The sequence below is a fragment of the Hibiscus syriacus genome, unplaced genomic scaffold (genome assembly GCF_006381635.1).
Source record: "Hibiscus syriacus cultivar Baekdansim isolate YM2019G1 unplaced genomic scaffold, ASM638163v2 tig00110321_pilon, whole genome shotgun sequence".
Classification (NCBI taxonomy): domain Eukaryota; kingdom Viridiplantae; phylum Streptophyta; class Magnoliopsida; order Malvales; family Malvaceae; genus Hibiscus; species Hibiscus syriacus.
Genome location: NW_024062680.1, coordinates 1,863,700 through 1,933,868, shown reverse-complemented (window position 1 = coordinate 1,933,868; position 70,169 = coordinate 1,863,700). Strand labels below are relative to the sequence as shown.

General features: G+C 33.7%; 11 protein-coding genes and 2 pseudogenes across 13 annotated transcripts; 7 read left to right on the top strand and 6 right to left on the bottom strand.

The window, feature by feature from the left end:
* Window positions 1–4,412: 4,412 nt before the first annotated feature.
* LOC120117729 (eukaryotic translation initiation factor 3 subunit A-like) lies at window positions 4,413–10,626 on the top strand. The gene is made up of 14 exons (XM_039137965.1): window positions 4,413–4,489; window positions 4,868–4,951; window positions 5,129–5,610; window positions 6,115–6,330; window positions 6,435–6,803; window positions 6,885–6,914; window positions 7,490–7,717; window positions 7,822–7,983; window positions 8,097–8,318; window positions 8,428–8,634; window positions 8,712–8,918; window positions 9,147–9,227; window positions 9,350–9,551; window positions 9,900–10,626. Exons 2-14 carry the CDS (start codon window positions 4,906–4,908, stop codon window positions 10,421–10,423), a joined length of 2,976 nt encoding a protein of 991 aa, XP_038993896.1. The 5' UTR covers window positions 4,413–4,489; window positions 4,868–4,905; the 3' UTR covers window positions 10,424–10,626.
* A 2,343-nt stretch (window positions 10,627–12,969) lies between these two features.
* LOC120117728 lies at window positions 12,970–16,082 on the top strand (annotated as a pseudogene).
* Window positions 16,083–16,233: 151 nt separating this feature from the next.
* On the bottom strand, window positions 16,234–18,680 carry LOC120117725 (protein DEHYDRATION-INDUCED 19 homolog 3-like). Its single transcript, XM_039137964.1, is given in 6 exon segments — window positions 16,234–16,537; window positions 16,922–17,175; window positions 17,524–17,546; window positions 17,549–17,600; window positions 18,130–18,272; window positions 18,453–18,680. Coding segments are annotated over 6 exon segments (657 nt in total). The 5' UTR covers window positions 18,529–18,680; the 3' UTR covers window positions 16,234–16,428.
* Window positions 18,681–19,911: 1,231 nt separating this feature from the next.
* LOC120117726 lies at window positions 19,912–21,184 on the bottom strand (annotated as a pseudogene).
* Window positions 21,185–21,929: 745 nt separating this feature from the next.
* Window positions 21,930–25,625, bottom strand: LOC120117724 (importin subunit alpha-like). The gene is made up of 11 exons (XM_039137963.1): window positions 25,309–25,625; window positions 24,701–24,797; window positions 24,524–24,615; window positions 24,309–24,440; window positions 23,994–24,179; window positions 23,632–23,795; window positions 23,449–23,527; window positions 23,103–23,231; window positions 22,892–23,019; window positions 22,441–22,815; window positions 21,930–22,355 (listed from the first exon to the last, which is right to left on the bottom strand). The coding sequence occupies exons 1-10, from the start codon at window positions 25,516–25,518 to the stop codon at window positions 22,443–22,445; spliced, it is 1,590 nt and encodes a 529-aa protein (XP_038993894.1). The 5' UTR covers window positions 25,519–25,625; the 3' UTR covers window positions 21,930–22,355; window positions 22,441–22,442.
* A 12,354-nt stretch (window positions 25,626–37,979) lies between these two features.
* LOC120117830 lies at window positions 37,980–38,885 on the top strand. Its single transcript, XM_039138026.1, has one exon. It carries the CDS (start codon window positions 37,980–37,982, stop codon window positions 38,868–38,870), a length of 891 nt encoding a protein of 296 aa, XP_038993957.1. The 3' UTR covers window positions 38,871–38,885.
* Window positions 38,886–41,966: 3,081 nt separating this feature from the next.
* On the bottom strand, window positions 41,967–45,075 carry LOC120117723 (calreticulin-like). 2 transcript variants are annotated; one of them, XM_039137961.1, is made up of 14 exons: window positions 44,910–45,075; window positions 44,070–44,177; window positions 43,793–43,985; window positions 43,440–43,698; window positions 43,297–43,353; window positions 43,167–43,214; window positions 43,000–43,086; window positions 42,860–42,917; window positions 42,690–42,757; window positions 42,510–42,605; window positions 42,398–42,445; window positions 42,275–42,304; window positions 42,106–42,183; window positions 41,967–42,027 (listed from the first exon to the last, which is right to left on the bottom strand). In XM_039137961.1, the coding sequence occupies exons 1-14, from the start codon at window positions 45,019–45,021 to the stop codon at window positions 42,016–42,018; spliced, it is 1,254 nt and encodes a 417-aa protein (XP_038993892.1). In that variant the 5' UTR covers window positions 45,022–45,075; the 3' UTR covers window positions 41,967–42,015. The 2 variants fall into 2 exon arrangements, with proteins under 2 accessions (XP_038993892.1, XP_038993893.1); XM_039137962.1 differs by lacking the exons at window positions 43,167–43,214; window positions 43,297–43,353.
* Window positions 45,076–47,636: 2,561 nt separating this feature from the next.
* On the top strand, window positions 47,637–49,227 carry LOC120117722. 2 transcript variants are annotated; one of them, XM_039137959.1, is made up of 3 exons: window positions 47,637–47,788; window positions 48,138–48,953; window positions 49,109–49,227. In XM_039137959.1, exons 1-2 carry the CDS (start codon window positions 47,719–47,721, stop codon window positions 48,944–48,946), a joined length of 879 nt encoding a protein of 292 aa, XP_038993890.1. In that variant the 5' UTR covers window positions 47,637–47,718; the 3' UTR covers window positions 48,947–48,953; window positions 49,109–49,227. The 2 variants fall into 2 exon arrangements, with proteins under 2 accessions (XP_038993890.1, XP_038993891.1); XM_039137960.1 differs by lacking the exon at window positions 49,109–49,227 and having other exon boundaries at window positions 48,138–48,979.
* A 3,092-nt stretch (window positions 49,228–52,319) lies between these two features.
* LOC120117544 (nicotianamine synthase-like) lies at window positions 52,320–53,489 on the top strand. Its single transcript, XM_039137810.1, has one exon. It carries the CDS (start codon window positions 52,417–52,419, stop codon window positions 53,374–53,376), a length of 960 nt encoding a protein of 319 aa, XP_038993741.1. The 5' UTR covers window positions 52,320–52,416; the 3' UTR covers window positions 53,377–53,489.
* A 397-nt stretch (window positions 53,490–53,886) lies between these two features.
* On the bottom strand, window positions 53,887–58,327 carry LOC120117829 (probable pectinesterase 29). Its single transcript, XM_039138025.1, has 3 exons — window positions 58,220–58,327; window positions 54,208–54,411; window positions 53,887–54,132 (listed from the first exon to the last, which is right to left on the bottom strand). The coding sequence occupies exons 1-3, from the start codon at window positions 58,325–58,327 to the stop codon at window positions 53,887–53,889; spliced, it is 558 nt and encodes a 185-aa protein (XP_038993956.1).
* Window positions 58,328–59,278: 951 nt separating this feature from the next.
* LOC120117851 (transcription factor bHLH149-like) lies at window positions 59,279–60,046 on the top strand. The gene has a single exon (XM_039138045.1). The coding sequence runs from the start codon at window positions 59,368–59,370 to the stop codon at window positions 59,992–59,994; it is 627 nt and encodes a 208-aa protein (XP_038993976.1). The 5' UTR covers window positions 59,279–59,367; the 3' UTR covers window positions 59,995–60,046.
* A 5,348-nt stretch (window positions 60,047–65,394) lies between these two features.
* Window positions 65,395–66,037, top strand: LOC120117721. Its single transcript, XM_039137958.1, has one exon. The coding sequence runs from the start codon at window positions 65,453–65,455 to the stop codon at window positions 65,960–65,962; it is 510 nt and encodes a 169-aa protein (XP_038993889.1). The 5' UTR covers window positions 65,395–65,452; the 3' UTR covers window positions 65,963–66,037.
* Window positions 66,038–66,964: 927 nt separating this feature from the next.
* Window positions 66,965–69,275, bottom strand: LOC120117850 (protein AGENET DOMAIN (AGD)-CONTAINING P1-like). The gene is made up of 3 exons (XM_039138044.1): window positions 68,711–69,275; window positions 67,587–68,336; window positions 66,965–67,134 (listed from the first exon to the last, which is right to left on the bottom strand). Exons 1-3 carry the CDS (start codon window positions 69,194–69,196, stop codon window positions 67,120–67,122), a joined length of 1,251 nt encoding a protein of 416 aa, XP_038993975.1. The 5' UTR covers window positions 69,197–69,275; the 3' UTR covers window positions 66,965–67,119.
* Window positions 69,276–70,169: the final 894 nt, after the last annotated feature.

Below are 70,169 nucleotides of genomic sequence, written 5' to 3'. Positions count from 1 at the left end.
AATTTTAACAGTTGTCGGATACCGTTAAATTGGTTAGATGTCAATTTTCAGGAGTTGAGCGCAGACGCCTATGAAGATGAAGTTAAAATGTATGCACGAGCATGCATACTGCAGCTGATAGGAGGGTTGTTGATGCCGGATAAATCGCGCAACCAAGTTCACTGTATGTAGTTGTGACATCTTGTCGACTTTTATATGGTCGGATCACTCAATTGGGGCTCAGCAGTTTTGGTTTTCCTGTATAGTTGTTTATTGGACTTTTTTATTGTAATTTTTTTTTATTTATCATTTAATAATTACTTTATTTTGTTAATTTGGTTGGATTTTTTTAAAAATTATTTTGTGTATTTTGTTAGACTTCTTGTTAATTAATTTTGATTATTTTGTTTATTACCATTTAATATCAGTTAATTTATTTATCATTTAATATTAGTTATTGTAATTTTATTATTATTTACCATTTAATACTTATTGTAAGCTTGTTGTATTTAGAATTATATTCAAATATCAAATTACTATTAGTTTGATAAAATTTAATAATTGTATTCGATAACTTTCTTAAGTTTGTCACTTATTATCTATTTTATTTTAATCACATATAACGCCAATGTCCAATCTCGTTTTCTTGTATCATTTTTTAATCTTCATCAGCGGTTATCGAATGACATTAAATTTAAGTCAATGCAAATTAAAGTACAAGAATTATTATTTGATAAACAAAAACTACATCAGTTCCTCATCAATGGTTACTTGATGGCAATAGAAGTGGACATGTTCTCCTAGTGCGTCATGAGTTTCTACAATGCCCACATTTTTTGTCGTGTCGAGATGTTTCTCGAATATCCATATCACAATGGATTCGAGTGGATTTTGGACGACCATAGTCCTTCAATAAATTCGGGTCTGGTACAATCATAAGTCAATTCCGAACCTCATTAAGGTATTCGTCATTACCTATGGGGGGAACTCAAATTCGTATAACTTAAACACTTCTGATAGTAGGTATACTAGATCCACAAAACTGTTATAGTCTTGACGGGTATACGGGCAAGTTACTATAAAATGAGAGCATGTATATTTCAGAGCTTGAAAAAACCCGCAGTCGCAGCATCTGTCCTGTAGATTTACTCTGAACGACACAACTTCAATCCCTTGAAGAGGTCGAGGCAACTCTGTGACACGAAACAATGCATGTGTTTTAGAAAAGCTTGTTACAGACATTCCATTTGATGCCACAATTTTTTTTGTAAATCTGCAACTAATCTAGGGTGATAGACATGACCGCCTTGCATCCAGGTTTGAGCTTGTCCCCCGAGCTTCGCAAAAAGCGCCCCCAAACGAAAATATATAGTTTTTACCAAAGCTGCTACAGGTAAGTGACGTGCACCCTTTAAGGTCGAATTGATTGCCTCAGCCAAGTTGGTCGTCATGTGTCCATATCGATATCCACCATCATATGCGTTTGTCCACATTTCTTTATCGATGAGGCTGATGTAATCGTATCCTTCCTCGTTCTTCGCCCGCAATTCTTGAAGCATAGATTCAAATGTTTGAGGAAGTAGTTCGTAACCTGATCAAAAAATGTAAAACTTACTAACTTTGTTTCCATAAAAAATGAAAATGATCAAAACAAGAAGGGTGGTTTCGCTTACCCATGCGTACAAGTAATTGACGCTCATCATTCTTTTTTAACCTTCCATGGTAGTTCCCAGCAATGTGTCAGATACAATACCTATGTTGGACATAGGGTGGCTGCCAAAATAGACCCAAAGACTCTATTGCTGCTTTGATCCCAGCTCTGCGATCTGAAATGACACATATTTTTTCCCTCGTGATAACATGTGAACGTAAGTTTCGGAGGAAAATAGACCAAAAATCTGTATCTTCTCCTTGAACGAGAGCAAACGCAACTGGAAGAATGTTGCAATTACCGTCTTGGACAACTGTTAATAGTAAAACTTGATTGTATTTTCCATACAAGAAAGCCCCATCGATCTGGACCACATGCTTGCAGTATTTGACATCATTAATGCACTGTGGGTAAGTCCAAAAAACCCGGTAGAATTGACATCGATCGCGAAGAACTCAATCATTATGGTATGCAGGGGAGGTTTCGAAGTCCACAATTGTCTCAGGATTAAACCTCCGCACCAGCCTAAACCAACTTGGAAGTTCGTTGTAAGATGCATACCATTCGCCGTGAAGTTTTTTAATGGTCAGTTGCTTTGCCTTCCATGCTTTTCTGTATGAGACGGAATACCCATACTGCGATTGGATAGTTGAAATCAACACAACAATAGCTATATGGGAGCTCGTTTTTACCATGGGCATGATGGCTTGGCATATCACTTCAGAGTCCAAGTTGGGATGATCTTGGTTGATCCCTCCAGCACAACATGTATGAGGACCGTTGTATACCGTTAGTTCCCATATATTGTTTTTCCTCTTCCTCTTCGATACACGAACCATCCAATTGCATTCGTTTTCGCGTCGGGAATAGTGGCATACATATTTTGCTGTCGTGGAGCGGGCGACTCTGGATTGAACAGAATTACAGATATTAAAATGTTTTATAGCCATCATCGCTTCTTCTTTGCTTGAAAACTCCATTCCTAAAGATAACACACAATTATTTATTGATGAGTAATATCCATAGTCACCGAGATGAGGCATGTCCGCAAGTTCTAGCCCGTACATTGCACCATAATCAGCTTTATACATGTGTGTTGGAGGGTCAGTTTGTGCCACATTTGAGGGAACTTTGTCTACATCATCATCATCGGAGTTGAATTGTGGTGATTCCGTGTGCATGAATAATCCAGTCTCAACGCCATTCGCACAAGGCTCAAGAAGCGGTTCTTCTGGTGAAGATGATGGTTCCTCCATGCTCTCCACATTTACGTCGAATAACCTACTACTTGTACGCCTTCCCTTTGAACTATAAGACATATCGACATTGAGATCAAAAAAGTTTGCAGTCGAATGCCTCCCCCTGGAGCTTGAAGTCATCGTGTCAAATGGAAACTGCACAAATTGCTGCGTCGATGTCATCTCCATATTAAGGTCAAAGAAATTTGCAGATGAATGCCTTCCCCTAGAACTGGTCTCGATGTTGCCATACAGATTGTTCATGTACCCACCTCGGTACATATTAGAAGGAGTTGCTAATGAATGTCTCCCCATTGAAGTTGATGGGCCGATACCATAATGCGGATTTCCCATTATGACATTAAAATCATTACACATTACTGTAGTTGGGATGTCAACTTGATCAACTTGTTCAACCAGCCCATAGTGGGAGCTTAATGAAAGACCCCGAACAACACACACTTGAACAAACTTTGCATACATCTCAATATCGGCGTCTGAATAACTACTTTGAGAATCAACCATCATTTCAACATCATCATTATTCAATAGTTCGAACGCTGTATAAGTTAATATCAACAATGATGTTGGAAATATGTACTGCAACGACAACTTTCTTCTACTACTTCCAACATGAACCTTCCTTGAAATATTCGTTATTAGCTCCTCAAGAGTTATGTTTCTCTTGAATGATATTTTAACATAATCATTTGATACGAAAACAACACCGGTTTCATCTTCTCGAATTTATCCATCATAAAAAAATAGTTGAAATTCGAGCCATTATTATAATTTGAAAGTGCGACAATATTATATATGCAAAATCAACTGAAACAAACCTAATTAAATAAATAATATATGCACGAAAATATAACACAATAAATTTTTTACACATAAACGTAAATAATTTAATTTTATATTATTATCGTATTGGCAAAAATATTTTGACGTACGCTCCCGCTTTTCAATTATACAACCACAAAAATTATTTGAAAATAATTAATACAATTTTTTTTCAAATATCATATATAATTATCAATAATATTATAAAAGATCGAACGAACTTCTGAATAAAATATAAAATGATTACCCATTTTTTACTGGTTGAGAGGATTATTGTTGTAGTTTCTAGGTTGAGCGGAATTTGTGAGAGAGTTTTAGGGAGAAGGAGTATTTATAACAGAAAGACAATGCTTTAAAGTCGAGAAATTCGGATAAATTATGCAATGTGCGGCCCATGCACCGTGCTATAGTCCTACGTGGCGTAAGGCGCACCTCAGGGGCCACGCTTTAGTCAGGTGTATCAAAGTCAGTATAAGACACGCTACAGGAGGCTCGTCTTACCTCACGTGATGTCAAATTAACGTAAAACACACTGTAAAAGCGCGTTTTACTGTAAAAGTGTTAGATCGATAAAAAAAATTGAAAGGGTGACTAATAGATAATATCATGTGTCAGGGTATTTTTTTGATTTATCAAACGTATTATCTTGATGTCGGTTATTTTTCTCCTATAAAAGAAACCCAAAATTCTCATATCTTATTTTTTTTTATAAGTTTTAGGTTTTACCGTCTTATCTTCGTTAGCTGCCGAAACTTCTTACCATTGCTTGCAAGACGAGGCGAGTCGCCACTGTTCTTAACAATTTTCATGCGTGTATATCGAGAATTCAATCTCTTGTTTATGTTTATAGATTTGAAAATATATTGTTTAATATTTTTGAAGATAGCATTTTTATGTTTATACACTTCGATCAGGTTTTTATTATTGCAAAACGGGTGAAACCGACTTAAACAATTTTTTATTTTTGATCTTTTGTTTTTTTAGATTTAGGCTTAAAATCACCAATTTTGAATTTTATGAATATCGATTTTTGTTTCTTTTGCTTGGTTTTGAATATGGTTTCACTTCGATATTGGAAATAATTAGGGTTTTAACTTTTCGATTAATTTATTTGTTAAACTCAATTGATTGATAAAGGTTCCCTTTTCTGTTTTAGGCAAATAGTTGGCGGTGTTAAGAATTTGATTGAAAAACATGGCGCATTTTATGAAACCAGAGAATGCGTTGAAGCGAGCAGAAGGTTAGAAACACAAATTTTCCTTTATTAACCTCTGTAACTGCTTTTTGTGAATGTATGCGGCCCTTTTTTTGATATTAGAACAATTGTTTGCTTTTAATGTGAATCTGGCTTGTGGAATCACTGCCTGTGGTTTTTATGATCTACATGATTGTGCGACTTTGTGATGGAGTTTTGCAGAGTTGATTAATGTGGGGCAGAAGCAAGATGCATTGCAGGCACTTCACAATGTAATAACTTCAAAGAGGCACAGAGCTTGGCAGAAGTCGCTTGAAAAGATAATGTTCAAATATGTAGAACTGTGTGTTGACATGCGGAATGGCCGGTTTGCCAAAGATGGTCTGATTCAATATCGGATCGTATGTCAACAAGTGAACGTTAGTTCTTTGGAGGAGGTTATCAAGCACTTCATGCATCTTTCTACTGAGAAAGCCGAGCAGGCTCGTAGTCATGCACAAGCCCTAGAAGAAGCTCTTGATGTTGATGATCTTGAAGCTGATAAAAGGCCAGAAGACTTGATGCTAAGTTACGTCAGTGGAGAGAAAGGAAAGGACAGGTCTGATCGTGAACTTGTTACTCCTTGGTTCAAGTTTCTTTGGGAGACGTATAGAACGGTGCTTGAAATATTACGGAACAATTCTAAGTTGGAAGCACTCTATTCGGTATTTCAACTTCCCATAAACTCTGCTCATTTCTTCAACTTTTGACTACTATATAAAATTCGGAACACCCATTTGGAGCGTTATGATTTAAGTACCGCTATGTTCTTGCATGCTATTTCTTTTTTTATCAGATTTGAGTACCTAACCCTTCAGTGCTTTACATTGTGATCATTTATGATTCACCTGAATTTGCTCATACAGTGATTATTTATGATTTAGTAGAATCAATGGTTTGTTATTTCTAGTATTAGAATCTTGAAGCTTGAAAGGATACTTCGAGGAATATATGACAATTCATTATTAGAAAGAGAATTTGGTCAACAAAACTTGATTATGCTCTTGGTGATTTGGTCTGCACACTTTTACAGTGGACATATAATGGAATGAGTGTCTTATTTTGTGTTAATGTGCACTGGGGAATGCCTTATTTCATTGATAATAGTAACATTTTTTTTACGTATTTATTTGGAATGACACATCTTTCTATTTTTCAAATACCTCTAGATGACTGCACATCGCGCATTCCAGTTCTGCAAGCAGTATAAGCGAACAACAGAGTTCCGAAGGTTATGTGAGATTATAAGGAATCATTTAGCAAATCTGAATAAATATAAAGACCAGAGGGACAGACCTGACCTATCTGCACCAGAGAGCTTGCAATTGTATCTTGATACAAGATTTGAGCAGCTAAAAATTGCTACTGAGCTTGGACTTTGGCAGGTCTGTTGTTGCTTTGTTTCTTCTGTTTGTTCTTAATGGGTAAGTGTACTGTTTTGTAATGGATAAATTTTAGTAATTCTGTTGCTCGTCATGTTCTTTTGCAGGAAGCTTTTCGTTCTGTTGAAGATATTCATGGATTGATGTTTATTGTCAAGAAAACTCCCAAGGCTTCGTTGATGGGGGTTTATTATGCCAAGTTAACTGAAATATTCCGGATTTCAGGCAGCCATCTTTATCATGCTTATGTGTGGTTCAAGCTATTTTCACTTCAAAAAAGCTTTAATAAAAACTTAAGTCAGAAGGATTTGCAGTTGATAGCTTCATCAGTTGTTTTGGCTGCACTGTCAGTGACTCCTTATGATCAAATGCTTGGTGCATCACACTTGGAACTTGAAAATGCTAAAGAGCGCAACCTCCGAATGGCAAATCTTATAGGATTTAATCTTGATTCTAAACTTGAGAATAGAGAAGTGGTATGTTGTATAGAATATCATTCGCTTTCATTTTCCTTTTTCTTTATGACAACCTATTCTGACATTATTCACTTTTTACAGTTTTCAAGGTCATCACTTCTTACAGAACTGGTATGTCCTAATTTTATAAGCTCTATTGGTTTGTTTGTTTCTTTTTTTTCTCTCTGTTGCTTTTACTGATTTTGGAGTTTGTTTTTGATGAATTACAAAGTTTAAATTGCTCAAGAGTTTTTTTTTTTTTTTTTAAAAAGGAATGTTGCTGATTGCTATCAGCTGGTTGCTTATATGCCTTAACAATGATGTTTCTCAAATCAATTTTAGTCTAATGGAACTCAACCAGTAAGGCCTTTAATATCAAACTAGTTGGGTTTGCCTGCATGGAACACTTCCTCTATTCTACTTGATTAAGGCAAAATATAGGTCTTGCATTATTTCTAGGTTTTTATAACATTAAAAATTTGTTCTGTACCTGTATCTGTTTGAGGTTCGTAATCTTTCTATTCGTGAAGTGACTTGCTCTTTCTGTTATCTGCACAAGTTTTTAAGTGAGGCTTATCGAGTGTCTCCTCTCTCTCTCAGAATGTTAGGGGATACTGAAGGAGCACGGGTTCTATGTTTATCTAACTAGAAACTTTTGAATTTCAGGTTGTTAACTAAACTGTCTGTTCTTGTTCCCTTATTTTTAGGTCTCTAAAGGTGTACTTAGTTGTGCAACTCAAGAAGTTAAAGATCTTTACCATCTTTTGGAACATGAATTTCTCTCTCTGGATGTAGCATTAAAGACACAGCCTCTGTTGATGAAAATATCAAAACTGGGTGGAAAACTGGCTTCAGCTTCATCTATTCCAGAAGTTCAGCTCTCTCATTATGTTCCAACGCTTGAAAAGCTTGCTACCCTTAGGTTGCTTAAGCAGGTGTTTTCTTATGTTTATTTCTTTTATTTGTTTTCAATTGCTTTATACCCTCTTTGTTTATTTATGCTTGATTTTCTCAATGCCGTTCTCTCTTGTTTGTCCAGGTGTCTCAGGTTTACCAGACAATGAAAATTGAAAGTTTGTCTCAAGTTATCCCCTTTTTTGATTTTTCAATGGTTGAAAAAATTTCTGTTGATGCTGTGAAACATAAATTCATAGCCTTGAAAGTTGACCACATGAAGGGTGTTCTACTATTTGGTAGTATGGTAAGGGTTTTGGTTAATATTTCTGGGATTTATGTACTTTGTTCATATTCCTTAAAAGTGTCTGCATGGCATAGGATACGTTTATTTATTTCTCATTATTTTGGTATTTTCAGGGTCTTGAATCTGACAAGTTTCGTGATCACCTGACTCTTCTTGCTGAGTCTTTGAGTAAAGCTAGAGCCATGATATACCCTTCTACCAAGAAAGCGTCAAAGTTGAGTGAAGTTTTACCAGGTTTAGGGGAGATTGTAGATAAAGAACACAAAAGGCTTCTGGCTAGGAAATCAATTATCGAGAAAAGAAAGGAAGAACAAGAACGTCAACTATTAGAAATGGTATCCCTATTTTAACTGCAAGTTGCAGAGGCAACATGAGGTTTCCCTATTTAGCAAAATATTGGAAATTAATTCCTAAACTCATAGGCCTGCTTTTCATGTGTACTAGGAACGTGCGGAGGAGTCGAAGAGGCAGATGTTGCAAAAGAAAACTGAAGAAGTTGAAAAAAAGAGACTTGCTGCTATGTTTGAGCAACAGCGAGCTGAAAGAATCCGTAAGGAAATCGAAGAGCGAGAGCTTGAAGAGGCACAGGCACTGCTACAGGAAACTGAAAAGCATTTGAAAAGAGGGAAAAAGAAACCAATTTTAGATGGGGTGAGCATCCATTTTTTCTTATCATGAAGTTCCTAATTCATAATGAAGTTGCTTTTTGAAAATGCATGTGTATCCAGGAGAAATTGACGAAACAAACCTTGATTGAGCGGGCAATGACCGAGCAGCTCAAGGAGAGGCAGGAGCAGGAGAAGAGACTGCAAAAAGTTGCCAAAATAATGGACCATCTGGAAAGGGCAAAGAGAGAGGAGGCAACACCCTTGATTGAAGCTGCTTTTCAACGACGATTGGTAGAAGAGAAGGCACTTCATGAACATGAGCAACAGGTGGGTTCTTAATTCACTATTTTATTATGGCACCTACTTTTACAGAATTGAAGATATACTACCAAATTTTCCGATGTGTCCACCTTCATTTGCATATTTATATTTTGAAGGTTGGACTGTTAGTTCTATGTTGCACCATCTTTGTTTAGTAGTAAGTTTATTTTGTAGTTTTTTGCCATTGCAACCTTCTGGTAATATCATCTGTGATTCTGATTTTCTGTCATATAGATGGAAGTTGAGTTGAGCAGACAGCGCCATGATGGGGACTTGAAAGAGAAGAATAGATTGGCACGCATGTTAGAAAAGAAGGTGATTACCTTTTTGTATTCGTGGACTTCTGCTCCTGAGATGACTTTTTTGCAGCTTCCTACGTCTTCTCTTCATAGGGTTTAACATTTTAATAGAGAATTTTGGTTTCTGCCTTCCCAAAGATGATATTCCAGGAAAGAGTAATCAATCGTCGGCAAGCTGAGTTTGACCAGCGTAGAGCGGAGAGAGAAGAGAAAATCAAACAAATCATTCTGGCCCGCAAGCAAGAAAGAGATATTAAGAGAAAGAAAATATTCTATGTGAGGTCTGAAGAGGAGAGAATAAGAAAGCTGCGTGAAGAGGAGGAAGCTCTAAAACGCGAAGGTATAATTTATACATGTTTAATTACATTTCATATACTTGACATTGAAAAACTGTATTCCATTTTTGTGTAAGCTCGGTGATATTTTCCTGTAGGTAATTATGGTTCACTTGATTCATAAACTTCCTTTTTTCATTAGAATAAAATTATGTCTCACATGTTAACTCAGAAATTTAATCATTTTGTTCAATCTCATTTCGGCTTGTTATTTGAATTCCAGGTACTTTTTCGTTTATAATGTTACTCCTTATAGAGGATTTTTTGGAAGTGTGTATGGATAGGTATGAACCAACAAATATATACTTTCATGATCTCATCTAACTTATTTATTGGCGCTTTGAAACTTGCAGAAGCTGAGAGACGAAGGAAAGAAGAAGCTGAGCGCAGAGCAAAATTGGATGAGATAGCCGAAAAGCAGAGACAAAGAGAACGAGAACTGGAAGAGAAAGAGAAGCTGAGGCGAGAAGCACTCTTAGGAAAGTCAAATGAGGGGCTTTCTAGGCCTTCTGAGCTTCCTGCCAGGTCCTCTACTGAGCCTGGAGTTGCTGCTTCTGCCCCATCTTCTGGGAAATATGTTCCTAGGTTCCGTCGAGAAAAAACTGAAAGCTCCAGTCCAGCTCCACCTTCAGAACCTGATCGCTGGACCAGGCCTGCACTCTCAGAATCTGATCGACGCCCTCCTGGAAGCAGGGCCCCTCCATCACAATCTGATCGTTGGACTAGTGGCAGCAGTGTTCCACCTCCGGATTCTGATCATTTTGGCAGTGGTGGTAGCAGGGGCTTACCTCCAGATTCAAATCGTCCGGGTGGTGCTGGTAATACTGGCAAACCAGAACCTTGGCGGCCTTCAAGATCCAGGAATCAACGAGGTTGATCCAACTTCTCTGAAATAAAAAATTTGCGCGAAATTATATATGGTTGGAGGTGACACTTGAGAACTCTAGCTTATTTATTTGTTGTTTAATAAGACTTGGGTGGATTCCTAGTTTTGGTGAGGCTGCTGGTGAGGAATATCAACTTCTGTAGAACCTCTCGAGTCTTGTTAATAATGGCGAATTTTGTTTCTAAACTTTCTTTGTGCTGCTTGCTGCCAAAGGATACATTATGTTTTTTAATCTATGAAACATCATCACTTGAGCTATTTGGAACAGATGGTTTACAATGGTTATAAGAGCTTTTATATGGGGGGTTTCTTTAGGCTATCACAGCCTAATATCATAGTCTAAAAACTTGGGAGCAGGTTTAATTTAGAAGCCTTTTATTGTTACGGTTGGATGGCAGGTTGTTCTTCTGATAAATCAAGGGTAAATTACATAATTAAGTCCCTGAACTTTTAGGATACTTGTATTAGTCACCGATTTTTAAAACTTATTATAGTCATTGAATTTTTAATCTGCTGTTACCGGAAGTTTTAAAAGTTTGGTGGATAAGATTTTAGTGCACTAAAAGTTTAGGGACCATTTCATGTAGTTTGCCCACAAATTAATTCATCAGGCGTTATTGATTTTGTTATTATTTTTTTAACAAAATCGGTAAAAATTACCGAAAATATTATTATTTTTACTGGAAATGTTATTATTGAGCGTTTTATCGGGTTTGGTAATATATCTGATAGAAAAAAATAATGTTTTAGGTAACGTTTACCGAGTATATTATCAAGCTCGGTAAATTACTTAATAACATTTCCGGTATAAATAATAATGTTTTAGATAATTTTTACTGAAAATATAAAAAAATAATAACAAAACTGATAATATTTTTCCTTAACCGCCGTACCGTTAACTTTCTTCAATTTTCCAGCAAGAATGATTTGGAGCTTTGCTTTTTAACAAATAACTTTTTACCTAAAATTGTTATAAATAAAGCTACCAAGTGGAGTAGACTGCGAAAACAATACCAACAGATTGTTTATTGTATCATTTTAAGTCATTTATTTCTAATTTTGGAGAAGAAAATTAATTACATCATGCCATAAAAAAATTTCTCATAAATACTGAAATTGGAATTAAGAAACGGTGGAATCTGATATTTGGAGAATAGATTAATTGGAATAACCGGGGGATCAAATTAAAGCTTAAATTAGACGTGAAAGCTAATTAATATTCCCTCCCTACTTTTACACATAAAGAAAATTAGTTTAAGCTGCTTTTACAATTTGTTTAACAGATGGAAAAAGACCACCATAAAAGGGAGAAAAAAAAAGTTTTCAGGGCAATTAGTGAATATACGATGTCCCATAAGTAAATAACTAAAATTATTGTTATATATTGGACGGACCCCATGAACACAGGACAGCGTGTCATGGCTTTTGGTTAAACAAACAAATTATGCGATATAAATTATATAAATATATATTAAATACGTTGTTGTTTTATCTTATTTCGAGAAAAGTTAAACATATTTAGTATTCTATCGTTTATTGACATTTTTAGTTAATTTTTAATTTTGATTAATTATTATTTAAAATTTATTATTAATAAAAGTATAAAAATATATTTTAAAATTTTCGATTAGTTTTAAAATATATATTTTATAAAATTTAATTATTTAAATATTTAAAATAATTATTTTCAAAATTTTAAAAAATTATACTTCTAAAAAGTAAAGGAATAAATTTAATGTGACAGAAGGTGTGCTAATTAATGATTGACGAGTAGTTTTATCTGTATAATCATATATTTTGAACTTTATAAATTTTATTAATATTATATTTTCAGCTTCATAAATTTTATTAATATCATTAATTAAAATTCGTAATCATAATTTTAATCATTATAATAATGATGTTCCAGTTAATAATGCTAGTATGACTATTTATTATTCTGATTTGGTGATCATATATGAAGATGATATGTTATAGGGATTTAATTATTATTATTTAAATGATTTTGAGGGTATAATTATTTTTTATAAAAAATTAAAAGTTTATTTATTCTTTAAATAAAAAATTTAAGAATTTAATAAAATTTTAAATGCTAAAAAATATAATTATAAATTATAAAATACTAAAAAACTATGTAATTTTTTGTATAAATTTATAACTGTTTCATATTTTTTAAAATTTAAAATTTAAAATATTTTTTTGATTAATCTAAGTAAGTATAAGATAATATATGAAATCTGAAGGAATAATAATAATTTTTTCACTACCTAAATCACTTTGTTCATGTCATTTAAACATAATTGTCTAAAAGATAAAGGCCATTTGCGTACTTTCATAGTAGCCTCGGCGATGAGGTGACGGAGGAGTTGTGTAGGCCATAATTGTTTAAAAATAATTTTACCTACGTTCATATTTCCATTTAATTTTGTTACCAAAATGGGAATTACTTACTGCACGTAAAAGTAAAAATCAAGCTGTGCTGTTCAATGTATATAAACCACTACGGCTGAAACTTATTATTATCAGGCGCTGCAAAAACCAAAAAGAAAATATATATTTTTTCTTTGTTTTCAGTTCCGTCTTCCTCTTCGCAGGTAAATTTTTCTGTTTTTATTGTTATGGATTTTCGAATGCTTACTTAAACTGGGCTTTAATTCAAATGGAAAACAGGGTTGTTTAGATTCTTATAGCTGCTTTCATTTTGATCAATTTGACGAATTTTGGTTGATGTTACGCTCATGGAATCCTGATTTCAATGGTAACAGAATTGTTTCCTTTTTCTCGAGAAAAATATTTTTTATATCTTTAAGAAATGGTAATGGTACATTTTTGTTCTGTTTTTTTTTGTGCTAAAATTCGATAAATTTTGTCAATGGAAATTTGAGCTTGTGATCTGGGCTTTTATTGTTCTTTATGGTGATGCAGATCGAAGATGATAAATGTAATAGATAAAAGTGGTAGTCTTTGTTTCATAGTCTGTCTCTAGAAGATTTGTATTTAATTTTCCAATACCATTTGAGTAAAGGCCAAGGAAAACCAAAAATAATTATAGTATCTTTGTAATTGATCGATTTGGGTTACTGTTTTCTCGTGAATCAAAGAAGATTGATATTTATTTTGGTTTGAGTAGTAGAGATCAATACTTGGGTGCTTTTTGTTTTTGGATGCAAGAATAGATGGTACGGGGAGGGAAGGTTGGTCATAGAAGCAATTTTAAAAGAAGGGTTAGATCAAAAGATGAGGGTTCAGACGATTCGGACGAAGATTACGTAGCATCTAAAGATGGTTTTGGGAGTTTCATTGATGATTACAAGGAGGAAAAGAAAGAAGTGAGAAAGGTTGTTAGGTTGAAAGGTAAACCATTGTCCTCAGCAAGGATGAGGAAGATAGTGAATAGGAAACCACGAACGCGGAAAGTTGTATCCGACTAAGAAGTGAGGATGAGGATTATGAGGAGGTGGAGCCAGAAGAGGAAGATGATGAAGTGGAATTCACCTTGGATGAAGAAGATTGTTTGGATGAGGAAGAGGAGTTGACTATGAAAAAGAAGAGAAACAATAAGAATGTTAGTAAGCAAGGTTTGAGGAAAAGGAGAGCTTCTATCCATAGGACAAAGAGGAAGAAGTCTGCAGTTGCTAAGAAGCCTTTGAAAAAAGGGGGAAGGAAGAAACGTCAATTGGAAAAGAAAAGGAGAATTCAGGAAGAAGACGATGACGATTGTGATTTTATAGACAAAGCTCCGATTGCGAGGAAAAAGAGAAGAACAAATGGAGGACAGAGGAGAAAGGCATACGTATATGTTCTGATTCAGATTTTGTTTCATCTGGATCTTCTGATTATGAGTATACAATCTCAGAAGAAGAGAGAGAACAAGTGAAAGAAGCCAACCGATTGTGTGGAAGTATAAAAACTAGTCTGAGGAGTTCATCGTCCTCGAAGACAATTCCGGAGGTTGAGGCGTTAAGCCAACGTAAGAAACCTCCAGGAAGAAAGGGTAAGGAGAAGATAGAGCAAACAAAGGCTGAAGTAATAAAGCAGGTCTGTGGCGTTTGCCTCTCCAAGGAAGATAAGCGAAGATTGAGAGGCAAACTAAACTGTTGCAGTCATTATTTTTGTTTCACCTGCATTATGGAGTGGTCGAAAGTGGAGTCTCGTTGTCCTTTGTGCAAGCAAAGGTTTGAAACAATCATTAAGCCTGCCAGATCAACAGCAGGAGTTGATTTGAGAGATGTGGTGATTCAAATTCCCAAGCGTGATCAGGTACCTTATCCTCACAATAGTTTTTGTGTTACGGTTTTCATTTTCCTTGCTTTATATGGTTTCAAATGAGCATGTTTGTTTTTTTTCCAGGCATACCAACCATCTGAGGAAGAACTAAGAAGCTATCTCGATCCATATACGAATGTGATTTGTTCTGAATGCAGCCAAGGTGGAGATGATGAACTCATGTTACTGTGTGATATTTGTGATTCATCAGCTCACACCTATTGTGTTGGTCTCGGGTGGGAAGTGCCTGAAGGCAATTGGTACTGTAGCTTTTGCAGACCCGTTGTTCTTGGTTCTTCTAGTTCCCAAGTTCAAGATTCCTTTCCGGATCAAAGGACAATAAACAATTTGTACAATCGATTGTCAACCATTGCAAATCGAGAAAGTTTAGACTCCATTAGAGTACCTTCACCTTGTACGCCATTCCCTCCAGGTTTTGCTGGTCTTTCATCTCCTAGATTTCTTGTTGTAGATATTCCATCTGTTTCTCCTGTACCTGGACTGGGAGCCCAAACTCTGACAGGAAGACGATGGTTACACCGCCAAATTAAAAATCTCCGTTCGATGAACAGGATGAATCTTATGGCCGGTAGGCTTGATGGGGTATCAACTGCCAATATCGGCATCGATTTTGTAAACTCTCACATCGATCAGAGTAGGCAAACAACAGTTCAACAAGCTAGGACACAACATATGGTGACTCAGCATCAAATGGTATTTGCAGAAGGGTTACAGGATGATCCCTCTTCATTGCAAAGTAGGGACTTCTTTCTCCGAGGTCGGGCGATTTGATGTTGTGGCCTCAACTTGCTGGTATCAGTTCAAATGAGCAACTCTATCAGTGCAGCAATGGCTCAAACATCAGGCCCGATGTTTATGGTTCATCTTCTTCTTCCATGGCCAAGGAACAATTGCAAGTAATTGTTAGAAACCAATTGAAAGCCTTGTCCAATAATACCGATTTAGGTAAGTGAAGACAATCATGTTTGCGAATGATTTGTATTAGTGATTAATTGAGTTCTGCCTAATGTTTTTCTAACTGCCTTTTATATACGTATACGTGCAGACAACGGTGCTTTCACAGACATAGCCACAAACTCCGTGCACACCATATTGGCTGCTTGTGGACTTGAGCATAAGAGGAGCGAAGTTCACATTGTCCCGCCGCTGTCAAATTGTACGCACATTGAAAGAGTGGCTGCCGGACAGGTGAGCTTAATGAAAGGTTGTTACCGAACTTGTTTCGATTCTTTTGTAAAAGATGTAGTCAAGAGGATAATGGATACAAGATCCAGGCAGTGGTTAAGTTCAACTCTTTAGGCATTTGATGTAGTTAATGCATCTTTTTGCATACTTATTTTTTGTGGGTTAGGATTTAGAAACTTTTTTTAATATAGAAAACCATTTTTTTCATTGTGTTGATTTATACATACTATTCACCATAATAGATGATTGTTATTTAGACCCAGCAATGTCAAGATTTTCACTACAAACAGAGAATGAACCATAGATGAAGTGGAAATCATGCTCAGGTCTAAAAACCAATAGTCTACTTGCATCATAAAACTACATTCATTCATTCATACAAACCTTATTTCAACATTTTCCCTATAAACAGAGTAATGAACCATAGATTTGCTGTTGGGGGCTTTGTCCTCAACTCGATGTCCCTGAGGATTTGGATTCATGATTGCATTGCAGCAACCGATTTGAACCCGAGAATGTTTGTTTTATAAAATATCATATGGAATTGTGGACAACAGCAGCCCTTGAATGAACTCGCATCTTTTCGTCTTCTCTTCCTGATCCTTCAATGAAAGGGGAGATGACTTTGCATTTCTGTCATCAAAACCAAATATCAAAATGAGAGCTGATAACGTGCAATACAAATCATCAAAGATTTTTCCTTTGAATAAGGTCTTTAATGCTAAAAGCCAGATGTGACTACCTAAATAAACAAGCAAAAACAGAGACTACCAAAACGAATCCCACCCCCATTCTCAAAGAATGGCATCAGGTCGCATCTCCGTCTCATGACCGAGTCTAATTCGTAAACACTACATATTTTTGTGTTACAGTAAAGGAAAAGAAGTCTATGATACGATCCAGTATTTTATCTACCAGTAAATAAACAGATAAAAGATCATGCACATTTGAATTACCTACATCAAGCAACGAGGGGAAAAGAGGAGCGTTGAGATCTTAAAACGCAGTGAAACTTACCTTTCAGGCTTACTCACGTCTGAAATTTTCTTAGTTGTTCTAGTTTCTCGAGAACAATGAGGCTGGACACTAACAAACTCATCAACTGTGGGTAAAATAAACGAAGACAGCAACGGATCAGGTGCCGAATTGGAAGAAGACACCATACAGGAACCCCCAAAGAGGGACTGTAGATTTCCTTCTCGCAGCTCTTTCCTCAGAAGAGAAAGTGTCGAGTGAGATCCACCTTTACGTGCTTTCCTCCTGCGCTGCATGTGCCCAATCGTTAAGGAAATGGCAGTGTTTTAAGACAAGACCTTACAATGATGTAACGGTGGTATAAGAAAGCCCGACAAACAACGCTAGTAACGGACAGGGAAGTCATTCAGAGTACCAACTTAAATGGTTTTAAATCCCAGGTTCCCAAAAGTCAAAACAAGGAACATAGGTGAAAAATGTTTGCAGGTAAAATGGAGAAACAACAATCAAAGTTATAAATTCAGTAGAACGGAATAATACTCAAGGTGCATGTCATGCTTCAAAAGATAGAACGTATTCTATACAGTTAAAAGAGGAAATTAAACAGACATTCGTATAAATAATAACTCGATAGAAAAGGATATCTTAAATATATTTCCATGTTGTAGGTCATATGCGCAACCAAATCGACGCCCACCCTCACTGCACAGACTGGACAAACCTGCAAACAATAACAATCATCACAAACAGAGTTTAGATTCAACAAAACCCTTTTCCTCATTCGAATAAACAAAACAATCTATAAACAATAACTATTAAACTTCTTTTCTTGATGCTTACATATTACAAATCAAAGAACCATTTCTCTTTGTTGGGAACAATATAATAATACCCACTGAATCATCAAAATCAACACTAGAGCACATTTTTTCCAGTTAGCTGAACTTAAAGTTCATCCAAATTTTCAACCTCATAACAAGCACATATATTCTAACTATCACAAGACTCAATTAAGTAAAATAACAACGAAGTTGTAACTCGAGTCCAGAAATCTTAAAATTTGAAACTTGGGACCATTACAAGCAAAACAATTTTTAATTCCCTTTAACCATCTAATTACGGATTCAAAAATCAACTCAGTTAAGTGAGCTATGCTACTTTGATCAAATATTGATTACAAAGAGAACAATCATTTTAAAAATTAAACAGGGTATTACGTAATTAATGAAAAATAAAATAAAAAGAGTTACCCCATTTTTAGCCTCCACTGGATGTTCTTCATCAATGTGACAGCACAAGCCAACGATATCGAAATACTCTGAGCAGAAAGGGCATCGAAATTCGTCTCTTATTTCATCTTCTCCATCTATTTCTTCAAACCCCATAAATATATCTGCAATTTCAACCCATTTCCAAACATTAAATCATTTCCTAATAAAAAGGCAAAAATTATTCTTGTAATCAATTAAGTCCAGCTACTTCATTTTCACGCAGATACAAAAAAATGTAAAAATTGAAGTATTTAGCTCCAAAATAAAAGTTAAAAAAGAGAGATTGGATTTTTAAAGCTTACCAGATCGTAATTGAAGAGCCGATTGATATCTCTTAGATGCTGAAGAAAGACGAGCAGTCCATGAATCAGCATCCATTTCTAAACCAACCTCTTTATCAAATAAAATTTCAACCCAAGAAAGTGAAAGAGGAGGAGGTTTTCTGGACTTTGGGGTTTGATGAAACACGATAAAGGAAAAAGAGCTGCCAGCTGCTGTTCCTCTTCGAAAGTGAATTTCGTCGAAAGATGAAAATAAAGTTATCAAGTCTTTGCCTTTTATATTACATTTCTCTAGCCATTACATTTTTTATTTCGTTAAACTACGCCATTCTTCCTCAGAACTTTTAGAAACTTGCATTTTAGTCACCGAACTTTTAAATCTTATACTGTATCATTGAACTTTTATTTCGGTCTAGGGATGGCAAAAAACCCGAACCCGACGGGAAAAACTTAAAACCGAATTAAACGGTTCGGGTTCGGGGATGAAAACGGGGACGGTGAAAAATCGTTTATGCTAAACGGGGACGGGTTTGGTAATCTCCGCCCCAATTACCCGATGATCCGGCCCGATAAATATTAAAAATAATTATTATATATATATATATAATATTAATAAATTTAATTTAAATTAAAATATATATATAATATTTATATATTTAATTTAAATATATATATACCCGGCCCGATACCTGTTTAAATAACCGTTTATGCTAAAGGGGAATAGTCGTTTCCCCGCGGTTTTCCCCGATTACCTGATGGAGATCCCCGTTTAAATCACCGCGGTTTTTTAAACGGGACGGGTACGGGTTTTTTAAACGGGGACGAGGACGGGGGAGCAATGCCCAGCCCCCGACCCGTTGCCATCCCTATTTCGGTCACCGTTTAAGATAACGACAGTGATCATAACTAAAATAAAAATAAATTCAAAATAACAAAAATATAAATGTATTATGAATTCAAGAATCATTTAATGAGTAAAATTTCTTATATTATTTGTGAAATTATTTCTATATGTACACTAATCATGTATAATATGTCAATCCAGAAAGAAGTTTCACTAACTGCATGAATGTTGGGATACTATCCTCAAAGAAAGGATAATGTCTCAATTATGATAAATAGAACACTTACTAGAAACATTAATGCAAGTAAATTAACTACAATTCCCTTTTGATCATTGTTCACTCATTAAAAAGCTACTATTTGCACCACCATCACCCATCACTCTCCCACTCCTTTTGGGTTGTACTTCGCCTCAACTCATTAAAATTATCAAACTATTATAAATTAATCATTAGTCTTTATTAAACTCATATAAAATAATCGTTAAAATTTATTAAACCGTTAAAATCTTTAACTTGTCAAAATGTTTAATTATTTTATATTGTGCAGTGATCATTTTATAATAATTCTTAACAATATTACTTTTGATATTGTTTAGTGACTAGTTGTGTACTTTACCCAAAAAAATTACTTGGATTAGGGTTTTGTTTTGACATTGTATTTGTCTCTAAATTTATCAAGCAAAAACTAAGCCATATGACAAAGCCATCAAAGAAGCTGCCGCATTTTCTTCCTCTCCAAACTTCCTTCTCCTTTGACACCTTTGCTTCTTCACCATCCATGTTAATGATGATGATGATGATCTTTGCAACAAAACTTCGCTGCTCAATGCAATTAATCTGTCTCCAATGGCTCCCTCAACACACTGAATCCGCCACCAAGCTTCAGGTCATCAGCACCAACAGCAATATCATTGGTTATGGGAATAGGAGAGCTTGTTGTGATGGTGCTGGATGATGATGATGTAGATGGTGACGATGAACGCCATTTCACTTTCCTATTTTCTGAGTTTTTATTCAAACCCAAAATTGCTCTTCTCTTCTTCCTATATTTTATCCCACAAGCATTGCAAAGTGACTGAAATACCCCAAAAAAAAACAAATCCCATCAATCATAAGCCAATAACACTTCAAACTTACAGACAAACAAGCGAAAAGGTCATAAAATTATATCTTAAGCAAAGGAAATCAACAGAAAGGTGATGATAGATCGATTATTAGTCAGAGTACAAGACTACTTTTAAGTTTAAGATTCCTCCCATTTATACCAAACCCCTACGCCTGCTCTAAGAAGCTTACAAGTCAAAGATTTATAGTTACAGTAAATGATAATAAAATAAGAAGTTAAAATGATTAGCAATAATACCTTGGGGCCGGCAGGGCCACCTCTCCAAAGAGGGGTCTTTGTGGTTTTGCAATCAGAGCAAAACTTCTTGATACACTCACTCATTGCAGTATCTTCATCCAATGATTCCTGAATCATAAACAGAAACCAAATCAGCATTTAAAAAGAAAAATAAAAGTAGCAACCTTTGAATTGAAGGTGGTTTTTTCACCAACCTTTGCTCTCAGATCCATTACACCCATGAAGCAAGTGTATTCAAAGAGCTTTTTTTCAGTAACCAGCAAGCAAAGAGGGAAGGAGAACAGAGGAAGGGAAACAAGAAAATTTAGAAATCACAACCGAAGTAAGCAAAAGGGAAGAGAGAAGCTCTAGTGATGAGATGAAAATGAGTGGAAAAGCAGAGGAAAAAAATAGAAACTGAAAAGGGACACAGCGGGAGAATGAAACCGACAGGGATAGACAAAAAACCCTAGACAGATGATCTTGAAAAGACGATAATAACCTTGCTAACAGCAAATTGCCGCCTTCCTGTTTGTGTAAAATGAAAAATAGTAGGGCAACACCCGCCAAAATTTTTTAAGGATGGTTCAGTCCACGTGGCAACATTCAGGGAGGTACACAGCTGTTATTATTGTTTTTATCTGTGTGTGTTATTGTTGAGTATTTTAGTACTGAAAGCATAATCATATAAGCCAAAGTTTACCCCCCTTCAGGTTAAATGCAATAATTGATCTAATTATTTAAAATATAAAATATTAAAAATAAATTTAAACATTCATGAATAATTTTTAAATGTAAAAATTATTTTTACTCAAGATTAAAAAAATATTAAAATACTATTAGTATAATAATTAAAATTTAAAATATTTAATAATATTTAAACATTATAAAATAAAAATATTCTATTAATAGTGTATTAATATGAGAGATTTACTATTACAAAGTTTTATCAATTTCTGAGACTTAAAAATATCCACGATCTTCATTATTTATTCATATATCAATTACTTGATGAGAGATAAATATTAATTTATATATATCTTATTTTTTTCTCTAACAAATATTAATTTTTAAAAATAAATCAAAAGAAACTTAAATTAAAATCGGTTTTCGATTTCAAATTACTTCTAATTTAGAATGATTCAAGTCGATTAGACACAGACATGACAGTTCTTTTCTTTTGAAGTAATGAGGTCAAATGGGAAACAAAGAACATATAAAACAGCAGATATAGTGATCAAATACTATTTCCACTTCAGTGTAGTTTTCAAGGCAGCTTCTAATGAGCCCTTCACAAAAAATATATATAAATAAATCAAAATGGACAATTTTTGATGAATGAAACGATGAACACTGACAGTCGTTCGGATTTACATAGAAGAAAAAGCATATTCCCATGTTACTAACTGTTCTGGAACTATGCCCAAATCAAGATATTGCATAGACACTAGACAACTACCATGGAGGCTGACAAATATTTATTTTACGACCCTTAAATATAAAACACTCGCTCTGTCTGGTTCCTGTTTTACTTTAAACACATCCCCAAAGCTCTATTCTGTTACTATCCCCCCTTTCTTCATCTTCATAGTATGAACCCGGCTGTGTCGTTAAACCACACCAGCCTAATACCCCCGACACGGACTCTCGACCATACACAACCATGGACACGATAGCCAAAGACAAGACCTCACCTGGATCTCCGTAAGGACTTCAATACAGGACCAGATGAAATTCCTGAAATATAAACAGCTCGTAAAACAACATAAAATGCTAGCTGCAAAGAAACAAATGTGCATGCAAACAGGAAAATACCACATACCTCTAGCTGAAATTGAATCCCCCTGAAGGAACTGGAAGCTCACCCCCTCCAAAATGAAACCCTGTTTGAGAGGCATCACCTGGCGGCATTGTCTCATCCTCCTCCTCCAACCAATATGTCTCGAGAATTTTCACAGCCTTTTCATAAATCTCGGTGTTGTCGTGGGACTGTAAATTCTCAATCTTTTCTAGACCCTCTGCATCGTCAATCATCTGTGCATAGACATTCACTCCGCCAGTACTGCCCAGGTTCTTATCAGCTTCTCCAACCTTCAAAATGTTTTCAAGCCCTTCTAAACAAACTGTAACTATCCTTGGATCAGGGCAGTTGAGAAGATCACACAATGGCTTGATACAACCTTGACTTACAAGGAATCTGAAATATGTCACGTACCCAGATTATAACTTATCATTTAATAATCTAGCAAAACATATCACAATAGTTTTCGTACTTTATCTGATCATGAGTACCACCGGACGTTGCATTTGAGATGGCCCATGCCGCTTCTTTCTTGATATCAAATTCAGCATTTTGAAGCAGCTGAACCAGTGGAGCTATAATATTAGCTTCAATCACAGCCTACAAAATTCACAGATCCAAAATTAATAAAACCAAGATAAATATCAAGGCAACAAGAATGTGGTAACAGTTCCAATGTATACCTGTATCTGTTCCTTATTTCCAGCTGTGATATTTGAGATTGTCCAACAAGATTCCTTATTGATGCTCTTCTTAAAATTTTTTGTCAAGAGATTTAAAAGGCATGGCAATGCTTGATGATTGATAATATACTGTGTGCCAAAAACATTTTCCCAAAATAAGAAAAAATGGATATACTATATAAGCAAAAATACAACCTTTAACAACTAGACCCACAAAATTCTTGTATCATGTTTACAATGTAAGAGGAAGACCGTCACTGTGGTTTGAGTGAGAAAACTAAATTGCAAGTGATCTGTACTCCTTGTAACATCTTTAAAAGAAGAAAACCTCGGAAGTGGCTAATACCTGGGTTTGCGTATCATCCCCTGTGACAATATTTCCAACTGTGCGAAGAGCAGGAATAAGCACACTAGGAGATGGGTGCCTGTGAAAGCCGTAGAATTTTAGATTTTGGTCAACCAAACAAAACAAATAAATCAAATATAAAAAGACTCGGAGATTTAATCAGCAGCAGATAGTCTAACTCACATCAGAAGTTCCACCAGACGGCCACAAACATTGGCTTCTATAACAGCTTGGATTTTGTCATTTGTACCATCAGAAAGATATGAGAGAGACCAACATGCATCAGTTAAGACTTCTTCATCATTTGAACAAATGAGGAGTGCCAATGCAGGAAGTGCAGGTTTGACCTGAACAATAAATAAATGATAAAGTAATAAGATAAATTCAAACCCAAAACCGAATGCCATACAGCATCTCAAATCTCAAAGGAACACAAAAGACAATGATTTTCACAGTAAATCAATAGCCATGAAAATGAACAAACTTGGGAATCCTTGTTAAACCAACAACAATTCCTCAAGAAAACAAGGTAAAGAGGGTCAAACCAGATCAAAGGGAGGCTGGGGCTTTCCCCGACAAAAATTTGATAGCGTCCATGTAGCATTCCTCAGCATAGAAAGATTAGCATGCTCATTTAATTGTGCCAACAAAGGAAGCAAAGCACCATGACCAAGAACCAGATCACGACATCTAGGAGAATCTCCTGCAACATTTCCCAATGCCCACACAGCCTGAATGTTCAGTGCAAAAATAGAAGTTAAGATTATATAAAATATTTCACACTAGCTTTTGCCAAGTAAAGTTCAATTTGTCACACTTCTTTATTCTGTCAATAATCAAAATGCCTTCTATGTGCTTACCTGCTCACGAACATCATCACTTGGTGAAGCGAGCAATTTCACAAATATAGGAACAGCCCCATGATCAATTATCACCTTTGTGTTCTCAGATGTCCCAGAAGCAATATTAGTGAGAGCCCAGGCTGACTCAAACTACAGAAAAATGAAATAAGTAAGAATCTTAAACCTAAGAATTTGAAGTCATAAAGAATATTGAAGCTAACAAGAAATCCAACCTGAAACCGAGGGAAATCATCCCTAGTAAGGAATTCAACCAAGCGAGGAACAACTCCTGCTTGTATCACTTGCTCAATGGGTGGGCTGCGTTCTGAGATAAATAACAAAAGATATTACTAGTTTAGAAAAAAAAATTACCATTATCAAACAAAATTATTACAAGATGAATTTCTCACCAATAGAAAGCAATTTCCTAAACTGTGTGGTCGCCTCAAGTTGCATATTACTATCATCACTCCAGACACCAGCAACCATGGCTGGCAAATTTTCCAACTGCAGTGTAAGAGTTGAACGTTATCAGAACAATCCAAAGCAAAAATTGATATTGGTTGTCATAAAATAAACCATGGCAAAACCAAATCCATGGAACATGCATGCCAAATACTGAAATAAACTAAAGAGTAGCCACCTCATTAAGATAATTAGCTAACTTAATCGTAAAGCTTAAAAAAAGAGGGGGGGGGGGAAAGAGCCTCGATAGAAGCGTGACACAAGAAAAATAAAATGGATTGTTTATCCTGTGTACCCGCTACCCAAATGTTTAAACAATATCAAGGCTCCAATAAAATAATCGAAAAACACCAAAAAGTTTTTTAAAAAATACCCCCATCAACATAATTGAAACCTAATATAAGCAAAATTCTCTAAAATTAACAACCGATCATAATCAAATTCAATAAGATTAATAAAAAAACGAACAATCTTCGAATAAGAAAGCTTCGACAGCGGTAGCAACTAAGAATGCTGAAGAATAAACGGAAAAAACAGAACAATGGAAATAGACCCTTTTTTCAACAGCAGACGACTGAAGAGAGGCAGGCATTGGCTGCGCTTGGAGTCCTTCACGCCGCTTCTTCTGCAGACTCTCTTCACGGCGGTTCTTCCTAATCTCCACCATGTTATCCTCCCTCCTCCGCCGACCCTCTTCGGCGTCCACCGCCACTTTGTACCTGTTCCTCCGAGCCACCGTCGTCGTGTTTGGCCTCAAAGACATCTTCTCTAATTTTAAAAAAATAAACCAATGATTTGATAGACCCAAAGCACTTAAAATCGCAGAGTAATTATTTGGAACTTCTAATTAGTTTCAAAATGATTGAATTGAAGAGAGGGAGAGAAGAGAGGGTTTCTATAAGATTGTAGCGGAACCAAATTCTATATAATGGTCTGGATTATAGTTTAATTACAAGTCTACCATTTTTTCATTTTATAAATATTTTAACCATTTAACTAAATGAGACGTATAATCCTTCAACTTGATAATTTTTAACATTGATACCTATATTTTATAATCTTTCTCAACTTGATCCATTTAGTCCATTAATTCTCATATTTAATAAAAAATCAATTTGGTTCCAGTTAACTATTTTAATTAATTCAAATTTAAAATTAAATTGAAAACAGCTGCAAAGTTCAAATTTAAAATTAAATTGAAAACAGCTGCAAAGTTCACGATATTAATATAGACAAAATTAGTTCATATATTAGAAGAAAGTTGTTAAAGTTGAATATTAACGTGGATAATGAAAATCATAGATTAAATTCAAAAAAGTTATCAAATTTTAGGACTAAATATTACTTTATACCTAAATAAATTTAATGTCACCTAAGATTTATATTCAACAGCTATACTAACTTTTGTGGATAATTAAAGTTAAACTTCATTTATAATTTCCAATCCATTGTATAAACGCATTATTATATTTAGCAAAATTCATGTATTAAACACTATATTTAAATTTAATAAGTATATTAAATAAAACTTGAGTTTTAGTTGAATTTACACTTTAATACAAAATTTTGGATATATTATAAGTAATTTAGATATTATTATTTTTCATTTAATATAAGGATTATTTATAAATATAAATTAAAATATATTAATTTGTTTTAATATATTTAAACAATTTAAAGTGAGTGTTATACTAATGGCATATCTTGTTTCATGATTTAAAATATATTAAATTAATATTAAAGTAAAAAATAAAGAAACTGAAAATGTTATAAAACAAATTTATTTATGTATATAATAGACGGGTTGTTAAAATATATGAATTGGACCATGGACCCGCAAGGTACAAAGAGGCATTGTCTTAAGAAATACAGGCTAATATACGTTACAAATACATTATAATATATTTAATAATTTTAGTTTAGCGCTACCGGAAATTTCGAGTACTAACAATATTGTAGGTGGAAATCATGAAGAAATATTAAAAAATTTGGCAACCAGCAAAATTAGCTTGTCGGTTTGTGTTGATACGAATGAAAAATGTATCGCTCCATAGCAATATTACAGGTAAAAATATGACAAAACCGGTCTCGAAATGACAAAATCGGTAAAACGCTACCGGATATGTTGAAAGTGTCGATAATTTAATATAAGTATCGACACTTTCTGAATTTAAAAGAGAATAAGTTATAGCGCTTAAAAAGTGTCGATACTTTATGAAAATATATCGATCCATAACAATATAACAGTTAAAAATATGACAAAACCGATCTCAAAATGACAAAATCAGTAAAGAACTATCGGATATGTTGAAAGTGTCGATACTTTAATATAAGTATCGACACTTTTTGAATTTAAAAGAGAATAAGTTATAGCGCCTATAAAGTGTCGATACTTCAAAAAAATGTATCGATCCATAACAATATAACAAGTAAAAATATAACAAAACATGTCTCAAAAATGACAAAACAGGTAAAAAGATACTAGATATGTTGAAAGTGTTGATAATTTAATATAAGTATCGACACTTTTGGAATTTAAAAGAGAATAAGTTATAGCGCGTATAAAGTGTTGATACTTTAAAAAATGTATCGATCCATAACAATATAAAAAGTAAAAATATGACAAAACATGTAAAAAAATATCGGATATGTTGAAAGTGTCGATAATTTAATATAAGTATCGACACTTTTGGAATTTAAAAGATAATAAGATATAGCGCCTATAAAATCTCGATACTTTAAAAAATGTATCGATCCATAATAATATAACAGATAAAAATATGACAAAACCGGTCTCAAAATGACAAAACCGGTAAAGCGCTACCAGATAATATCTTATCGAAAGTATCGACACTTGACATAAAATTATCGACACTTAGGTAGTTGTATTGATTAAATATAAATAACATATCCTGTGTAAATATAAAGGCATAGCTAAATTTCCTCTGAAAATAGATATAGTTTTTGAAATCGAAGCATAATTGTTGTTGCATTTCAGAAGGCGTTTCTACGGCGAAGTTTGTTTGTTTGTTGCTGCAGTCGAATCGAAAGGTACGTTGTTGAAACCCTAGTTTTTTATTATTACAGTAATCTGAAATAGGGTTTTTATGTGTTGTTATTTGGGGTTTTCGAAGTAAAAAAGTATTTGGGATCGATTACATGTAGAAAGTGATATTCTAGGTAGATAATAAATATCGATACTTTTATTTAATATTATAGGTAAAAAATGATATTACATGTAGAAAGTGATATTCTAGGTAGAAAATAAATATGGATACTTGTATATAATATTATAGGTAGAAAAATGATATTTTAGGTTGTATAAATGTGCCGACACTTGTTGTAGTGGCCATTCAAATTCTTTTGAAGACCAATCGTTTTACCACAAGAGTAGTTATTGATTTTTGTATATTGAATAAAGTGTATGTAAGCAGTATTTGATTTGATTTGTGCAAACTGATATATGAAGAAAAAATGAAGTCATTGGGTGGAAAGCAACCAAAGTGTGAATATATGTACTTTTAGTAAGTGTCAATGTCTTTTTATTATTATTGTTGAAATGATAATTAGATTAAAGTATTTAAGAATTTTAAATTGATTACAAATTTTAAATGTTGACAGTATGGTCGAATGTAAAAGGATGAAGGAAGATGGCACACACAGCGGTTCGGTATGTAACATGAAATTGATATTAAGTATTATTTAGCATTAATTTATTGATTAAGAAACGTTTATGCTTAATATTAGGTGACAAAAGATGTGAGGTCGAAATGGAATTCAATGAGTGATGCTGAAAAGGAACCTTACATCAAACAGTCAAGGAATGATAGTAAATAAAACAAAGAACGGAGGAAAACACATGAAAATAAGGTATTCATTAAACTTGTAAATACGTTGATACAATATATATAAGAACAATAATATTATATATTGTTAAAAAATGTAGGAAGTGTCGACAAAGTGCAACATAAAAATGGTGAATTCATTAATTGAACACATTAAAGAGAATGATCAGTTGAATGTGCTGAGGGAAATGGGGTTTGGATCGTTGATAGGAATAGGAGATCGACCAATTCGGAGGGAATTGTGTCAATCCTTGATGGAGCAATTTGATGTCAAACAATTTATTGTTAAATATGGTTTGAATCAGAAGGTGATATATGCTGAAGTTGAAGAGGATATCAAAAGTGGATCTTACAGGGGGATGACCTGAAGACCTGAGTTATATTGTACCTTGTCGGGATATTTCTTTGTCCAACAAGGACAATATGAAGCTCATTTACGATGAAGGCTTGAAGGGTGAATTCAATTAGGCTGAATATGTCCATTCGAGATTGATTGAATCAATAATCACCTTTCAAAAGGGCAGCCAGAGATACCTCAAATGGTGCATAGCAATCTTTGAGGTAACTGAGTTGAAGAATGTTTTTGTTTTTTTTTATATAAAATGATAGTATAGTTATTATATAAAATAATAACTTTTATTATAAATGCAGGTTGCACTGTTCGATTTTTGGTCGGGTTGTGATAGTTTGTCGCTTATGAAATAAACGGAGTGGCACGCATCCGTGCATGGGGGAAGGAAGAGGTGGTTAGAGTGATGGCGAAGTTGAAGTTGGATAGACCGAGGAAGCTAGAAATGGTAATAAATGTAATTAAATAATATTAAGAACATTATATTATAACATGTGACTTATTTCGACGCTGCTTCCCATTCGGACGACGATGCTTTATGACACAAATTTATCCTGATTATGCTCATTTAGTTTCTTGTTAGTAAAATTGTACCTGATTAGTTTGATAATTGAAATTATTTATATATGTCCTCAGAAAAAGGTGGTAAAATACACGAGTATTTGGAAAATTTGTTGAAGGCGCCTAATGTTCCAGACTTCGTTAGCGATAACCCTTTTTCATCGGATTAATTTCGTTATAGGTACATTATTTGAACATTGTTATCTATAAATTTGTTGTGAATGTATGATTTGGTTTGATTATATTGTGTGTGTATTTTCATTCCATCCAAAAAAACTTAATCATATAACACAATAACTATGTATTTTAATATAAATATTATATTATAACATGTGACTTATACATTAAATATTCTATTCGGACGAGTCTATCTATCTCTTCCATGTGACAAGTGTGACAACCCTATCAATTCACAACTCAGCTTTGTACTGAATCAATATTGTATTTTACTCGCTTTATGGTTCATAATGCATGTTAATTAAACAGAATGAATCAATTATGCACTTTCATGTTCAATTTAACATTGCATTTCATTTTCATTTCATTTATAATTAGAGTTTGAATTTAAATTTCAATTTGAGTTTGAATTTAAATGTAAATTTCGGCTCCACTATAAATATTAGCCCTAAACCGAAATTCCATCCATCCAAAAAACAACTTGCTCAATGGATGCATCGGGAGATAACATCAAATTCTATTCCTAAGGTAACAACTTATCTTTTTCAAATATCAACACTAGTGATAATGTGCATAATGAATTGCTTTATTAATTCGTGTCAATACATGTTGTCCATAATGTATTTTTAAACCAAGTGCACGAAAAAAGTGTCGATACATTTATAACAAGTATCGATCTCAAAATCATCGAAACAAATAATTATAATGTAATAGGTAAATTAACAATGTAACCGGTCTAAATATACCGGTTTTTGAGAAAATATGTATACATAAAGTATCAACACAAATTCAACAAGTGTCGATACTTTTTGTCCATAATGTATTTTTTCAAACCAAGTGCTCGACAAAGTGTCGATACATTTATAACAATTGTCAATACTAAAAATATCGAAACACAAAGATATAATGTAATATGTAAAATAACAATGCAACCGACCTAAATACACCGGTTTATGAGAAAACATGTATACATAAAGTTTCGACACAAATTCAACAAGTGTCGATACTTTTTGTCCAAATATATTTTCCAAACAAAATGCACGACAATATGTCGATACATTTATAACAAGTGTTGATACTAAAATCATCGAAACATATAATTATAATGTAATAGATAAACTAACAATGTAACCGGTCTAAATATACCGATTTTTGAGAAAATATGTATACATAAAGTATCGACACAAATCCAACAAGTGTCGATACTTTTTGTCCAGAATGTATTTTCCAAACCAAGTGCACGAAAAAGTGTCGATACATTTATAACAAGTGTCCATCCCAAAAACATCAAAACACATAATTATAATGTAATAGGTAAAATAACAATGTAACCGGCCTAAATACACCGATTTATGAGAAAACAAGTATACATAAAGTGTCGACACAAATCAAACAAGTGTCGATACTTTTTGTCCAGAATGTATTTTCCAAACCAAGTGCACGAAAAAATGTCGATCCCAAAAACATCGAAACCCATAATTATAATGTAATATGTCATTTTACAATGTAACCGGTTTAAATTTACCAGTTTTATGAGAAAATATGTCTACATAATGTATCGACACTGTATATATTTGTGTCGATACTTTTTGTTCATAATGAATGCCAAACGATATCCACGCATAAAATGTCGATACATTTATAAAAAGTATCGACCCAAAAATATCGAGACCGGAAATTATAATGTAATAGGTCAATTTACAATGTAACCGGTTGAAATTTACCGGTGTAAATAGAAAATAGGTCAACATAATGTGTCGACACTTTTTAAAAGTACACGTGTTTTTTCCCTTCATTATTTATATACAAAACTCAAATCGAAAAACCCTAAAGGCAGAGAACTCTTCCACTCCGATGGTGACGACCTTCAAATGGATCCCCAGTGTATCAACATTGAAGAAAATCGAAAGCGACCAATAAGTATCAATGTATTCATGTAATTGTTCTTGAAATGGTAAGTGGATTCAAGTGTTTAAGAACTTTTAATTGATTACAAATTTCAAATCTCTACAGTCTAACTGAATGCAAAATGATAAAGGAAACTCATAATCATGTTGACTGCATAGCCATTAAAATACTCTTTCATGGTCCAAATGGTAAGATAGGAATTGGTAAGACAAGCTTTATTTGAGGGTTTAGGGACTGAATCCCTACAACGTAAGAAGTACATGATTGAACATTACATATAATAGTTGTATTCCATTATTGAAGAATTGTTTTTAATTTTATACGAATATAGTTGTAATGTTCAAACATGAACTCCTTACGTTGGAGGGATTCAGTCCCTAAACCCAAAAAGAAGCTTGCCTTACCAATTCCTAGCTTACCATTTGGACCCCCATGTTTTATTGGCTATGTAGTCAACATGATTAACCTGGATAATCTGAAGTTGATGGCGGATGGAAACGATCGGTTCTAGAGGGGCAACTGGTGATTTTGTATGTGGAGTTAAAAATAAGTTTGCGGTTAAATTGTTAAAAGTCGTAGATTGAATGTTGTGGTTTACAATACTTAACGTACTAACAATTTGAATGTAAATGTAATTATGTATGAGATGAGAAAAGTTAGCAATAACAATAAGTTGTTGTACATGTTTCTTATACACAGTAGGAGTCATGTTGATACTTATGATATATGGAGATCGTTGTCTGCATTATTCCAAATGTCTCTAACATCATGTGTTGGACTGAATGACTATTCCATTCCGTCTTCAAAAAATCAGTTGAAGTAGGTTGCGTGCTTGTATTCAAACCCATCTTGACTTGAGGACATGTTAGTTTGTTATGTCCCTCACCGTTGCAGAACCCACATCGCCTAATTTTCTTCTCGACCTTGTTCTTTGTTACTTCTTTTCGCTTGCGTTGTTTTCGTTGAGGGTCATGAACGTTGTTTAATACACTGCTTTGATTGACTTAATCATTCAAACCAAATGAGTTCTCAAATTCTTCTGTTAGTTTTTTCATCTCATCTCTTCCTGAATCCGGTACAATATCTCCAGTTGAAGTTCTTCTTGGAACGCATGAAAAGATTAGCGCGTAAAAATCTCATAAGCATTATTTTCAAATTCAACCAGTTTTGTGATCTGGAAGGGCTTCGTCTAGGAACTTAAGTAATCCGCTTTCAACTCGTTCAGACGTATTCTACTAATTTCATCTTCAATTGCACAAACAACATCTAAATATGTCTTCTTGTGTTTCAGTGCAATTGTGAGTGAAGCATCCATAGACTCGTACCTTTGTGTTGAGAAAATATTAGCAAAGAAATGACTGGTTAGATATGTTTGTGCCCATAAGTGCCGAGTATTTCCCTTCTCAATCACCCATAATGCTTTTCGACGTTGAATTCTGAAATAATTGAATGCCATTGAATATCAAATTCGTTGGTTATCCACCAGGAAGCCATGCATTTTGAGAATGCTGCTGTAAATTTTGGGTTACCAATGTTAGCTTGTGCATTGCGAGAAAGATGCCAAGAACATAATTTGTGCTTAGCATTAGGGATAACAGATTTGATAGCCCTCTGCATTGCCCTATCCCCATCGGTGACAACTGAAATAGGCGATTTGTTCATCATGGCTTGTAAAAAATTCGTAGCACCCACTCGAAAGATTGAGACGTCTCGTCAACGATTATAGCAGTAGCAAACACAATTGTGTTATGGTGATGATTAACATCGACAATAGGCATAATTGATCGACCATACAAATTATCTTTGTACGTTGTGTCGAACGCAATTACATCACTGAAGCATATGTAATCTGATCTCGATGTAGAATCTGACCAAATAAGATTATGCAACGCCCCTGATTCATCTACCGAGTATGTCACAAAAAACCCAGGATCATCATGTTTCTTATAATCAAAGTAAGCAATAAGTGCATTCACATCCCCATTGACGATTTCCTTTGCTTTACCTCTTCGAAGTGCATTGTAGAGGTCTTTATGTGTAAATCCAACATTATGATAGCCCCCTGCCTACTGCGTTAAATAGTTCATTACTTGTGATGTGCCAACACCGATCTCTTTCAATGTTGTTGCCTCATCGATATCAGCCTTACTTACAGCTCTATTAGAACGCATAAATGGTGTCATAGCAGGTGTGCACAATGTATGATTATGTTTCTGATAAGACTTATTTATAACCCACTGATCGTTTGTATTTGTTACTGTAACTACGACTCTAGCCTTGCATCTTGTTCTTGTGAATGGCGTATGAGCACGTTGACGATCAACGGTATTGACTTTTGATACTCGAAACCCTTCTTTCAAACAACAAAATTCTTGTGTCTTCACATTCCCTTCCATGTCAAGTCGTGTTGTTCCCTGACGTGCACTAAACCCATGTTCCCGTGCGAATCCCTTGTAAAAGTACCAAGCTTGATCACGTTAATAGAAGAGCTTACCAACCAATATGTCAGATTCATCAACATTATGTACTTCATGGAATTCCTCGATTGGCTTAACATTGTCTGTATCAGTATGATCCATGGAAAAAATTTGTTGTGCAATTTCAATGGTCCCAACAGGAGTTGATGGAGATGTAAATAAAGGTTCATTGAACAACATGTTTCAGTGGTACTTTCAATAAGATGTGGTATTGGTAGTGGTAGTTGAAGGGTGGGTACAACATTAAATTTGCAAGACATATTCAGGTATGTACAATAACTAAAAAATTCAATAACTTTAAAGTAATAGGTAAAATTACAATGCAGGTGGTAAAAGTATACTTTTTTTAATGACAAAATTAGTAAACACAAAGATTTGTTTCGATACATATGTAAACATATGTGTCGATACATTTTCCAAAAGTATCGACCCCAAAAACATCGAAACAAATAATTATAATGTAATAGGTAAATTAACAATGTAACCATTATACATATACCAGTTAATTATAAAATAGGTCAACATAATGTATCGACGCTATTAGAATTTGTGTCGATACTTATTGTCTAGAATGAATGGCCAAACGACATGCACGCATAAAGTGTCGATACATTTACAATATAACTGGTAGAAATATACCGGGTTAATGAGAGAATATGTCAACATAAAGTATCAACACTTTTTAAATTTGTGTCGATACATTTGTCCAGACGAGGTTACAATGTAATAGGTTACAATGTAACCTGTAAAAATATATCGGTTAATTAGCAAATATGTCTACATTATGTATCGACACTCTTTAAATATGTTGATGTTTTTTTTCCAAAATGAAAGCACAAACAGGTGCACGCATAAAGTGTCGATACATTTAAAATTGTATCGATCCCAAAAACATCGAAACCGGTAATTATAATGTAATAGATCAATTTACAATGTAACTGGTTGAAATTTACCGGTTTTATGAGAAACTAGATAAATATAAGCGCTACTTATTACATTATATAAGCGCTACCTAATATGTATTGTACTTGATAATATTTTCGGTTAAAATCTATTTTATTATATAAGTGCTACCTAATATGTTATTGTGTTTAATAATATTTATGGTTAAATGATATAACATAACCGGTCTAAATTTTAACCGGTCACTTCTTTAACCGATCACGCCGTTTTTAACATTTTTTAAGCGCCGCACAGCAAAAGTTCCCGTACAAAGACTAGGACTCTAAATGACAGAATTAGACAGAATAAGAATATGAACAAGGTGATCATAAACTCAAGCTCAGTAGCATCTGATAATGCAAAGGATCTTTTCATTCTTATAAAGAAGTGGCATGTGAATAGGGATTTATTGTTGGATTAAAATCTGTAATTATAATTTGATTTTAATTTGACCCATTTGATTTAGATAAGACTTAGTTTAGGAATTAGAATAAAATTTTTATTTTGATATATTATTATAATTATCTCTTATATATTTAAGGATAATTGTAATAATATCTCTTTATATATTATATTTTTTCAATTAAGTTCTTATTTTATCTAAGAGTTGAGTGGAATCCTCCTAAACCAAGATCGAGTATAGGTGGAGGGATTTAATTGAAGGGTCGGATTCGAATGAACAAAAAACCCAACCCAGGATGATTCCTACCGTGAATGATGATCTTCCTACTGTAGAAATTGCAATAGATGTTGGCTACTGATGACAAGGGATCGGATCATGGACAGCCTTTGCCTGCTTTAAACTCTTGAAGAGGTTATGAGGATGAATGGTTCCAATGAAGTTGAACGTGAAAACAAGGTTGGACAAAAGCTTTTGGTTGAGTATGTGAGGGAGATAAGGTGTGGGCAAGTTTTGGTTGGAACATGCAAAGGATGGGTTAGTTGGGGAAAAATTGGTGCAAAGAAAAAGGGTTGGTTGGTGGCAGAAGAGGTTGTGCAAAGAGATGTTGGGCTGGACAGGCATGGGTGTCGGGGTATATGATGGTGGATGACCTTGTCCAAATATACATCAACACTAAATATGGGAAGCATTTGAAGCAGCGGAAAATGCAATTTCTTTATTTCATACATTGCTGTAAGGCTCTTCCGAGATAACCTTTCTCTTGGTGGTTCCCATTAAATTTTTTTATGGATCTTTTCTTGTTCTCGTCCATTTCTTTATTTTATATTTTTGGATACAGAATCTGAAAATTTTCGAGCCTTTGTCAGATCGGACTCATAAATTTTTTTTAGCTCTCTATCCGCCAAAGCCTCTGATTAGCCTACATTAATACTATATAGACTTCTAGTTAACTGCAATCATAGACAAGACTTATGGCAAGCTCACATGATGTGCCATAAGGAAATTCGAAGTATGATGATCAAATTCATATGACCTGTTAGCCTACAAATAATTGTAATAATCCTATGGCTACCACATGCACTAAAGTCCACTATAAATACCTCCAATCAAGACGAGAAGAATGGATCAATCATCTATAATTGATAAACTCTTTTTTTTTATTCCTCGTGATAATCCACTTTATCCTTCCTCCAAACACTATGCTAATAGTTGTTCTCTCACCAACTACGACTTTCCGCCAAACCATAGGAGATGAACTGTCAACGAGTCAAACTTATTCTCACGAACAATATATAGATGCATACATATATAGACTAAGTTGATAAATTTAATAGTGGCCAAACTAAATTGATATAGTCTCTATAATAGAGGGACCTAGTAGACACTTTCACCAGAAAACTGCCTTAATCATATTTATGTGCAGCTGTTAAGCCTTGACTGACCGCTCTATATTTCCTATTGCTGGGTTGGCTAGTGGCTACCAATATTCTTCTTTCTTGGATACATACAACTGAAACAATCAAAAAGATCTGAAATGTTCACATATTAGCACGTGGAAATCTTAAATTTTAACATTTTAAATTATTTTAAAGGAAATTGTTAACCGTGATTAGTATCTTAATCCTGTAAATTAGCATGTTAATCCTTCTCACCTTTAGTTTAATCACAGTCAATAGTTATATTGTAACGATGATTATTAATTAATTAGGTGGTATATCTGGCAGAACACATTTATAATTTATTATTTGTGTTTATTTTCAATTTGACATTCATACCACCATTCACACTTATAAGCATGGGATTATTGATTGCGTTATAATTTCTGGGTGAAATTGAAATTCAAAATAATTTGAGAAGGGAGGGGGAATGTGTGGAATTCAATCAATGCCACTTCACTATATACTTCCACTATTAAATGTTAGATTCACGGTTGTGAACTATCTTGTTTGGAACTCGGGAAACAGCTGTTGCGACGGGATGAAACATTGGCTAGGTCATAGGAACTTTTAATGTTATAAATGTGATAAATTAGGGTTAGATGGCTGTTACTATAATAAGTATTTATAATATTTAGTTCGAATTAATTATTTAATCAATCAGATATATATAATTAAATAAAAATATTTACATTAATGTGATATTTTTTTATAATTTGGTACGTAGTTTAAATATTAACATTACTATTTATTTGTATTGTTTATTACATTTTATTGAATTAATGATATTGATTAAACGGATGTCAACTTAGTTAAAAATATTAATTTTAAGAAAGGAATAGAAAATAAGATTATAATTAAAATAATTATTATTTAAACTAGTTAATAACGATAAATATTTAGAATAAAATATATAATGTAGATGTTAAATTTGAACATGGCATATAGAGCAGAACCATAATTTTAGTTGAGGGACTAGTAAATTAATATTTTAGCGGAGTGATTATAATTCATTAGGGACAAGCAGAAAAAGATAGTCGAAATTGGGGGTATTCGGCAGCTTATAAAGCACCCCATGGATGAACAAATGCATTCACTTTCTATCTCATTCCGTCGACAAACGACAATGGAGTCCCAAACCCCAAACGCCCAAGTTTTCCCAGAAGACTACTTAGAAAGCACCAGCTCCACACCCTATGGCAGTGCACCTTCCAGCCCAGGCCGGGCGCCTAGACCCGGACCCGGCTTCATCAATGGCGGGTTCTTTTACAGTGCACCAGCTAGCCCCATGCATTTCGCAATGACATCTTCACTCGGTTCTTCGATGGTGTCATTGTCTACAACACAGCCCTCTTCTCCTGATTTCGAGTTCTCCGCAAGGTTCGGGTCATCGGGTCCGGGTCAAACGGGATCCATGAGTTCGGCCGATGAGCTTTTCTTAAACGGAAAGATCAGACCGATGAAGCTGTCCACTCATTTGGAAAGGCCTCAGGCATTAACTCCATTGCTGGATCTCGAACACGAAGACGGCGAAGAAGAAAATTTAAGGGGGAGAGATCATAAATCGTCGAGTCTAAGAAGAAGAACAAGATCCATGTCCCCTTTAAGAACTGACACAAACGAAGATTTAAACGGCAAAGCTGACACCGACAAAGCTGTGAGAAGCTCAAAGAGATGGGTTTTCCTCAAAGATTTTCTAAGGACTAAAAATGAAGGAAGAAGCAACATCAATTATTATAAATTATGGTCAAAGATTTCATTTTATCCGGCAAAGGGAAAGAAGCCAAAAGCCGGTGGCGGAGAATCGAAGAAGAAGCCGATGAATGGGATAGGTAAAAAGAGGGTTCCACCATCGCCACACGAGTTGCTTTACACTGCAAATAGAGCACAAGCTGAAGAGTTAAGGAAGAAGACATATTTGCCTTACAGGCAAGGCTTGCTCGGCTGCTTGGGGTTCAGTTCAAAGGGTTATAGAGCCATGAATGGTCTAGCTAGAGCATTGAATCAAGTTAATTAAGGTCCCTGGGAAATTGTGAAACATCATTTTTTATGAACTTATAAAAATATTCTGAAAAATGTTGCAAAGATTAATGATTAACACTGTTCTATTCTTCTTCTTCTTCTGTTGGATTATTGAAGGAATAAGATCACACACCACATATGGCCTAACCTGTCCATTTCCTTATTCAACTTTCACATGATGCCTTTGCTTCTTCGTTAATACTGCATGAGATCTGGGTTTGTTGGGATTTACAAAAGATATGGATTGTGACATCAACATTGAAAATGAAATCTGATTAATGATATATTTTGGTGTTAAGAAATTAAATGAAGATCATGAAAAAAATATTAAATCAAAATTGTATGGTTAGAAAGGATTGAGTGGGCCGTACTTGTTGGTACACATTGACATAAAAGGTTTGAGATTAAGCGATAATGACTAGATTTGGGTAGCGCATGCAAATAATTTCAAGCGATTTTGGCTTCTTCTATATCTGGGTTTTCATCTTTCTCACTCACCAATGTGCACTTAGCACTTAATCATGCGAGAGGAGATAGATTAGTGATACGTACAAGGATTTATGTATGATCTTAGGTTCGGATATGAATTTCTAAATTTTTAAAAGGGGTAAATCTATAAAATTATAGAAATAAAAATATATTATCAATTGAAAACATAAAGAAAATATCTAAAATATATATTAATATAAAAATTTTAAGGGACAACTGTCTCACTCACTCCCTTTATCAAACTCTAGTTATATACAATTATCTTTGAAGTATTATTTAATATATTAACAACATCTTAAATATAAAATTGATTATCAAAATATTTTTCTTATGATATTTTATTTGATTTTATAAGTTCGATTTTTTTTATAAAAAAATTGAGTTCGAGAGAGTTATGTGAAATAGAATGTCAGATTAGAATAGAGTCTAGAATATCTCTATATATTTAAAAATGATTGTCATAATACCTCCATATATGTATTTTTAATTATTCTCATATCCTATCGAATAAAAATAAAAAAAAAGATATTAGTATTATATGAAAATAAATTTTCATCCGAAGAATAAAGATAAATAAAATATCATCAAATACTCGGATGAGTCGGATCACGTGACAAATTTTGATTTTTGAATCAAAATCGGGGGGAGGGGGGTGGAAGTGAGCTGCCCAATGTAGTGGTTTACCCAGCCCTAACCCTTGGGGGGCAATTGGCAGTGGTCTCCTGAATTCAATGGCGCAATCTCAATTTCTAACGTATACATACAAAAGTATAATTCAGAACAAATAGGAGGCACCTGTGTAAATGCTATTTAAAGTTAAACCGAAGACACTGAAAAGTCAACAGCTTTACACCAAGTGGCAACTATTTGTCTGTTTCTAACCAACGGAAACAATAATAATAAAAATCACATGAATTGCCATCACCGGGGCAGAGCCAGTAAGCAGTGACGTGAGCCAAAAAGGTTGCAGCCTTTGTCGCCAATGACTCTTCCATTCCTCTGCAACTTCATTCAAGCTCATCACGGTTTTCTGATCACTGCCTCTTCTGGTTTCTAATGGGAAAATGACAATACATTATGCTCTACTAACTCAGCTGCATCAAGTGAAGATTGTTTGGAGGATAGGAAAATTAGTGAGGAACTGGAATTGCACATTTCAAAATCCTGACAATGGATATTAAAGATATATGATAAATGCAGTGGGCAGAAGATTAAACTAGGCTACACATCCACAAAGAGAATAGAATATATCAAACTTAACTGTGCAACGTATAGTCTCATCCAGATACTGCATTATGTACATCTTAGTTTTCACGTCAGATTTGACTGTCCAAAAACAACACGTCTTCATGTGAAATGGGGGTAGTTCTATTGAAGTCACTGTTAAGTTGGTTAAGCTTACCATCACTCCAGTTTAGATTCTAATAACTGCTCTCTTATTTAATATTTCTTCACTTGTGGGTTTTATTTGATAAACTAAAAATTTCATCACTCTTCCTTTTAGATGAATTTGTACCTGCATTTCAACTCAAAAGCTCAAAGAAATCCAATACAAAAACACCACTACCAATCTAAATCAACCTGTACAAAAGAAACCCTGTATACTCAAAGACCAAAAAGGAAAAAAAAAACACAGCAACAAACCAAACCAAACCCCTCCCTATATAACCGAACCATTAATGCCCCAAGCTGCACAAAGCATGCTGTTAACAGGCTCCCCAGCCTTTACTTTCATACCATGAAAAATTTAATCACTCTTATTTGGTCATTAAATTAGAAAAATAATAATTAAACCATTCAATTTTAAATAATAAATTTTAGCAATTTTCTGTCAGTTTTGAATATTAACCTTTTTATTATATAACTTTCAATTTATGCAGATCTCAACAAATTCAACTATCAATTCAATTCAGGTTTGAATTATTTTATAAAATTTCCTCCGAAGTCAGCATCATGCAGTCATGTCCTCCTCACAAGATCACTTTGAGGCAGTCATGTCCTCCTCGGCCTATTATCTTCTGGATTTCTCTTGAAGCCTCCGAAAGCTACACGTCATCTGAACGACTTTTTTTTATTTCAGATTAATATATCTTTACGACAATATTTTTAATGATTAACTATTATTAGATCATTATTGTATTATTTCTAACAATCATTTTAATATAAATTTAATTTTATGCAAGGATACTAAAACGACATTATTTTGAAGTAATATGTTATGCAAGGATCAACTTTGAGATGCAGCAAACAAATACTGTTACTGTGGCTGCTTGTTTATGCGTGTATTGCGGTGTTTTATTTATTTATTCATTCATTTTCAAAAACTTGGTTAGATATTTGGTTTGGCAATCTTTGGAAACATGCAGCTGACAAAGTTCGGAACTTGAATGGCTCAAACTACTGGATAAATGATAAATCTAGCGACCATAAACAAAAAGAAAAGGCATCTCGCTGTTCAGACAGTTAAAAACATATAAAAAGCATCATTCAAATTTCAGTTTTCATTTTGCTGAAGCATTCAATTCCTTCTTCCTCTAACAGAAAACTCCCGAAAACTACAGTTCTTTAGGCTACTGGAAAACTTTCACGAGTGCTAAAGGCGTTTTTATCTCCAAAACAAATTGTCCGCGAATTATTGCAGTGATCATGCCCTACAGCTCATCCTGCACCAAAGCACAATCATTGATCAATAAACAAAATAGACTTGATAGATTGATTCATAAATCGGAATAACTACTTACATGTACATCTTCCTTGGCCTCGTCGTCTGAATCAGCCTCATGTCCTTCAGCATCATCGACATCATCATCATCCTCAGCCTAGAAAAACAGGTAACACAATAATAATAATAACCAACACAACGGCAAACAGAGCAATCATATTTTCAAAAGGGATGCTGCATATGCTTACATCGGAATCAACTGGCTCATCCTTTGATTCCTGGAGATCATGTTTTCATTAATTAGAAAGGAAAAGCAACAAGTGCAAGCAATACTGAAATTAGATGGATGTTTCACTAGTCAAGAAAAACACCTCCTCCTCACTCTTTTTCTCTGCCTCCTCAAATGCTGCCTTCTCAGCCTGCAAAAGCCAATAACATCAGCCAAATATGACATGAGAACATAAGATACAAAGATTTACATACATCCTTCTGCTTGCCCCAGGTTTCTTCAGCTAGTTTCTTGGCATACTCTACATCGTCAGCAACTAAGATGTTGTCGAACATTGTTCCAGATTTCACCTGACAAAACACAAACATTTATCTCTTTATATACTTCTAAAATGAACCGGAATAATAATAGGATAGGAGTACACAAAAGAGTACCTGCCACAACTCAATACCAACATACTTCAAGTTGGGGAAAACATAGAGATCTGGGTCGTCCTTGAAATCTATGGACCATGGAAAAGCACAGGAATAAATAAACTAAAACATTTTGACGTTAAATATAAAAAGAAAAAAAAGGCACAACAGAAATGAGCTTAGCAAAAGACCTGGGTTGTCAATCTTTGGTGCCTTCCACTTGCCCTTGTAGTTGGGGTTCTTGATTTTCTGAAAATAGAGGAAGAGCTGTTACAAGTTGCTAACTCAAAAGTCAAACCATATTTTGCAATTAGGCAAGGATCTGACAAACCTTTGGCGTCCATGGGCCTTTGTACTCAGGATTGGGAATTGTTGGGGCTGTCCATTCACCATCTTCCCCATCATCCCAATCTTCAGGCTGGGGTAAATGATTTTAATCAATAAACTTTAGTTCAAAACAAGGTATACTAAGCATTCCATAAAGAAATAAATGACTACCTTCTTAGCATCGGGATCAGTAATTTCTTTGGGAATGTCATCATAACCCTATAGTATCAAAACACTAGCGGTTAGTTACCTATGCATCTTCAGGCAGTACATATAAGGTAGCATAAGAGAATGTTATTACCTCTGGCTTTTTGTCTTCAGGATCAGCAATGTATTCCTTGTCATCCCAATCTTCAGGCTGCCCGTCATGCAAAGTATTCAAGTTGTAGTGTTGTACTCCAAATGCAGATGAGAAAAAAGCAAACAAAAAAAAAGACCAATTACCTTCTTGGCCTCAGGATCCTTGATCTTCTTTGGTGGGAGAAGATCCCAATCACTGTACAAGCTACCAGTTTGTTTCTCAACATTATCAATAAGGATGCTGTACGTAGCATCCGGACGAAGAATGAATGTATAGACATGAGTGAGTTGGTCAGTCTCACAAGGAACTTCCTTTTTGATCAAGTGGTTTGTCCCATTGTAGGTAAGAATAGCATGTACTTTCTTGGTGCTGTAGCCACAGATATCAGGCCCAAACATGATGCTACAACCAACAAACATTTGATAAAAATCAGTAAATCTAACGATATTATCTATTAGAGATGTGAATAGTTTAGATCACAGGAGCATGAAAAAACCTGTATGGGGTTTCACCACCAAATTTCTTCTGGTCAATGACACCACTGAGCAACTTCATGTAGCCACCACCACAGTCAAGCTTCTGCTCATGCTTCACAGAAAATTGGAAGACTAGGGTCTTGCCCTTGTTGTTAACTTCAGGGAACTCAGCTGAAATAGCATAGAACCTGTAGTCTTCGCTAGTTTGAATACCTGTACAAGATGCAGAGTCATAAGTAACTAACTTGAATAATAGTCTTTATCTATGCCAAATTAACAGTAATTCCAGAAGCTTACCTTTGTCATTAGGATCTCCATTCCATTTTCCAGAAGTGTAATTCCATTCCCCTGCCATGTTCTCATCTTTCTTCCAGTCTGATTTTACACACCGACTTTCCCATCCATCTAAAGTCTCACAACAATAGAAAAGCAAAATCAGACAAAAAGCATGCAATCAAAGCTGTTTAAAAACAGCGAAACCTAAAATAAGTACAAGTAAAGCAAAGGCGGCTTCCTTTTCATAAGTTCTCACTTGTTTGTTGAAAGGAATACAGAATCTAATTAACAGAACAAGCAAAGTACGCTACATAGGTACACGTTTTGCTTTACTCTGATATCTATAGATGCAGCTCAAAAGGATAACTTTAAACTATTTCCCTCTGACATTGCTAAATACCTGCCTCGCAATTATCAATGAAAAATAAGGAACAAATAAATAAATAACACAGAATAATATATTAATCATCATTCCTTTATCCTCTACAATGAATTGAAACATTAGGAACCGTAACATTCAATGTCGTTTCTTATCGCATTTAAGCTACATTTCTCTAACGCTGATTCAATTAAGAAAAAAAATGTAGAACCAACTTAAGAAATCAGATTATCAGCTGATCTACTCGAATTAATTGCATTTATAAACGTAATAAAGCATTTGAGTAAAGAAACAAATAAAAACAACTTGACTGCCAAAATAAAACATAATCACCGGTCAGTCAAAATTAGATCAAATTGAAAGCTAAAACATCTAAAAAAACAGATTCAAATGAAAAAAAAAAAAGCTGATCTCAAGGTTCGGATACAACGGACAGATTTAGTAATAGAAAACGGAGAGAAATGAGTAAAGAAAGAGTTTACCTTCGAAACGTTCTTCGAAGAAAACTTCAGAAGAGGCAAGGGCGACGAGAGAGAGGATAATCAGAGTGACAAAATTTGGGGATCGTTTGTGAATCGCCATGGCTGAACTCATCGAAGAGAGAGAGAAAATAAGTATAGCTCCACTGAGAGGGCTGTTATGAAGTTGAACTGAGAGAAGCCTACGGGTTCGACTTTACTTGAAATAGTGAGAATCTGACTTGGAGTGATTTTCGTGATTTTTTAAACGATCTATTTGATCATTTTATTATTTAAAAATTAAATTAATTAATTATAAAAATAAATAAAACCAATCTAGTTCAAATTCCGCGCGTGCAAAAAGAAATTTTAACAGTTTTTCTTATAATTCTAATAAATAATGTTTATATTTAAACAAATTAAAAATATTATATTTATAATAGAAAATTCTTTTGAAATATTTACAGCACATATCTCACGTGGATTACTATATATATATATATATATATATATTGTTGATTTTATTTTAATTTTTTTGTATAACAACGGAAAAGAAAGAAATAAAATTATAATAGCAAAATGTCTACCCTCCTTGTATCTATTTTCAGTAGGAGAAGGATACAAAGATTTCTCTAAAATTATTAGAATGTCATATTGATTCTCAGTTAAATTTTTTAAATAATTCGTGTACTTGTTTTCTTTTTATCTATGAACGTTACGTAAGCCTTAATTAATACATCTATTAAATGATTATCAATCATGTTATCATTTAAAGCATCAATCACTCACATAATATCGAGTTTAACAAATAGATTAGTTATTCTCTATTTTTTTAATTATGATTAGGCCTTAACGAACTCTTTATAGTTACGCTATCAAACTATGAGGGTTGTCTCTTTTTTTTCACTATAAAATCCTCGCCATTGATTCTGAATGATTTAATGTTTTAATATATTTATTAATTTTCAATTTATGAATAAAAATAATTTAAATATTATATTAAAAATATTATTTTTGGAATAAATTATAGGTGCCTACCCAATCATCTAAAATATTAAATTAAGTACAAATTAAATAAATTTATGGTTAAAGGGATGATTGTTATCCCTTGAGATTATTGTAGGGGCGTATGAGTATTTATTGTCAAAAAGTTTAGAGTCTTTCGATAAATATTATCTAGTAATCATCTTAGACTACTAATGACAAATAGATTAATTTAAACATAATATGTTGGTTTTAGTCATTTAAATATGATTAATTTAATTTAAATAAATAAATAATTCAGTTTTATTATTTTACTTCAAATAAGCAAAATTTTTTATTACATCCAAATAAATCAATTGTTATATTGAGTAAAGAAGTAGACCCAAAATTTGGGCTAATATTTGGAGCATGATTAACGATGGGCTTCATAGATATTCTCACTCAAATTGTTCCAAAGCTATTAATTCACTCTTCAATGCACTTTTGCCACGTAACTAGATTTAGGGATGGAAACGGGTCGGGTGGGGTCGGGTGGGGTGTTTTTTTTGTCTTCTCGAACCGAACTCAAAGATATAGTTCTTATACTCGATATGTTTCATTCAAGTGATGACTAATTTTTCTCCTGTCCCGAACTTGTTTTAAGTTTTAAATTAAAATTTCGATCCGAACTAATTTAATATATTAATATTTTAAAATAATTAAAATAATATATTTATAATCATTCATCATAATTTAAACGATTAAGATAATATATTTTATAATAATTTACTATTTTTAAAAAAATTAAAAAACTAATTTTAATATTAAAAAAATTCCTATAACATTAAATATATTATATAAATGTAAAAGAATAATTTAATAATTTATATCTAGTCAAATCAGTAGTTTTTTTTACCTTAAATATGACTTCACTCCGAATCTATCTATTATATAAATGTGTCATCCCACCCCTAATTAGGGTTATTCATGGATAGTTAATCGTATCGTTTAACCTAAACGATCGGTTAACTATTATAATAGTTACGAGATTTTTCTAATTGTAAACTAATCGTTAAGAAATGATTAATCGTTAATAGTTAACCATTATTAATGATTCGATTTACAATTATTTTTCAAAAATAACACAACATGGGCATTTTAAAGTTTCATGATTTATACTACAAACAAGAGTAACACTTAACATATACTTATACATGTGTTAGTATGTAAATCTATCAATATCTTGATATTTAATAGTAAACACATAATTATATTAGTGTAAGTATGTTTTGTATTTTCAAAAAAATAAAAAATAATAAAAATATATATTAAATTATTTGTGTGGAAATTTTATTAAAATATATATAAATTTTAAGAATATGGCTAAAATTTACTTCTAATTATAGTAGTATTATCCCTAAACAATATAATTATAAATTTAATCATTAACTATTAATTATTTATCAAAATTTATAATCGTAACCTTAATTATTAATCACTATTTTTGACGATAAATCACTATTTTTGACGATACGGTTAACCAAAATATTTTAACATGAATGATTTGGTCAATTAACATGTTAAATATAATTGTTATACTGATTATTTCTTTTAACACCCTACACTAGACCAAAAGTTGAAGAAAAAAAACATTAATACAAAATCGAATTAAGTTGACTAGTTGAGACCCGTCAAATTCAGATATTTTGATCATTCCTCATGAGTTTCCTTTCTTCTTTCTTAAGCCGTATTCTGAGGAATAATCTGTTTGAACTTTGATCCCATCTCATCGTCCTCTGTTTAAATCCCAAATCAGGAATAATTTTTAGGGTTTGGCCAAAAATTAAACCTTTTCACCGAACAGATACCAATGGAGTTCCAGATGAATAGAATTCAGTTTTTGGGCTTCATCGTCGGAGTCATTCTCCTCAGTTTTACCGGTAAGGAAACAACCTCCCAACCGTCCTTGTTTGGTACTCACGTTTCATTTACCTTTTTTTTTGTTTATTTGATTACCGTGGGTTGCGGATCATAAAAGTTCGATCTTAATTGCGGATTCAAGTTATGTTATTCTTCTTTTTTGTTTGGTAACTCTTATAGAATAATTTGGGTGTTCTCTAAACTGGGTAATGGCCCTTTTTTCCTCTTGGGGTTTTATGTGTTATTTGAGGGTTTATACTGAGATTATGCCATTATCTGCTCTCCACGCATTTAATTGCATTATTTTTGCCTTAGTCTACTCTGTTGTATAAAATTTTTACATTAATTTAATTTTATTTGTTCTTGTAGCTGAAAAATGTAGGCAGCTGGTTGGAGAGGAGGCATCATCCCGAAGTGGTCAATTTACTTTGTTAAATTGCTTCGATATGGGCTCTGGTTCCGTAGCTTGCGTGGTAAAGGAGGGCGTGAAGCTATATTTCTATAACATTAGATCTACTCATGTTGAGAGAGCAAGGAATGTCGCGATCGAGAGGGCGATAGAAGATGCAGTGTCGCAGGGCATGGCTGCTAAAGAAGCAGCGAAACTAGCACAAACAGAAGGGAAAAAGGCGGCAAAGTTGGCAACACGCCAAGCCAAGCGCATTATAGGTCCTATTATTGCCTCTGGTTGGGACTTTTTCGAAGCTATATACTATGGCGGTACGATTGCTGAAGGATTTCTAAGGGGTACAGGCACATTGTTCGGTGCCTATGGTGGTGGTTTTCTCGGTGAGCAAAGGCTCGGGAGGGTCGGTTATCTTGTGGGAAGTCATTTGGGGAGTTGGATTGGTGGTAGGATCGGACTGATGGTTTATGACGTGGTCAACGGAGTGCATTTCGTGCTTCAAATTGTTCAAAGCAAGGAAAGTGAAAGTCACGATGCTCCGACTTATGAAAGATCAGAAGCTTCAGAGGATTCCTATGTTTTCGGAAATTCTGATGCATATGAATCTTCACCTGATGAGATATCCGAATCACAAGAAGGTGAAAACCACGAGGCTTCTGTTTATGAAAAATCAGAAGTTTCGGAGGATTCCTATGTTAAAGATAATTCAAATGAATACGAATCTCCGTGGGATGAGAGCTCTGAATCAGAAGAAAGTTCTACTTTGTGCTGACTAAATTGTAAGGTCAGGATGTTACTTTTTCTTAATTCAGGTGAACATGTATATGATCAAAAGAAACTGAAATTCAGTTGCCGAATTCCCACGTATAGATACTCGATTCATTAGTTAGTAATTCTTGAATCACTTGATATATTGTTCTTTTTTATCTTACAGTGTTGGATATACAGTTGTTAGATCCTCTTGTGGCCACAAGAAAATGAAGAAATTTGTTGCTAGAGATTCATTCTTTACTGTTTAATAGATACCTTAGATGCTAAAGGAGTCCAAGCCAACTACAACAGCATAAACCATGAAATTTATAGCTCAGAGGTAACCACTTTGGATCAAATTAGTTCAAAAGTCGAGTCATTTCGAATTGCTTTGGTTCAAGTTGGATCAATATATATAGTACCAATGAGTATATTTAGATATAATGTCAGAGTTGGTAATTATCCAGTTGATGTAATTTGATATCGAGTGTCCAATTAAATCTGTCTTAAACCTATAATTTTAATTTTTCTTTTAAACAATCTCTACTTAGGAGGAGAGAAAGTGGGATTTTACTCCTAATGAATATTGATTCCACAACCTGAGAGAGAAAGGAGGTGTTAACAGACGGTCAATGCATGAAATAAATTTTTTAATACTAATTTATATGGGATTTCATGTATTTGATCTTTAAACAATATTTTCCCCTTGATGGGTCGATTCCTTTAGCCCGTTAAAAGGGAATCCCACCCTAATATGAAAATGATTAAAAGTAACTGTTATGATTTAGAACTTATTGGTTAATACGAGACCCACCTTTTCACAATTAAGATAAGAAAGCCCCAGTGGCATATAGTGTTTGTATTAAACAAAGCAATATAGATGAACAAGTTGAATCATTTGTGTGTACAAGTTGGAGTGTCAACCAACCCCCAAGGCAGTTGAAAAGCTAAGACGCCCCCACCAAAACGGTGTCCACCGCAATTTCGACGTCGAGTAGTCGCGGTTGCTTACTAGGCCTACTGTTCATCACTTTCATTCTTCTTTATCGAAATTCCCCTCCCATTTGGATCCACCGCAATAACTATATGAATTTCATCTTTCACTTTATGAAATTCGAGTAATTAGTCCCTGTTTTAATATATATCAAAATTTAATCACAATTGAAAAGTTATTTTAATTCAATTTTATTGTTAAATCTTCGTCGCATTATTTATTTAAAATTCAATAATTTATACACAACAAATTAAAAGGATAATAGTTTATGATAAATTATATATATATATATATATATTGTGCTCTGAATGTCGACACACTTAACTGTTCAAGTACATGTAGATTTCCGTAGTGCCACCTTTCCTTTTAAACCCTTATTTCATTGCTTAAAATTATAGTGCATCATCTCATTAACGAGTTTTCTTGAATATAATATTAATATTTTTTATTTTTAAAATTCATATAACTCGAATTATAAATAAAAAAGCAAAATAGACTGTTAAAAAATATTGTTTAAAAATGAAAATGGAGGGTACAATCATTGATTATTAATGAAAACGTAAAAGAAATTTCATGCTGAATCAAGTGGCTACAAAGTTGAAACAGCCATGGATGAAAAGGCTAAACGTGTAAGGGCACCTTCAACAACGGAGAAAATTCCCAAGGCCGAAAGGAGGAGCAGTGCAATGATAGGGGTATCACATGCATCTCACTTTAACACCAATTCATTCTCACCATTCAATTCAAAGGGCATCACCACAATATTATTTTTAATTCAAACAAAAGGAACCACTAGCTTGTACTATATACGTTTGATCTCACTCACAAAAGCTAGGGTTTCATTTTTATATTCATAAAGGAATTTCCTTTCCATGGCGTTAAAATGTCAACATACTGATTCCCCTTCTTCAAGTGGCCATCTCGGTTTTGAAGATTATATATTACTAGAATTTGAATATAATAATCGAATAAATATATATATATATATATATATGGAGTGAGTATATATATATTCTCTAATAAAATCTTCATAAGCAAAGTTGAATGGATGGTATGTGATATTAAGAGTTGGGGTGTTTATGGTTGGTCTATGGATTAAGGGTTAAATGTTTAAAGTTTAGGGTTTAAGATTTAAGACATATGATAATATTTAGACACTAATGTATTGAATATTTTAAAACTTAAAGTTTATGGATTAAACTGTATATCAGTATTTAAACGTTATTATAAAATTAAAATATTTTACAGATAATGTATCGATTACATGTCTTGAATTTTATCTCTCAAGTTCTAATATTGATCATGGGAGGCGGCTTGAAATTAAATTTATATATGCATATAAAAGAGCAAGATTTGACAAAACCAGTGACCAAGTTTCTATTGCCATTATAAGCAGAATAGGGGGTGTCATGGAAATTTGCATAAAGTATGATCAATAATAATGATAATAATAATAACAGAGTATTCTCATCATTGTAATTTGCATAACAGTGATATGCATGCTCAGTTCATACTGAGATAGATTTTATTTCTGTCAAAAATCAAAATTTAAATTCAACTAATTTGTTACAATTTGCAGATGTCCCTATATGTTACTGGAAAAGGTTGATGTATAGATATAATGTTTTCATGCTACTTTCTACAAGCTCATGATATTGCTAAAGGGGTGGTGAAATGAAAATTATGCATTATATATAGGGTTTAGTGTACTTTTATTTTAGTCATTGAAATCGGAAAAACATTTATTGAAGTCATTATCGTTATGAATAAATTTTATTTTAGTTATTGAGCCGTTAAACCTTTAATGGAGGCCGATTAGTCATGTTAAAAACCTTAAAAAACTAGCTGTCATTGTTACTCCTTTCGTCGTCATTTGATAGTTTTTATAGTCGAAAGGACCATCAAACTACTCATTTTCTTAATCTCTTTGTTTCATTCAGTTCAAACTCTTCGGAAAAACCTTCAAATCTTAATTAAAACTAAAATGTAAAAACATTTTAATTTGTTGTTGTCAAAAGTGAGATCAACTTGAAACCAAACTATGTTAATGTTTTGATAAAAAAGAGTCTTTTCACCGTTGAGATTGACTAACGACCGTTTTGTTCATTAGAAACTTGATCTTTAGGAGGGTTTTCAATTTAGAACCTTAAGCTTTCTTGGCAAGAAGACTTCAACCTGCCATGTCAGTTTTTATTAAAGACGGCTAATGAAAATGATGGTAATAAATTAAAGTGAATTAAAAAATTGATGATGGTAATGTATATTTTTAAAGTTTAGTGACCATGAATGTAGTTGACCCTATCAAAAACAATAGAACCCTAAGCATTATGGGGTCGCCGCAGTTGCCCATAAATAAGAACCCCATTGGAGGTAGTGAGATTGTGAATCTCTACCCAGCACTCTCAAGGGTTAAAATCATTTCACCCCCTCTACATATTTCCTTTGGAAATTAACTTTGAAAGAAATTTGAGTGTTGTCCATAACCTCATAGTGTCGACATGGTTTGCGAGAAAGATCAATTAGTACAAAAAATCTGCGAGTTGTATGACCAAATCTCAAGCCTCGAGAGTCTCAAACCATCCGAAGATGTCAACATGCTCTTCACACAGCTCGTCCTCACATGCATGCCACCCAGCCTAATTGATGTCACCAAGCTTTGCATGAAAATTCAAGAAACCAGGTCCAAGTTGATCCGACTATGTGGAGAAGCCGAGGGTCACTTGGAGAGCCATTTCTCCACCATCTTAGCATCCTACACAAACCCTCTTCACCATCTCAACATTTTCCCTTACTATTCCAACTATCTCAAACTGGGACAACTCGAATTTGACATTCTTACCAAACATTGCTCCGAACATGTCCCTAACAACGTTGCCTTTGTGGGTTCTGGTCCCCTTCCCCTCACTTCGATTGTGTTGGCTTCTTCCCATCTTACTACCACTCGTTTCCATAACTACGATATTGACCCTTCTGCCAATGCCAAGGCTGTTCGATTAGTCTCCTCCGGCCCTGATTTGTCTCGACGGATGTTTTTCCACACCACGGACATAATGGATGTTACGGATGCTTTGCGAGACTATGATCTCGTTTTCTTGGCAGCTCTTGTTGGGATGGATAAGGATGCGAAAGTTCGAGTCGTGGATCATTTGGCTAAGTACATGGCCCCTGGGGCTCTTTTGATGGTCAGGAGTGCGCATGGCGCTAGGGCTTTCCTTTATCCGGTTGTCGATCCTTGTGATCTAAGAGGATTCGACGTCCTCTCCATATTCCATCCAACCGATGAAGTTATAAATTCCGTGGTCGTTGCCCGTAAAGTTCCAACTACAAAACACAACGCGGACAACCCTCTTGCCCCAACAAAAGTTCCCAACAAGTTTTTGGACATTGAAATGTTCGATCCCTTACTCAACCATGTCAACCTGATGGAGGAAATCGACATTGAGGAGAAACTCTCTTGATTAGTTTATCCTCAATATGCTTAATTTTCATTTGATTTTCTGCTTATCTACAAGTTATCGACCATGGATATTCTGACTTTTAATATCAAGTATTAATAAATTAGAACTTCCAGTTCAGCCTGATCTTACTACATCGATCATTGATTTCTTCAGCTGAAAGGGTTTACAATATTGTGGTTAAAAAGAAAGTTATAGGATCTATTTTGCTGACACACACACACACACATATATATAAGAAACATGTTTTAAGGGACTGTCTTGGCCTCAGTCTTTGGATCCATCCTCCTTGGTTTATGAAAGTGTCGCGATTTAGTAAATGTCTCAAATCCTCGGGGGACAAGTTTTTCTCCCATGGCACACGCTTGAGCTTGTCTGCTCCAGGTTCTTTACAGTCTACCTCTGCATAAACTATAGTATTTCTACACAATATTTTCAAACAACAATGCTTGATTAATTGATTCACTAATTCTGATAAAGATATAACAAAAGATTGTTCCAAGCCCAAAAATCTTACTCTCTGCCAACATAATCCCATGCTGACCAACCCTGTGCAACAATTACATCAGACATCTTTGTGCGGTGAAATAATACTTTGGCATAAGGCCTATATGCTCTTCCTAGATAAGCAGAACCGGTTCCGAAGATCAAACCGTGTTTGAACATGAAACCGCTGTTATCAGCCGTGCTATCTCGAGCTTGAGCGGTGATATAACCGGGCACACCTTCTGATATTGCTGTTACATTTATCTTGCATTCCTACATGAAATTCGAGTGTAAATATAAATGATTTAGAGACAAAAGAGAGAATCAAGCGGTGAAACACCTACTTACATGGTAAATTGATCTCCCATTGTCCCATATAAAATCCAAAGCGCCTTCGATATAGCAATTCTCAAAGTAGTGACGATCTTCGGAATCTGTCAACGTACCCTGCACACTTACAAACCCGCATCGATAAAACGATGCCTTGTCTGCATTGATCCGAGCTGCCGGTGGCCATGTAAATGGTTTTCCAGGATCAAGATTGTAAGTACTCTGTCAAAAAAAAAGGTTATCAGTTTCAACATCAATAGCTTGAATTATAACATGCAAAAAGGATAAAGGTATTCGGGCCTTGAATGTTATATCCATGGCAACAAAATCTTGTGCATTCGAAGAAAAAGTAGAACTTTGAATGGAATCACCTCCATCTCCAAACTGGATAATAGTCACTCGTCTCGACTCTCCTTGAAGAAGAATCTTTGGTTTATCTCTAGGGATATTCAACTTTTCACTAAACAGACTGAAGCACAACAATATTAGAGCTATATATAGTGCGTGTGAAAGAGTTTGAGCTGTAATTACTAGTAGATGCCGGGTTTAACATGAACAAATGTCCAAATATGGTTGTTTGATGGAATGGAATCAATGGCAGTTTGAATATTGGTGAAACTGCCATGGCCTGATTGATCAACTATGATACTCTTGCTAATTGCATATTTGATTGGTCTAACTTGATCATCTGCCTTGGTTAACATGAAAAGGGCTAAAACCAGCAATAAACTCGGGAGAAAGAAATTAAAAAGCTGCATTTTGAATGTATCGCCAAGAATAAATTCAGATCCAATTTAAGATTATGGTTGAATTGGAAATTTATATGCTTAACTGCTTAAGGATACATGAAGCTCTCAAACTTTTGGAGAAAAGAAATAATTGAACTCCTATAATTTTTTTCATCCAACTAAGTCCTTGTACACTTCAAAATTTCACGACCGATGTTGACCATTGAATCTAATAATTTTTTAGATTAGTTGATGTCATATTTCATATCATAGTACTATCAAGTGACATTTCTAGAAATCTAATAATTTTTCTTTAAAAAATCTATAAATTTCATTTGACAAAATCGTAGTGCGTCCCATAATAGAAATCAAATGACTTAGTTGGTTGAATTTCTATGTTTGATAATTTAATTGATTCAATTTCTTAATTTAAGTGTTCAATTAGATAAATAGAATAAAGTTTGAAGACTTCATTAAATTATTTTCAAAAACTCAAATTTACAGGTCTTTCCTTCCTTATGTTTTGGGTAATTCGTGTGGCTCAAATTAGGAAATAAACACATCCATTCTATATACCAGCCAGGCCAGCTGAAGATAGTTATGGTAAGTTTTCACTGCGTTTACATACATTTATGGTTCTAATTCTATGTAACTGAAATAAATATCCAAAGCCCACGTCACAATATAAACACATCGATTCTATATTCTTATATATATAATTATCGGTATCTGATCTACTGATCGACTAATCGAGTACTACAGAAGCAATGGCAACCCTCTCAACTTAGTGTTTCTTCCCATTAGACCAACTGATTATTAGTCGATTTTATACTCATTTTATCATACACGTTAAATTGTCTATTTTAACAACTATATTATTATATCATATTTAAATATGATATAAAAATATCAAATATATAAATAATTCGATATATATATATGTTGGATCTATGATTATAAATAAATAAATATATTCATATTAAATATTATCTTTAAACTAGGTTAATTATTGTTATAACTTATGATATAGAATGGGGATTGACACCCTAAACCGCATTTATTTTCACGTAATCTAATGTTTATCTCTTTCTCCCTGCCATTTCATTAGGATAATATTAATCATTTTTTGTTAATTAATTTGGGAAACCCATCTTACGGAACAATGCAACACAGTTATAATCAAACCTCGTTTGTCTTTTCTAATCATGGGGTTCACTTAAACAATGATTCAATTTGTTAGTTAATTTTTTTTGTCTAATTAAATGTTTAATTTCGATTTTTTATTTAAATTGATAAATAAATTTAACTTTTTGATTCGTATTGATTTAAAATTATAAATATCTAATTAAATAAAAAATAATTTAAGTATCAATTTAAATTAAAAAATAGATTTTGATACCGAATTAGAAAATGATTAAATATTAATTTAAACATTAAATTCAAATTTATATATTAAAATATATATTACCCGTATAAATACGAGGGATTGACTTTTGTACGTGATGACATTGAAAGTTGAACTAACTTGGCTTGGTTGTCTCACACAAGGAGGCAGCCCCACTGTCTCATCGGAATTCAGATTCTCTCTCAGATTTTCATTTCTAAACCAATATTAAAATCTGGTTATGTACAATTAATCAATAAGTCTTGTCTTGTTAAGCTTTCCATATCTTGTACAACAAAGGTATAAAATTATTGGAATTGCTCTCTGTTAAACGCTACTTATGACCTAATAAAGTTGTGTTTGTCGTACCATTACATCAATACGTTGTATCTCTTAATAAAAACTCTAACTATATTATAAATCACATAATAATATTCTAAAAGTATTTTATATATAATACATTTCAAAAGAATTATCAAAATTCCTTAGCCAGACCCTTAAATGCTTCTCCATTAAGGACAGATACTAGAAAGGCAATGTGGGTGAAACCTGTCCACAACTCACAAGAGAAGGTGAGCAATAATAAACTCCACAAACAAATAAATAAATATATAAAGAAAGTGCAATCAACACAACAACACGATCCCTTTCTCTTTCCTATAACCCTTTCTTTGTGTTTATCCAAAAAAAAAAAAAAAACCTTTGTGCAATCCCCAATTGATGATTGCTAATAACATGAACAAATCCCATTAGCCAATAATTAGTTACTTTCTTCATTATCCAATACAATGTTTCCACATATTCAACCCCATTCAATTAGCACTAAATTAAATTATGGATTTAAACTAATTAGTTGGCCGTGGATTTGTTTTTATATATAATATTTAGTAAGTTTGAGGTTCGAATTTTATTATTTATAAGTTTATAAATTATTTTGTTTTTTTTTTAATTTCTAACATCTTTTAATTAAATTACATTTGATTGGTTTTATTGTTTTTTATAACACTTTAAAAAGTGTGAGTTTAAATACATTTAAATATGTATTCGATTAATACTGAATTTAAACATTTTTAATGACCTAATTGCTATTGGAGTTTGAACCTTTGTTTTCTTTGTAGGCAAGTTAAGATGACTGAAATAACATGCCATGTATATTGGATATTATTGGAACATATATCATTCCTTTTATAGTTAGGATGATGTGAGAATTTGATTGTTTTTTATTTTATATTAAAATTTTTAATGGGTTATTTATATCTTTTAAATGTTTAATGTTTATTTTAAATTTTTATGTTATATCTTTTAATTGATATTCAGATTTAATAGTATTAAATTTTGATATGTCAAGACACCTCATTCATTGCTATAACGTTGTGGGATGTTTTTTTTATAGAAAAATATGTTAAGTCAAATGAAATAAATTTGAAATAATTTATTTATTTTTCTTTTTAATTTTACCTTAAATTAATTTATTGTGAAGGGTTATTACCAAATTATAATACCTTCAAGTTAAGTGGAATATGGACCCACTATATATATCAATCATAATTATTGAAATTGAGTGAAATATGATAAGAATGCAAAACTTTAAGTTAGCTCACTACATATTTATCGATGCTTATCTTGTAATTATTCTGCTATTTAAGGTTACTAACTATTAAATCATAATTACTGAAAGTGAGAGATCAAATTAATGATGATCCCATAAATCAAAGATAAGGAATGCCTAGTAGTGATTTTTTTTTATTTTTTTATTAAGCTACAAGTGATTATATAGTATTATATGTTTTAAATATTTTTAATCATAGGCGAACCCAGGAGCCTTCGTAAGGGGTTGCAAGAGCCTCAGGGGTGACACTTGGATTAGGGGTGACACTTGGATTAAGGGTGGCACTTGTGGAGGGGTTGCTTGGGATACCTCGGGCACCATGGAGGTCACCCCTGGATGAGGGGTTGCCCGAGATACCCCGGCTCCACGTAGGTCCACCCCTGGATGAGGGGTTGCCCGGGATACCCCGGGCTCCATGGAGGTCCGCCCTTGTTTTTAATTATTTGATAAAGAATGTTTAATCATCTTTATAATTATTGGTATCACCCTTGTAATCGTTGATGCTTGAATTCATGATCTCTAAGAATAACAACAATTCTTTTAATTGCTTAGATAAATTAATTTATGTTTTTTTTAGAAACATGACTCCTGAATTCAAGTACCTTACCTTGGATCGGGGATGAATTAAAAAGTCGGTAAGGTCACGAATTCTTTGTGAGCATTCACATTAATGCGAATTAAAAATAAATAAGCAATTTAGGACGCCTTTTTTCTTTTAAAAAATAAACATACTTGATTTAGTGTATGTTGTATCAATAATAATATTATATGAATTAAATTTAATAGATAATTTATCATTTCCTTTTAAAAAAATAAATGATATTTTTATAATAAATGATATTTAATTTATTGATCAATTAATTTGAACCGAATATTATATGTATATATGGATTATTTTATTAATTTAAACATTATGAATGAAGTAAACTATAAAAGAGTTAACCTCATAATAAACATTTACGACACACTATTTAAATTACTCAATCAATAAATTAAATATTAATGATTAAATAAAAAATCGTCTCAAAACTACTTTCTTTTTCATTCACAACGATTTAAACATTGATCTTATTTGAAGAACTACTTTCTTTTTCATTAAACCAATTTATAATTTTATTATATTTTTAAAAAAAATTATATAATTATAAATAAGTAAATTTTTAAAAATTATATCACGTGAAAAACAAAATACCCTATCTATTATTTGATATCTTTGTTAATAATTCAATATAATTAAACGACAAAGAGTTCAATATTTTATATGAAAATGTGTCATTTACTAGCTTCGTTATGGATATTAAAAATTTCGTAAGAATCAATAAAATATTTTTATTAATATACAAAATGTAATAAATTGAATCTGTCCTCCCAAAACCAAGAGATAAATCAAAAACTCTTTTTTCGTCTTCTTCGTCTCTTTCCTCCCACCATTTTTTCTGCAGTTTTACTACTAACCAATGGCTTCTTTCTTACCACTACCAGAACTCGATCCAAGCCCTGAGATATCACCGGATTTTCAACGGAAGAAACGGAGGAAAATCGAAGGAAAACCGTCCTCTTATCATCGTATGCAAGGCAACCAAAGGATGAATCGATGGAGAACAGGACGAGAGCAACAGATATACTCCTCCAAGCTCATTGAAGCTCTCCGTCGTCGTTCTACTCGGACCTCCTCTTCCGTTAACGGCAAAGATGTTCGTGACACGGCGTACAGAGTCCTCGCCGTCTCGGCCAAGGGAACGACGCGTTGGAGCAGAGCGATTCTCATCGGTCGACTCAGTGCCAAGGTGAGGAAACATAAGAAAGCGAAGGTCAGCGCCAATAGGAAGTTGAGGAAGCCGGCGAGTAACAAAGAGAGGAGAAAATTGCCGGTCGTTGAGAGAAAGCTGTTGGTTTTGGGACGTCTTGTCCCCGGTTGCCGAAGACTATCTTTCTCTAACCTTCTAGAGGAAACTAGCGATTACATAGCGGCTTTAGAGATGCAAGTTCGAGCCATGACAGCAATTACCGAGTTCCTCGCCGTCGGCAATGACGGTGGAGCACAGCCGTCGGCTGATCGGCTCGGCTCCAATGTCAACTCGTGAAATCGACAAAAAAAAGGTGGTTATTATTCTATTTATAATTTATATTGTTTTTTTTGAAACTTTGTTTTTTTAGTGAGGTTCTTACATTCATGTATTTTATCGTATTCCAGTTATGTCTTCCTTTTTTAATATATATATTAAATTTTGTTTTTTGTTTTTTAGGTTTGGGGAAGCACAATTTTTAGTTAAGTAATATTTTTTTTATCATTTTATGGGTAATCAGTTATTTTACAAGGCCACGAAAACAAAACACAAATATCTTTGAATTTAAATAATTATGAAAATCTTTCAAAAAAAAATTATGAAAATGATATAAAGAACGTTACTTATTTAAAATTTATTAGAGAGTATATATTTTTTGCTTAATTTTCACACATTTAATAATTTATATGTTGACTAATATGGGTTCGTTCAATTAATTAAATATTTGTTAGTACTTTAATTTTATTAAGATTTGAATATCATTGATGATTCCATCTAACTTTTATAAATATCATATGTTATGTTTGCATTTCATAAAAAGTTTTATTTCTTCCTTTGCTTGCATTTCATACAATTAAATCAATATATATATATATATATATATATATATATGAATTAAATTAAAATTTAAGATAGATCGTATTATCTTGTAATGGTGAGATAAACAATTTAATCTTCATTAGTAAAAACGAAATACATTTCATAATTAAACAATTACCTGTTTAAAAAAATCGTAACGGAAAAAGTTAAACACGGTTATCAATGTTAAAATTTACAATTTTAAAAGTATCATGTAAACCAAATTTATGGGTCTCAATCAAATAAATAACATTTAGATATGAACGATACAAAAACTTGTGACTTTAGTACATCAAAATAGTAGAGTGTTTTTCTTTTTTTTTTAAAAAAAAAGTCAAATGCAAGTCTTTTCTAGCTAATCAAATTTGTTAAACGTTAATTACGTCTTTTTTATTGCTTTTAATTAATCAATCAATCAATTGGGGCTTAGGAGTCATACCTATATATATATATTGATTTAATTGTATGAAATGCAATCAAAGGGAGAAATAAACGAAGTTTGTGTCGGCAAAGGAAGGGGGGTGGAGATTTGGGGTTTCCGACAAAGATTGAGATATTTGTAAGAAATAAAGCCTAAAACACGTGTTGTATTTGCATAAAGGAAAGAATAGAGAATAGAGCGAATGAATCGGGTGGTGATTTTTATGAGCAAAAACAGGCCTCGCAGTGTGGCCTTGAACCTTGTAAGAAGCACCACCATGTGACTCCATGGCCCTACATTTTCAAGTGCCTTGCATGTGCCCATGAACCACCCCCTACCCAGAACATTAGACCCATTTAAAAGAAGCAAATTTTGACCTCCATTCATTACTTTGAATTCTAAAACATGATTTTCGTTTATAAACTACAATGTATAAAAATAGTATCACATGTCATGTAATTATTCAACTATGACATTATTGACCATCTTAAGAAAAGAGAGAGTATAAATATAATTTTTGACACATCAAATGGGTTATAAATACGATAAGAACAAAAAATACTAAAGAGGAAGCTTTACCTTTATCTTTAGAGTTGAAAATTGAATTACAATAGTTCCCAATACGCACAAACAATTCTACATTTCCAAAGTATTCTAAAACTAGGTTTGAATTGAATTCAACATACTATAGCGACATTAATATTTACTTTGGAGTGTATTCAGTTCGATTCGATTCGATTTTTTAATAAAATATGAATCGAATTGTACTTTACGAGTTTTCAAAATTTGAAATCAAAATGGAATAATATAAAAATCACGATTTTCAATTTGATTAGGTTCAGTTCGATTTTTCGAATTTCAAATTTATTTTTTATCTAATATTTTTACAACTAAATATCGTAATCTTACGTCTATGTCAAATAAACCAAACAAGATAATATAATATAAATAAGATAATACAACATCTTCAATAATGTATTAAGTAACGTGATATTCCATTAATTTCATTCCTAATTATAATATTATACTCCATATACCAAACCACCCCTCTAAAGAATGTCATTTTGGCATATAGTGGCTACCACGTGTGATAACCATGAAAGACGAGCTGTCTGATTTTGGGATTAGAGCACGAGGGCTGCTCAAAGTGGCATCCCCATCAAAACAAGTATTGGCCTTCTTGGGAGAGTCCCCAATTGCAACTTGGTCATATAAGGTGGTCATAAATGAAAGGACCACTTGCCTTGTTAAGTCATTTGGAAATTATATATACACGCACTAAGACCATTGAATATCATAATTTTAGAATGCTAATTAAATTTGTGTTTTCTTCTCATTTTTTAACTTTATTTAAAAAGTGTAACGAGTGTAAAGGATCGTCATCCTTTTTTTTTCTCCCTTTTTTTAGTCATTTTTCTTCATTTTTATGATCGGTGACAATATCAATTTTAATAATGATCATCAACAGTTGGGTTCATTGGTTTTTCTTTATTTTATTATAGTATATCTTTAATTTTTTCTTTTAATAATAACTTTGTTTTAATGATATGTTTTCTCTGTCTTTTGGCACGTTTTCGGTCGTTATTTTCGTTTATTTTTTTTAGAGTTAGATTTGGCATTGTCACAACTGATTAAGATGACAGTTATTTGTTATCATACTGATATTCTCTGCTTTGGACTCTTGGATTAGATTTGGATACGAGATTTACGTTCGTGGATAAATTTTTTCACGTCACTCAACTCCGATTTACAATTTGCCGGTTTTCTTTCAATAACTTGATCCCCTTTTGTGATTCGTTTGTTATTGCAGTCAGATTTATTCGTATCTACCTTTTGTTCGAGTTTGTTTGGTTAGATTTTTTAACATTTTCTTTGTATGGTTCTCGTGTGATCTTAAATAACTAGTTTTTTATCCTATTGATTATTGAAAAATGTCTATAATTTACGATTGTGATCGTAAATCTTTATTATAATTTAAATATTTTTTTTAATAAAACTAGCCGTTTATGTATATATAAAAAGTTGTAATGTTCATATAGGATAATAAGATCAAAAAAACATAAAGAAGAAGAAAAGAAACACCGATGCATGTTGTGTCGAATGTAAAATTTTTGATACCCTTTAAATAAGTTATCGGACTCAAATCTTTTGTTTTAATTTAGAAGTTTGATATAATTTGATTTCAAATATAGTCGAGATCGTGTGATTATCAAACAACAGACGATACAAACATACTTAAAGATATGAATAATAAAGATTAAAGACTGAATCAGCTGTAATCTTCCAGCAAAGGAAACAAACTTGACAATTCAACCCCTTGTCCTTTCAGTAATCTTCTCTATAAAGAGTTTTACAATCACTAGCTCTAAGATTTGTAGACACAGAGAAGAATTCCTAAATATCTGACAGGTAAAGAACCAAGTTTGATATCTCCTCTCTCTACTATTTGCTGCAATTCAGAGTCAGATAGGTCTGCAGTAAACAGTTCAGTCTTTGAACTGTTCATTTTCGTCCCATACATACAGTAAAAAAATGTCCAAAACGCCACCATTCAATGCCACCGAGAACAGATAAACAACTATCAATTGATCTAATGGGAAAGACGCTAAACCCTTTAAATAAATAATGTCATGAATTTAAATTTTATTATTATGAATAGAGTAAATTAAATTGGAAGGATCGTCTTATAATAAGTATATGAATCACTATATGCTTCTCTTTATCTTGTACTTCCCTTATTGAGTTATCCTGTATGAACTTTTTGCAGGCCTCGACAACAATAACATCTTTTTCTTGCACAGTTAGGCAATGTTGCTGGTGATTCACCAAGTTGTAGGGATCCTCTTATGTCATTAATCGGCAAGAATTGATCCCCTGGGAAAAATGGTGAAATGTTGTTTTAAGCCCCTCTTTAAATTTAGTAATCCGATCTAAACTTTTTAGCATAACTTTTTTCATGCTGATGCCACTGCATGGAAGTTTCTGTTAGGGAGTACTGAATTGTGATCAGATAAATTCCAAGCTTGGATCTATTCTGAAGAGTATAGATATCTATTTTGGAGTTACTATTTGTTGTCGTATAATCACTCAAATATGCCTGAACCACTTGGGGGAAATAACCCTTCATTTTACCACTGTGACAACTCCTTCAATTCTTTTTTTATTTTATTTTTATAAATGTTAGTTTTATTCATAAAAAAAAACATCCTCTATACAATGCATTTACAACCAAGGAAAAGTAAATAAATCAACTCCTATAAATGAGATTTAAACAAACAAGAAAAACTATAGCAAGTCCAACACTATGCAGCAAGAGCGGGGGAGGGAAGGGTAACCTTTGTACACCCACGTCAACCTCAATCTGACAGCATGTTTAATCTGTACTGTAGGATAACATGATCAATTTGTCAGGATCTAACTCTATGTAATCTATCATTTCTCTCCTACCAAATATAGTAAATATAACAACATTAGGTTATCCAAAGCCGAACGATGATAGTCTTCAAAGACTTTCTCCTGCCATGAACTTGAACTCAGCTCATCATATCTGTCCAGCAACACACAGACCAATTAACATGACAGGGCTACAAAACTTCAACTCAAATCTGCAAAAAAATTGGTCCATAGTTTGTCGCCAAAATCACAAAGAGAACAAAAGTTAAGTCACTCCTACCACCCAGATACGTATCTTAGATGTAATTTTAGTTTTGTTTTGGAGATGAGGGGAATTCAGAATACATATGAAAGTGGCAAGTTTTCCCCTAATATTGTGCAACTCTACAAATAAAGCTTCAACATCTATGAATTTGCAAGTTTCATCAAGAACCATTAAGATAGTAAAGTTTTAAACAACTTAATCATGTACAGCTTGATATGGTACTCAAATCAATGTATTGGCAACTACCTATTAACACATGGCACATCCCCATTGGCAACCCCTCCTATTTATCCTCCCATAAATTTGTGCAATAAATTCCCCCAACCGCATCATAAATACAATCCAAGAGGGGTAGTTCGGCAGAAACTTAGCCTGCTCTCAGCTGTTGGTTCACCTAAGCAACTAAACATTATAGCTAAACCCAAACCTCAAATCCAGCCTTGAGTTGACTAACCATAACCAGGGTCCGGAATGCATGCCTATTTTAGGCCGTTTACGCTATTTGGGTCTAATTCTGTTTTAATCACCCTACTTTTATAGTGTTTTTAGTAAGTTTAAGTTGAAAAAGGTTTTAGATTTCAAATTAAAGGATTTAAAATTTAAATTCCATAGTAACGGGAGGGACTAAAACCAGAATTATATCGGGCTATTGGCTATTTAGCTTTGCTAGAATGGCATTGTGGAAATATTTGGGTGCCCAGAAGGGTGAAAAAATAGCTCGACAACTATATCAAGACAGAGTGCGTCTAGGTGTTACAACACTCGTCATTGACAGTAATCCTCTTTGTGGGCTCGACGACTGAAGTTTGAAAGCGAAGATGTCTCTTGTGACCGAAGAGATAAAAGCCAGTGCATCAGAGATTTACCATGGCGACGAGATGTGCCAAGAGAAGTCGAAGTTTTTGCTGGAGGAAATAGGGATGCCGAGGGGTCTTTTGCCTTTGAAAGACATCGAAGAATGCGGGTACGTGAAGGACACGGGCTTCGTGTGGCTGAAACAGAAGAAGAGCATCACCCACAAGTTTGAAAAGATCGGGAAGCTCGTGTCCTACGCGACGGAGGTGACGGCTGTGGTCGAGAAGAACAAGATAAAGAAGCTGACAGGGGTGAAGACGAAGGAGCTGTTGGTTTGGATCACACTGAGTGATATCTACGTGGACGATCCTCCCACTGGGAAGATCACTTTCAAGACCCCTTCAGGGCTTTTCAGGACTTTCCCTATATCGGCTTTCGAGATCGAAGGCGAAGTTGTTAAGGAGAAAAAGAATGAAGAAAAAGAAGTGAATAATGCTGCTACAGCTGCTGCTGTGGAAGTGGAGGAGGTCTAGAGAGAGTGGCCACTTGTTTATGTTTTACATATCTATGAATATCATTAGCAGCAATTAATAATAAAGAAGAAGGAGGTGTTCCTATTTATGTTTTACAATTATACTCTGTTTTCAATGAGAAGATTATGAGAGGGGCTGCCAATGTTCAAGTTTCTTCTTTGTTAATCGTTTATTTAGTCTAAGCCAAACAAAATACATGATTATTTCTTCAATATTTCTGTGGAAAAATGTTGTATAACAGTATAAGTTTCCATAATTGCAGAAACCATAATTTTTTTAGCTTCTTGTTTGGATTTTCAAAGTACGGTTTTAACAACAAAATTTATTACTGCAATAAAGTCCTAACCTTTAAGTTAAAAATGGACAACTCTATTTTGATGTTTGAACAACCTACATTTAATTAATTTAGATATGTTATGAACCTTTATATTATTTTTGCTTAAAAAATTTAGTTTTTAACAAAATAATTAGTATGGAACATGTGAATATATTGTTTTTCTTTTGATATGCATACATGATGATAACGATTTGTTTCGTTATATATTTATTTCCAGATACTTATATATATATATATACACACTTATATTTGCCAATTAGTGTTGGCAGAAGTGGTTGTGATTCAAAAATTTGAGCAATCTGTAAAGTCCTATGTAAATCCCAATTAGGTCTTAGGTATACCCTGACCCTAGACTGGGGGAGCCACCTCTGACTTATATTTTTTGTACCAAAAAAAATATACACTTATATTTATATAAAAATAATATTAAAAAACAATATTGTAAAATTAAAGTATGAAGATTAAATTTTAAATTTGAAAATAGTAGGACCTTTGGCATATTTAAACCTTGAAAGATTTCCACGCACAGATTGTAGGATAAACTAATGCATCATTAATCCCTGAGACCTCGACAGAAAAGAGTACGCTACCCATACCTACATATAGATGTTTTAGTATGCTCTACTTAGTTCAAGTTCAGCTTGCGAGTTAAGTTACCTTCAGTCTCTAAAAAAAATGCCTATACATGCCTAAAATTGGTTACACAAGCAACCACCAGCTCCAAATACAACAGCTGCAAACCAGAAAAGATTTGGCTTTACTTTGATTGCATCGTAAAACGCCCCAAGCCGGAGTATTGTTACCTCTCCTTCTGCAGTAACTAAGACTTCAATGCCTGAGTAGAAGCAAATCACAATCAACCAAAAAATAAGTTAAAAAGGAAGAACTTGTACTTTCATAATTGGTGCATGAACTACATTTCCTGAGTCGTCAAATCAAAACTCAAAAGAACTGGTGTTTAATAAGCCACGTTATGAGCATTACCAACGGTTAACTACATCAGAAAGGTGGAAAAAGTTGACATCATTTGACTAGCAAGCGTGTAATTATTAATTGTCGACTCGTGTCCAATAGTACATAATCACGTTCAAACTCTCATGCATCCATTCAAGAATTTGTTAATTGCAGGTGTTTAGGAAAAAAACGCCAGAATGTGAGATCGGATTTTTAATAGTTGATAAAGATTCAGGAATAATGGCCTAAACCATGCTTACACGGCAAAACTCCTGCAACACCATTCAAGAACAAATATCTACAAACGTGCTGAAGGGGGATAGAGTGTTATACCTTAGAAGCAGTAACCCATTTCTCGTTAATCCAGTCCTGATGCATCCTTAACTCGGCATGTTTAAACTTCATTTCCTCCTGGGTAGCTTTGAAATAGACTTCATATTTTGTCTCGGAAACAGAATTAATAACCTTAGAAATCACACCCACCCACCAGCCATCAAGGTAGAAAGCATCAACTTCATCAAGCTTTTGGAACGCATCGGCCATAAAAATTTCGGGTGGACAAGGCCTAATGTGCAGGGCATCAAACTCCTCTTTTAAGAAATCAGTGTCATCGTCAGTTCTCAAGCAATCGTACTGAACTAGGTACCTGTGCTTCCCCACTGCTTTAACAATAGTTCCGGTAAACCAAGCACCTTCAAAACCATCTTCATCACTGGTCACTTCAACACATTCCCCCTCGCGATACTTTGTTATCTTGTTAGACTCGAATTTCCTCCCATTCGCAGCTAAATCAGACTTTAACTTCTTTTTGCTCTTTGTATTATCACCCTTCTTTTTGCTTGCTGTATTATCGCACTGTAGCTCAGCCAAATCAGACTTTAACTTCTTTTTGCTTGTTGTATTATCACCCTTCTTTTTGCTTGCTGTATTATCACACTCTAGCTCAGCCAAATCAGGCTTTAACTTCTTTTTGCTTGCTGAGTTATCATCCTTCTTTTTGCTTCCTGTATTATCACTCTCTAGCTTCCCTCGGGCAACAACTTTGTCATATTCCATCTTTCCTTCAGTCACTGCTTCGTTGGACTAGAAAGTTTTTACATTTATTTTGTTGTTAATTACGCATCCATCAATTTACTCACAAAGTACAAAAAATCTAGAACAGCTAAGATAAGAAATTACAAGCAATGTTGAGAAAAAAAATTCATATAATGACTTCCAAGTTCGTACATTCAATGAGTAAATATTTCATCAAGAAAACCGAATAACTTGCATCTAATTCTAATAGCATATTAATTGAAGTTTATATTCAGCGGTAGCACATATCAGTTTACAAACATTCTGAACTAGTTACAATAAGCAAATCATAAATTCCAACTTTTCAGCATTTTTTTTATATCTTTGTACTTCCAATTACAACAATCAAACTGATTAGAAAACCTAAAGAAATAGTAATTTACCTCTTTCACTTGCTTATCTTCCTGCAGGGGTGGAGTCCAAGTCCCTTCAATCCACTCCCTATGAAGCCTCAAATGGTCCTCACCAAACTCCAATTGCTCTTTGGACCTCTTAAAGTAAACATGAAACCTCCCATTCTCCAACTCCTTAGTAATCACCCCTTCCCACCACCCATCATTATGAAAGGCATCCACCTCTTCACTAAACTTGAATTTCCTGACCTTTTCTCGAGGGGCCGGAGGGCGTAAATCCACAGCATCAGCGGTCTCCCTCAAGGGTTTAGTACCCGCCTCGTCTTCGAAAAGATGGGTGTACTCGACAACGAATTTGTTGTTGGGTTTCTTAGAAGGAGTACGCTTGATTACTACGCCGGTGTACCATGAACCTCGGAACCCAGGGTCGTTGGAACTTATCTCAATTTGGGAGCCTGGTTGCAGGTGCGGTGGATCGTCGGTGGCCGGGGCTCTGGTGGGCTTTCGTTTCGACATTTCCCTGATTTTTTGGGATAGAGAGGAAGTTGGATTGGATCTTTTGGCGGGGAATATGAGTATGATTCTTCTGGTCTGATATATGATGTAAACACCCTATTGATATCTGTTGTAGTTTTCCTTCTTTCAGGCAGGGTTTTAATATGCAAAATTATACTAAAACGATTATTTAATAATTAAAAATTTTAAAATATATAAAATAATTATTAAATTTAGGGTAAATTATAACAAATGGTCATCAATGTGTAACAAGGGATTTGTTAGAAATCGGTCACTCCGTTTACGGTTGTTATTGTTGTAGCAGAATGCTGACATCACACGTTAAACTAACTGACTGAGCATGTTTGACTTCTTCCTCTTTACTTTGTTCTCTTGCCAAAGGAAGTTTGACAACAACCCTCATGGGGTTCAGGATAGCTTGAAGACATGGATTTGTAGCAGTTGATAACAAACAGAGAGACGGCGAGAACTCAATATGTTGTATTGTTGAAACATGATCTCTTTTATGGGTTGGTTGTTATTGTACACTTATTAGTTTTGTTGCTTCAATTTAAGGCTGTAACAAGTGATTTGGAAGAAGCCACCAAAAAAAAAACACTTGAAACTATTTATAAGGAGCAAGTAGCCTTTAAAATTGAGCAGTTAAACCATCTGGTAATAATATTTGTTACCCCTTTAGGGTTTCTATTTTTTGGTTTCTCTCCTAACATTCAGCCCTCCTTTCTTCCTCTGCCTATCTTTCTTCTTTCTTCTTCCGATGCACTACTTTTTTTCATGGCTGAAACACCAAAATTTCATCCAGCTTTGACCATCACCAATGTTAAGTCTCTTGTTCCCATCACGTTGGACGCCGATCATGGAATGTATCACTCTTGGGCCGCCCTTTTTAAGGTGCTTGTTAGGGTTCACGATCTCCATAATCATATTATTCCTCCTACAGAGGCGATGGAGAAGGCTGCATATGAAGCCTCTA

Coding starts and splice junctions, on each gene's coding strand:
- LOC120117724 (XM_039137963.1), bottom strand. CDS start 25,518: ATGTCTTTGAGGCCAAACACGACGACGGTGGCTCGGAGGAACAGGTAC. Junction 24,798..25,308: donor CGTCTGCTGTTGAAAAAAGG/GTCTATTTCCAT, acceptor CTTACACTGCAG/TTGGAAAATTTGCCAGCCAT. Junction 24,180..24,308: donor GTGATGATGTTCGTGAGCAG/GTAAGCACATAG, acceptor CTGAACATTCAG/GCTGTGTGGGCATTGGGAAA.
- LOC120117850 (XM_039138044.1), bottom strand. CDS start 69,196: ATGTCGAAACGAAAGCCCACCAGAGCCCCGGCCACCGACGATCCACCG. Junction 68,337..68,710: donor AAGATAAGCAAGTGAAAGAG/GTAAATTACTAT, acceptor AAAACTTTCTAG/TCCAACGAAGCAGTGACTGA.
- LOC120117723 (XM_039137961.1), bottom strand. CDS start 45,021: ATGAGTTCAGCCATGGCGATTCACAAACGATCCCCAAATTTTGTCACT. Junction 42,758..42,859: donor ACCAAAGATTGACAACCCAG/GTCTTTTGCTAA, acceptor CATGGTCCATAG/ATTTCAAGGACGACCCAGAT. Junction 42,606..42,689: donor TTGGTATTGAGTTGTGGCAG/GTACTCTTTTGT, acceptor GTGTTTTGTCAG/GTGAAATCTGGAACAATGTT.
- LOC120117722 (XM_039137959.1), top strand. CDS start 47,719: ATGGAGTTCCAGATGAATAGAATTCAGTTTTTGGGCTTCATCGTCGGA. Junction 47,789..48,137: donor CATTCTCCTCAGTTTTACCG/GTAAGGAAACAA, acceptor TTGTTCTTGTAG/CTGAAAAATGTAGGCAGCTG.
- LOC120117721 (XM_039137958.1), top strand. CDS start 65,453: ATGTCTCTTGTGACCGAAGAGATAAAAGCCAGTGCATCAGAGATTTAC.
- LOC120117851 (XM_039138045.1), top strand. CDS start 59,368: ATGGCTTCTTTCTTACCACTACCAGAACTCGATCCAAGCCCTGAGATA.
- LOC120117729 (XM_039137965.1), top strand. CDS start 4,906: ATGGCGCATTTTATGAAACCAGAGAATGCGTTGAAGCGAGCAGAAG. Junction 6,804..6,884: donor AACTTGAGAATAGAGAAGTG/GTATGTTGTATA, acceptor CACTTTTTACAG/TTTTCAAGGTCATCACTTCT. Junction 7,984..8,096: donor TTCTACTATTTGGTAGTATG/GTAAGGGTTTTG, acceptor TGGTATTTTCAG/GGTCTTGAATCTGACAAGTT.
- LOC120117829 (XM_039138025.1), bottom strand. CDS start 58,327: ATGGAGCCCGGGGTATCCCGGGCAACCCCTCATCCAGGGGTGGACCTA. Junction 54,412..58,219: donor TGACCTCCATGGTGCCCGAG/GTATCCCAAGCA, acceptor TTTTTTTGACAG/AGTACTTACAATCTTGATCC. Junction 54,133..54,207: donor ATGGGAGATCAATTTACCAT/GTAAGTAGGTGT, acceptor AATTTCATGTAG/GAATGCAAGATAAATGTAAC.
- LOC120117830 (XM_039138026.1), top strand. CDS start 37,980: ATGGAGTCCCAAACCCCAAACGCCCAAGTTTTCCCAGAAGACTACTTA.
- LOC120117544 (XM_039137810.1), top strand. CDS start 52,417: ATGGTTTGCGAGAAAGATCAATTAGTACAAAAAATCTGCGAGTTGTAT.